The sequence below is a fragment of the Mobula birostris genome, chromosome 15, assembly GCF_030028105.1.
Source record: "Mobula birostris isolate sMobBir1 chromosome 15, sMobBir1.hap1, whole genome shotgun sequence".
Lineage (NCBI taxonomy): Eukaryota > Metazoa > Chordata > Chondrichthyes > Myliobatiformes > Myliobatidae > Mobula > Mobula birostris.
In genome coordinates, this window is record NC_092384.1 from 57,460,334 (window position 1) to 57,532,422 (window position 72,089).

Consider the following 72,089-nt stretch of genomic DNA (forward strand, 5'->3'; position numbering starts at 1 on the left):
TGCAAGGGTACCTCTCATCTTTCAGGACACCTTCCTGGTATCAGGAAGGCCACATCCCATCACAAACTCACTGAATTTGTTCACCCCTTTCGTGTGCGTGCCTTCACAATGCCTACGTGGGAACTGTTAGCAGAGCAGGAGGTAATTAATTGGAAACTTCGTATCTCCTTGTCTGTCTTTGGGCGGGGTTTTGTCTTCGGTGTTTTTCCAATCCCAAAGGTTAGAAGCCGGCGATTGCACTTGTCGGGAGCTCAGAGTGACAGGCTGTGGAGACTGTGGAGTAGGAGGATATTGTTGCTGAGGGTAGCGCTCGGAACGGGGAGCGCGGCACCTCTGCAGGTTAAGTGTCTGCGAAGATCAGCATTGGAGGGGGAGAGGAAAGGGGGCGGAGGAAAGGGGGAAAGGAAGCAGGGAACAAAGGAACAAGAGGCAACGAGAGAAGCGGGGAGAGAGGTGAAGGAAAGGAGGGTGAGCGAGAACGAGAGAGAGAGAAAAAGTGAGAGGAAGGAGGAGGGAGAGAGGAGGAGTGAGAGGAGGGAAGGAAAAGTGAGGGTACAAGAAAGAGAGCGAGGGGAGGAAAGATTTGAGGGAGAAAAGGAGTTGTCAAGCACTAGAATCAACTGGCCAACATGCTCTTCCCATTACTCTACGCTCTAGCTACAGCAGCTTTCGGCGGCGCGGTGCTGCGGTTGCTGCTGAGGCAGGAGCTAAAGGTGGGGCTGGAAATTGCTCTGGGTCTCCTGCTCCTACTCCTTTTCGAGACCCTGTGCTACAAGGTGATGCTTGGCTATCTCGGCTTTTGTCTCTTCTCCCTGGCTTGTCTGCTCGCCTACTGGAAACTGACCGTGTCCGGGTTGCTACCTGTCCAGGAAAAGGCTGTTCTCATCACAGGTGAGTGAAGCGGGTTGTTCCCTTTCAGCCCGTCGACACTTTGTGTCTCCGCTTTCAGTCAGCGAGACTGAAAGATACACCCAGCCCATTCATTGCTACCGTGCGTTTAAAAGAGCTCTCCGCAATGGTCAAAGCTAGAATGAAACAGCGAGCGGCACAGTAGCTTTGATTTGTTTTTTTTACCCTTCCTTGTGGGTTGGACATGTCTGCCTCTAGACATGTCCAACCCACAAGGAAGGGTAAAAAAAAACAAATCAAAGCTTTAACAGGTATAAAAGTTAGAAATGTTTGTTTTCAATTAATGCCTTAAAATGATTGCGTTAATAAAGATGATTGATTGATGAAGGTAGATCAGTGATGTGGTGTACATGGAATTAGGTAAATTTTTAGATAATGTCTCTTATCCAGAAGGTTAAGGCAACTACCAAATTTATTGTCATATGTACTGAGATACAGTGAAAAACTTATTTTGTGTGCCTTCCAAGCAGATCATGCCATACATACTGTATTGAGCAACTGCCTGAGGCACATATGTATAAGCTAAGACTTTTGTGGAATGTTGGGAATGGTAAAAAAAAGTGTGTGACAGATGCCAGTGAAGGAGTGCTGAACACAGGTGCAGTCACACCCAGCCCTGAGACATAGGCAACGTAATTTGCTTCCAAACAATTGGTTTATTGATCATTACCGAATGATGCTCTGGTGCTTCCTGCTCCCTCCCCTCTCCCTTCCTCTTTTCTCAACCATGGTTCCCCTCTCCATGCCTCCCTTCCCACTCTCAGTCAACGATAGAGGCCCATATCAGAATCAGGTATATCATCACTTACACATGTCATGAAATTTGTTTTTTTCATGGCAGCAGTACAGTGCAATGCACAAAGTTACTACAGTACTGTGCAATAAGTCTTAGACACCTCAGCTATATATAAGTTACTAAGACACAGTGTTAGAGTGAGTTTTTTTGGGTAGATGATTTGTTTACATTTAAATGACTTTGGCCACCAGACTTCTATTCAACAAAGTACTGTGGATTGAGTTCACAACAATGCACTTCCTAAAAAGGTGTGAATACCAGATGCTTCTGGCGCTATAGTTTCAAAGACAATAGTATCTATACTTTATAAATATTAATTGTCTATGCCAAATAAATATACTGTGGATTTAACTTGCATTCCTAAAGGCTGTGGATACCAACCCAGACATATTGGCATCAGGAGGAAAGGATGAAGTCAGAAGGTGTGATGTTTTGTACGTAGCTTCAAAAGGAAGCATTGTCTATAACTTTTTAAGTAGCGATTGCCTTTGTGCTTAGCATATAAATATCGAGCTCACATTGGGCTCCCAGACCTTTCTACAGAAACTGTCTCTGTCCATATGATACCTGCTATGCCTTGTGTCGAATAAAGAAGCTGCTTTGTATCTACCAGTGACTCTGTATCGCCAGTGATTTCATCTACGCTACAACGCACAGTACTGTAGATATACTGAGGTAGTGAAACAAAAGCCGCATGTAGGATGTAGTGTTGCAGCTACAGAGAAAGTACAGTGCAGGAAAATAAATCAGGAGTAAAGGATGCATGGAAGTAGAAAACTGGGTACTGGTGGAGAGATGTTTTTCTGACTGTGACCATTAGATAAATGCTGAGACCTCTTGTGCTTGTGAAATGTGCAAACAATTTGGACAAAAGTGTAAGTGGGGTGATTAGTAAATCTCCAGGTGGCCCAAAATTTGGTGGTGTTGTGGACAGTGAGGACAATTTTCATAAAGGATTCAGCATGGTAATTTGAAATGTGGGCAGAGAAATGGCAGATGGAGTTTAACCTGGACTAGTCTGAGGTGTTTCACCTTGGAAGGTCAAGCGTAAGAGGAAGGTATACATTAAATGGCAAGACCCTTCAGAGCATTAAGATACAGAGGAATCTTGGGGTGCAAGTTAATCATTCCCTGAAAATGGCAACACATGGTAAAGAAAGTGTGTGACATTAATTTATCTTCATCAGTCAGGATGTTAAGTACAAAAGTTGTGTCGCAGCTGTGTAAGACTTTGTTTCGAGTATCGTGTGCAGTCTGGTTGCCACATTGCAGGAAGAATGTGGAACAGAAGAGACTCATCAGGATTTGAGACAATTAGTTATAAGGAGACAAAGTTCAATTTTTTTTCTGGAGTGTCAGAGGCTGAGTGGTAAAATATATAAAATTACGAGCGGCATAGATATGGATGCATAATTAAAAGACTTTGTTCCAGGGTGCAACTGTCAAATACAAGGGCTTATCTATAAGGGAGAGGGGAAAAGTTTAACGGAGATTTACGAGGCAAGTTTATTTACACAGGCAGGGGTAGGTGCTGGAATACATTGACATTGACAGGAAGCAGACACAGTAACAACATTAAAGAGACACACAAACAGGCAGAGAATGGAGGGATATTGGCCATACGCAGGCAGAAGGGATTCGTTAAAATTGGCATGTTCATCACAAGCATTTGTATGCTGGAGGATTTATTCCTGTGCTGTATTATTTTATGTTAATAAAACAGACTCTAAGGCAGGGGTGTCAAACTACCAGCCCGCGGGCCGGATGCAGCCCGCAAAGGGGTCCAATCCGGCCCCGCCGGATGACTTGGGGAAAAAAAAGTATGTATTCACAACCATTTATTATGTATCTGTACGGCAGCTGCTCTCTCCCTCCCAACGCTGTCTGTGCCGCCTGCTGCGCCGGCAGCTTGTCGTGTGTACTTAGAAAACAATAAGCGGCTGTTAACCACCCGTGTGCATAAGCACCTGCCACCCTGCACTGAAGACCACCAGGGCCCCACTTACGTCGGCAGACACAGTATAAGCATACAGAGTACTCAGATAAGTAACATCTGTAGCAAGGCTGAGACTGTTTACTGCTAGGGTTCAAAATGCTTTGCAAGAAAAGTTGACATCGAAGGTCGGATATTCAACGATAATTGGAAAGATCGTTTTTTCTTCTGTAAGGTCAACGGCAAACCTGTGTGTCTGATATGCTCGCAACAAGTGGCTGTGGCAAAAGAGCACAATATCAAACAACACTATGAGACTTCACACGGAGAGAAATATGACAAGTAAGCTGGACGACTCAGAACACAAAAAGTAAATGAACTTGAAGCAGCTCTGAAAAAACAGCAGTGTTCACCAAAAGTTGAGAGACTCATGGAGCTGTCAAGGTCAGCTATATTATTGCCAACAAAATAGCTGCTGCGTCGAAGCCATACTCAGAGGGGAAATTCATCAAAGCACGCATGCTGCCCGTGGCTGAGCTGGTGTGCCCTGAGAAGAGACAGGCTTTTGGTAATATCAGCTTGTCAAGAAATACTGTGGCAGAGAGAATCAGGGACCTTGCAGGAGATTTGAACAGTCAACTAAAAGACAAAGTGAAGTCATTTATTGCCTTCCCTATTGCAATTGATGAGAGCACCGACGTGACTGATGTAGCTCAATTGGGAATATTTATTTGTGGTGTAGATGCATCTTTGACCGTCACTGAGGAGCTTGTGGGGATGGTCGGGGAAAAGGCGGGTGTTGTTGTGAAACTCCGAGAGAAAGTTCAGACAGAGAATCCAGAGCAGGAATTCTGGAATTTTCATTGTATTACACACTAAGAGGCCTTATGCAACAGGAGCCTGAAAATGGACAATGTCATGGATGTAGTAATCAAAACGGTTAATTTTTATTAGAGCCAAGGGAATCAACCATTGGCAATTTGACACTCTTTTGTCCGAAAGTAATATTGGACACAGCCTACCCTACCACACTGAAGTCCGCTGGTTGAGCAGAGGGGTTGTGCTCAAACATTGTTTTCAATTACGTGCCGAAATTGGACTATTCATGAACGAGAAAGGGAAGCCAGTGGCAGAGTTGGATGACCCAGACTGGCTTCATGATCTTACATTTTTGATGGTTATAACAGAGCACTTAAATGTGCTTAATGCTAACATGCAAGGCCGCAACAAACTTGTTACGGAATAATACGACAGCATTCGTGCCTTTCAAATTAAATTAGGCCTGTGGGAAATGCAACTATCCCGAAGCTACCCAGCTCATTTCCCCTTTTTGCAGTCTGTGCGTGTTGCTCATGGGAATAATGACAACATGGACAGGTACAAGGACAAAATATCACGGCTGAAAAGTAAGTTTCAGAATCGTTTCCAAGTCTTCACTCAGTTTGAGAAGGAATTCTCACTATTTTGCTCGCCGTTTGTCATCAACGCAGCATCACATGTGCCGGAGGAACTCCAAATGGAACTAATTGAAATTCAGTGTAACTCGGCTTTGAAATATAAATTTGAGACTGTGGGTCTGGACTCATTCTATCAATACCTGGGACTGATGTATCCCATATTGACAGACTTTGCCTCAAAGATCCTTTGCATGTTTGGTACAACATATCTTTGTGAGCAGGCGTTTTCTATAATGAACATTAACAAATCCAAACTGCGCTCACAGCTGACACACAGACATCTAAATGACATTATGAAAATCACAACTGCCCAGAAGCTGGTCCCTGATGTTGACAGGCTGGTTAAAGCCAAGAGATGTCAGGTGTCTGGAAGCAGCAAGTGAAAAATAGGTGACACTGTTCAATGCACTGTGACATGTGAGCAAAATGCATTATGAAATATTGAGTGTCATAATATTGTGATTCATTCATTTTCAGACTATTCTATTATTGTAAATGTGATCACTTCAATAAAAATTAGAGGCTAACTGTAAACAACAGGAATTCTGCAGATGCTGGAAATTCAAGCAACACACATCAAAGTTGCTAGTGAACGCAGCAGGCCAGGCAGCATCTGTAGGAAGAGGTGCAGTCGACGTTTCAGGCCGAGACCCTTCGTCAGGACTAACTGAAGGAGGAGTGAGTAAGGGATTTGAAAGTTGGAGGGGGAGGGGGAGATCCAAAATGATAGGAGAAGACAGGAGGGGGAGGGATGGAGCCAAGAGCTGGACAGGTGATAGGCAAAAGGGGATACGAGAGGATCATGGGACAGGAGGTCCGGGAAGAAAGACAAGGAGGGGAGGGGGACCCAGAGGTTGGGCAAGAGGTATATTCAGAGGGACAGAGGGAGAAAAAGGAGAGTGAGAGAAAGAATGTGTGCATAAAAATAAGTAACAGATGGGGTACGAGGGGGAGGTGGGGCCTTAGCGGAAGTTAGAGAAGTCGATGTTCATGCCATCAGGTTGGAGGCTACCCAGACGGAATATAAGGTGTTGTTCCTCCAACCTGAGTGTGGCTTCATCTTTACAGTAGAGGAGGCCGTGGATAGACATGTCAGAATGGGAATGGGATGTGGAATTAAAATGTGTGGCCACTGGGAGATCCTGCTTTCTCTGGCGGACAGAGCATAGATGTTCAGCAAAGCGGTCTCCCAGTCTGCGCCGGGTCTCGCCAATATATAAAAGGCCACATCGGGAGCACCGGACGCAGTATATCACCCCAGTCGACTCACAGGTGAAGTGTTGCCTCACCTGGAAGGACTGTTTGGGGCCCTGAATGGTGGTAAGGGAGGAAGTGTAAGGGCATGTGTAGCACTTGTTCCACTTACACGGATAAGTGCCAGGAGGGAGATCAGTGGGGAGGGATGGGGGTGACGAATGGACAAGGGAGTTGTGTAGGGAGTGATCCCAGCGGAATTCAGTTAGTCCTGACGAAGGGTCTCGGCCTGAAACGTCGACTGCACCTCTTCCTACAGATGCTGCTTGGCCTGCTGCGTTCACCAGCAACTTTGATGTGTGTTGCTAGAGGCTAACTGTGTTCATTTTCTGAGTTTGATTGCTGGAAGCAGGTTAATAAGAATTAGGTGCAATTGTGTAGCCCAGCGGTCCCCAACCACCGGGCCGCAAAGCATGCGCTACCGGGCCGTGAGGAAGCGATATGATTTGGCGATAGGAGTCAGCTGCACCTTTCCTCATTCCTTGTCATGCCCACTGCTGAGCCATTATGCACGCGAGGTCATTACCCGTGCGTCATCCATGTCAGCGCAGGAAGGAGATCAACTCCTCAAGCTTGCAAATGATGGCGGGCTGGAAAGTCTGTTTGACATAACATCTCTGCCGGCATTCTGGATCAAAGTCAAGGCTAAATATCCTGAGACAGCCACGAAAGCACTGAAAACGTTTCTTCCATTTCCAAAATATCTCTGCAATGAAAGCGACAAAAACTAAATTGCGGAATAGACTGGACATAAGGAACCCATTCGAGTATCACTGTCTCCCATCACCCCTCGATTGGACCGTCTTGTTGCAGGGAAACAAGCCCAGGGCTCCCACTGATTCAGCGATATTGGTGTGTTGCAATGCTTTTATATGTTCATACGGGGAAAATATGCGCTGCATGTTTAATATCCAAACGTTACTTAAAATGTTATGATGCTATTGACTTATATAACCATATAACAATTACAGCACGAAAACGGGCCATCTCGGCCCTTCTAGTCCATGCCGAATGCTACTCTCACCCAGTCCCACCGACCTGCACTCAGCCCATAACCCTCCATTCCTTTCCTGTCTATATACCTATCCAATTTTTCTTTAAATGATAATATCGAACCTGCCTCTACCACTTCTACTGGAAGTTCGTTCAAAACTTACTTCAAGCTCCCCTGACAATTGACTTATCACTATATTCATGTAAGGAAAATATGCACTGTGTGTTTAATATTAAATTCGTTAGATAAACCCTTTTAGAAAGGAAATTGAGCGTATTAGCCACTTATCACCGATATTCCGGTCGTGATTAAGATCCCCCGAACAGAATCGCCAAAAACGATTTGTAGAAAAAAACCGTACACGCATGCGCGCTGGTGCCCGCGCAAGGCTTCATGGTCATTGTAGTCTTTCTCGGGGTAAACCCAGCATATTTGACTGCTACTCTCGTCCATTGGCAACCCTCCCCTCCCCCCCCCCCCCCCCCCCCACCGGTTGGCCGGTCCACAAGAATATTGTCAATGTGAAACCGGTCCGCAGTGCGGAAAAGGTTGGGGATCCCTGGTGTAGCCTACATTTACAATTTGTTTCATTAGGTTTACATTTGTGTCTGCCAATGTTCAATTTCAAATTGTTTATTAATGGAAAGGGTGTGGGTCCCTAAACAGTCTTAGCCAAAATAGCATCGTTTTTTCTCTCTCTCATCACAACTTACTTGTAGCCTATGGCCGTAAGTTAATTCCAATCATAAAAATAATGCTTGCTAGGCAATCTTCTGCATAAGAAACGAAATACGTAAAGTGAAACACTTTGTAGTTATAGCAGAGACTGAGACACATGAGAGCAGGTTGAAATAACGAAGGCAACGAGAGCTGTGGGAGTATGCGCGCGTGCACAATTGATCCGGCCCGCATGAAGTCGCATTTTGCCCAGTCCGGCCCATAACCTAAAAAGAGTTTGACACCCCTGCCCTTATTGATTTGATCAAGATTTCAGTATCTGCCCATGTAAGGCATTCTCTGGCACAATGCCCGGAAATGCTGATGCAAAAATGCTTTAAAAGTCACATCACATACTGTACTCAGTTCCTAAATATTCACTTACATCCTTTTATGTACTGCATAGAAGAAATGAACCATTCCAGCTATCGACGAATATAACATTTTCTAATCAATTAATTCTTTACAGACAGATATACACACATTTTGTCAATTCTGTTAACAGCAGAGGCTGAAACAATGAAACATCAACATTGTACCAAATGATAATCTTAGTTCAGTGCCAAATTATCCTAAGAATACCTTAATACTTTTGACAAGGTTAAAGGCACTACGTGGATTTCGGCTGCTAATCCACTGGTGAGGAACACCCATTTAATCCAGTGTTAAGAAAATTGTGAACCAGAAAAGAAGCGTGCAAAAACCTGTACTGTCTGGGTAGGTTCGGTGGGCCAACTTTGGCTTTGTGACACCCCAGTTTTAAAGTGACTGTGAACCAGTTTAGTCTTAAAAACATCCTGTTCTGCTTTCTGTTTACCTCTGACAGAGTGTAGTAAAGTTTGTGATGAACTGCCCAATTCCATAGCTTTCAACTTCATTGGGTTCCTAAAATCTTGAAGCTATTATGACACCATCTGAAATATATGAATCTTAGCATTATCTGGTTGGGCAAGGTATAGGTTGGACATTCCATTATTGATTAATTGAGTATGCCCATAAGGTAAATGCATCTCTGGGTTGTGTACGGTGACATACATGTACTTTAAAAATAAATGTACTTTGAACTTTGAGGAGTGAGGAAGGAGGGAAACATGGTTGGATTACCAGAGAAGTGTGGTGAAATGTGAAAAGAGCTGTTGGCTGTTGCCATCGTTAGAGTTTGTGTAGAATCTATTCCTCGGTAGTTGGTGGCCAAAGCAAGTGTACTAATAAGATTGCTTAATTTATTTATCTGTTCATGTTATCTGATTTTCAGTGGACTGTTGCCAACTGTCATGGTAAGTTACTGATTGAGTTGCGTGCATAGAAGTTGTGAAAGAGCAACTTTATTGAACTGAGCTGAACAACAAAACACAATAAGCAAACAAACAGATTCAATGTTAATTTTTTCAACTATTTGATTTGGACAGCATCATACTTTAAAGCAAACTGATGCCCTCGGAATACCTTAGAGAATTGCTGATAAACTGAAATCCAAAGGGCAAACAAGAGAAAATCTATAGATACTGGGAACCTAAGCAACACACACAAAATGCTAGGGTAACTGAGCTGGCCAGGAAGACCTTCAGCCCGAAATGTTGACTGTACTTTTTTCCATCGATGCTGCCTGGCCTGCTGATGTCCTCCAGCATTTTGTGTGTGTTGCTTGAAATCGAAAGGAAATTGATCTGATTTCCACTTTTAGGGAACCAGAACTATTGGGGCAGTGGAAGTGGTATAGTGATGATGGATGTCTGAAAGGTTGTTTTTTTTCTGGTGGTCACAGCACTTTGACTGGAATAAGTAGGGGATCACATTGTCATGCCAGGCTGTTTGCATCATGATTACAATTTGAATGGCCACTCTAGGATCATCGGACACAAGGAACTGAGGCTGCTGGTAGGCACTGGACTCCTGGACAGGAAAGGGCCAGAAAACCTTTTTGTAGCTGTGATTCTCTTGGCTTTGCAGATAGACTGCAGGATATTTATTGAATTGAATTGACCTTATTACTTACAGCCTTCATATACACGAGGAGCAAAAATCTTTACATTCCATCTCCTTCTAAATGGGCAACATGCAATTTCTAGTAATTTGAAATAAATAGTATGTACAGCAGCACAGTCAATATAACATAGAAATACAATTGTATCAGCGTGAGTTAATCAGTCTGATGGCCTGGTGGAAGAAGCTGTCCTGGAGCCTGTTGGTCCTGGCTTTTATACTGCAATACTGTTTCCCGGATGGTAGCAGCTGGAACAGTTTGTGGTTGGGGTGACTCAAGTCCCCAGTGATCCTTCGGACCCTTTTTACACACCTGTCTTTGTAATTGTCCTGAATAGTGGGAAGTTCACATCTACAGATGCTCTGGGCTGTCTGCAAAAATCTCTGCAGTGTCTTGTGCTTGAGGGAAGTACAGTTCCCATACCAGGCAGTGATACAGCCAGTCAAGATGCTCTCAATTGTGCCCCTGTAGAAAGTTCTTAGGATTTGGGGGCCCATACCAAACTTCTTCAATCATCCGAGGTGAAAGAGGCGCTGTTGTGCTTTTTTCACTGCATAGCCAATATGTACAGACCACGTGAGATCCTTGGTGATGTGGATGCCGAAGAACTTAAAGTTGTTCACCCTCTCAACCCCAGATCCATTGATGTCAAGAGGGGTTAGCTTGTCTCCATTCCTCCTGTAGTCCACAACCAGCTCCTTTGATTTGCGACATTGAGGGAGAGGTTGTTTTCTTGATACTACTGTGTCAAGGCAACGACTTCTTCTCTGTAGGCTGCCTCATTATTATTTGAGATTACGTTAATCAATGTAGTATCGTCAGCAAATTTAATTAGCCGATTGGAGCTGTGGATGGCAACACAGTATATAGAGAGTAAAGGAGGGGGCTTAGGACACAGCCTTGACAGACTCCTGTTTTGAGGGTCAGAGGGGCAGAGGTGAGGGAACCCACTCTTAACACCTGCCGGCGATCTGACAGGAAGTCCAGGATCCAGCTGTACGAGGCAGGGTGAAGGCCAAGGTCTTTGAGCTTCTTGTCAAGTCTGGAGGGAATTAATAGCGTTGAATTCTGAACTGTAGTCCAAGAACAGCATTTTCACATAAGTATCCTTCTTCTACAGATGTGTAAGAATGGTGTATAGAACTGTGGCTATAGCATCATTTAGGATCCATATTGCTTCAGTTTTATATCTCTTCTTTGCCCAATTCTCTCACCTGCCTTCCATGTGATTGATGTACTAGGACATTGAACTGCATTGATGCTTCTGCCAGTTATATCCTTCCAATGTCTTGGTTCTGTATATGAAGATCCTACTCATGTTGAGGGTGTTCTCCCCATCTTGTCCTTCTCCATTCACACTGTGCAGTTAGAATCATGAAAAAGTTGTAATTATTCAAAGCAGTAGCATTTTACATTGCATGGTGGTGTAAGATTTAAGAAAGTGAAAAGGAAGACAGCACAATTCCTTCGGATATCCAGAAGCCGGACTCTCAGTAATACCTGATGCAAATGACATCCATTGATTTTTCTTCCACCTGCCTCCCACCTCTGGCTGCTGTTACCACACACGTGGCAGGATATCAGCTTGCTGCAGTGTGGAAAGATAAGACATTTCCTCCTCCCACTTCCTTCAAGGACAAAAGCCAGGGTGCCTTTCCACTGCCATTTAGAATTTAGAAAAATATACTGCAGTTCATTCTCCCTTTAAGAAGTGGTAGGCCTTTTAACTATTAAATGAGCTTGTTAAAATAACTCTGTCCTTGCCTTGGACAGGATGAGAAACAGAATCAAATTTATCATTGATGACTTAGGTGTCATGAAATTTGTTCCGTTACAGCAGCAGTACAGTTCAAAAATGTAAAATTATTATGAATTACAAAAAATAAATCAATTATGCAAGAAAGAGGAGTAACAGTTTCATGGTTTGTTCAGAAATCTGATGGTGAATGGGTGGACAGGGAGAAGCTGTTACTGGATCATTCTGAAAGGTAAGGCTTGTGTCTTCTGTGAAATAGGGACTGGTACAAAGTTCCCTTGGCTTACATGACTGCATTTGCTCTTAGAACATGCTGCTGGATTTTTCCTTGTTTTTGACTCTTAGCTCGATCACGTGTCTAAACCTGAAGCGCAAAGTTCCTCTGTTCTGCGGCAATTGAATTGTCGGCAATTTCTCACAATTGGACAAACCTTTATTTTTGTAAATCTTAGTGAAAATGTATTAATCAAATATGCAAGCTAAGAGCCTAAGATATCATTGTTTTGTGCTATTTTCTCAGACCCACCTCCCTAGAGGTAGATTTCCAAATGTTCCAAAAGTGAAGAAGGGTGTTTTGCCTTTTTGTTGAATAAATCTGTAAATCTGCAATGAAGTGCATTTTACAGTTGGAGCTGTTTTCAATCTTTTGCCTTCTTTTTAGGATATCCCTTGGTTCTGGAGATGACATCCATTTCAGTTTTCTGGGTTCAAAGGTGACTAATGAGGCCAGTGTGAAGTCCGCAGGCTTTGGCACTACTTACTTCGTGCTCCTGACAAAGGGATTGAGGTTACTAAAATGCCATTCCAACACTGCTTATTCTTAGGCTGTGACTTTTCCTGAGTCAAGGGTGGCTGTGGAGTGGTGATTATTACGATTTACCAGTTTGATTTGTTCTAATATTCCCCTTATTGTGTGACTGGTTAAAATTGAGCCATGTGGAAGCTGTAACTGGGAAATATAAAAGTCTTTATTTACAAAGCAAGCATCCAGGAGGGAGCGGCACGAAGATAACATTAAATGATAAACTGGAGTTTCAATAGCTATGTAACACGCTCAAAATGCCAGAGGCAGTATCGATGGAAAAGAGTAACCAGTCTACATTTCAGGCCGAGATACTTTGTCAATTGTTGTAATCTCCTACTTAATTTAACATTTGAAATATAGTGAGATAAATTTACAGAATTACGTATTTACAATGGTCGCACATCCCAACTATGAGAACATCTTTGAATATTCAACATTGGTTCCAAAAGCCAAACACCTAAACTATACTCCTTTTGTGACTCTGTTGAAGGATACCTCTCTGACTATGCAATTACAGGTCAAGTGACAAGCAGATTATCTTCTAAACTGTGCTGTAAATGGCAGGAAAACACCTTTAACAATATGATAATACTAGGAACATTCATCTATTGTCTTTCCTCATGTAGTTTCAATGGGACAGAATCAGAATGATTGTTTTTTCTAGCCAAAAGATATCAGCTGAAAGTTAAATATCGTGTTCAGGTTTTATTTCCTGAAGAAGAGTTCTCATTTTAGTTAATCCATAGTTAGGCTGCCCAACGCTGTTCACTCTCCAAGTAATGATCCCTAACAGAACCTGGCAATCTCTTGTCAAAATCTCCATGTAAACTAAAATTGTCCTTATGCCTTCCAAAAAAGTTGCACCTGGAACGTAGATTAAGTGTACTTTCAATGAAGAGGAAAAGTGCCTGAGTTAGCAATTTAAGTGTATAACTTTTAAGTACGAGTGACTGTTACATAGAACAGGTCCTCCTCAGCTTACAAATGACTGATTTATGTGCATCTGAACAACCAATATGGAGACCAGCAGATGGATGTGCTGACTGCTACAGACTGCAGGCATCTTCTACTCCCTGGGAACTAGGTTCGTGGCCTCATCTGCAACTTGCAAACTGTCCAGGCTATCAACTGCTCTCAGGAGCAGAACCCAGCTACAAGCTTGGGAAGACTAGTATTGTAATTTCTTTAAAAATATTAATATTTTTAAGTAATATTCCATCTGGGTAGTCTCTAACCTGATGAAATGAATATTGATTTCTCCTTCTGGTTAAAATAATTCCTCCCCTCCCCCTTCTGCTATTTCCCATTCTGGCCTCTTACCTCTTCTCACCTGCCCCTGACCTGCCCCTGGTGCCCCTCCTCCTCTGATGGTCCACTCTCCACTCCTATCGGATTCCTTCCCCTCTAGCTTTTTATCTTTCCCACCCACCTGAATTCACCTATCAGCTTCTGGCTATCCTTCTTACACAGCTCTCACCTTTTTAATCTGGTGTCCTTACCCCTTCCTTTTCTCGGCCTGAAACATCGACAATTTGTTCATTTCCATGGATGCTGAGTTCTTTCAGCATTTTGTGCATGTTACTTTTAACTACTGATAGTTTTGGGGACAGAAAGAGGAGTTAAAGATCAGGATAGGGTTTAGGGACAGGGATGTGGACTACAGGCCTCCACTCTGCATTCAAAGGCCAACAACATGGGCATTGCTGCTCCACTCCACGCTCAAAGTCCAGCGACATGGATGGATGATGAATGTCATCCTGAGTCTAGTCCTCCACTCAAGTGCACAAAGGGCATTGATGTGGATGGGTGACAAAGGACGATTGTGGTTGTCGGGCTGTCCCAGAATCAGATGTCTATGTGAGGTTAAGGCACCAGGAAGCACAAGGGCTGGTCAGTTGGTGTGCCCAGCGACAGAACCTGGATTTCGGGATTCCGTCCTCAGCTAGTCCAGGAGACCAAAGTCTGAAGGTCAACTGGAAGTGTGGAAGTCAAAGGTCAATGGCCAGAGTGGGTGGGACAGAGGAAAGGGACTTGCTTTTGCTGTTGTTCCTCTGCTTGTTGTGTTCTGCTTTGTTGTATTCTGTGTTGTTCTGCTAAGCATTGAAGGAATGCAATATGGTCATTGAAATCTGTGGATGCACTTGTGGGCTGCCCCCAACACATCCCTAATGTGTTGGTTGTTAATGCATATGGCACATTTCACTGCATATTTCAATGTACCTACATGTGATAAATAAATTTCAATCTGAACTTTTCAAATATCTCTGTTTTTAATAAGTTTTGGGTATTTTAAAAAATGTGTGAATGTCAAAGAGTGGTCAATTCCAGTGAGAGATTTGACAGTCAGCAAGCCTATGGTGGAAGGCAACCAGCCCTCCATGAGGCAACATGGCTAATTTTTCCAGGGAAGATGCAACACTCCACTACATTGTCTTGGGCCACACAATTCTGGCCTTCCAGCAGACAGACTGCTTTGGGGACCACAATGGAAGAACAGGTGTTCTTCAGACAGTCAAAGACTTGTCCGATTGTTTCACTTGCAAGACGTAGTTCATGACTTCGAATGATATCAATCAGGACTGATTTGTTTATCCATTTGTAATAAAACTCTTGTATAACCCTTCAGCATCTGCTTCCACATGTTTACGTACTTGGCAGGGACCTAATTCCCTTAAGTTTTATCATTCCACTTCAATCATAGTCAATTTAATCTGATTTATTTCAGCATCAGAATCAATTTCAATACAACTGGCATATGTTGTGAAATGTTGTTGTTATGTAGCAGCAGTACATTGGAATACAAAATAATACATATGTTTCTATGTTTAAACTGTAAATTGTAGTAAGAAATGTATGTTACTTAAAAAGTTTAAAAAGTAGTGCAAAAAGAGAAAAAATCTATCACAATTCTATCTCCTTTACCATAGCATTGCAGAGAGACAGGAACAGACAAGTTAAGGAAACGTTTAATTGAAGCAAGGGAAAATATGAGGCTATCAGGCAGGAACTTGGAAGCATAAATTAGAAACAGATGTTCTCAGGGAAATGTACAGAAAAAATGTGGCAAATGTTCAGGGGATATTTGCGTGGGGTTCTGCACAGGTACATTCTAATGAGACAGAGAAAGGATGGTAGGGTACAGGAACCATGGTGTAAAAAGGCTGTTGTAAATCTAGCCAAGGAGAAAAGAAGAGCTTACGAAAGGTTCAAAAAACTAGGTAATGATAGAGATCTAGAAGATTATAAGGCTAGCAGGAAGGAGCTTAAGAAGGAAATTAGGAGAGCCAGAAGGGACCATGAGAAGGCCTTTGGTGGGCAGGATAAAGGAAAACCCCAAGGCATTCTACAAGTATGTGAAGAGCAAGAGGATAAAACGTGAGAGAATAGGACCAGTCAAGTGTGACAATGGAAAAGAGTGTATGGAACCGAAGGAGACAGCAGAGGTACTTAAGGAATACTTTACTTCAGTATTCACTATGAAAAAGGATCTTGGCGATTGTAGGGATGCTTGTAGCAGACTGAAAAGCTTGAGCATGTAGATATTAAGGGAGATGATGTGCTGGAGCTTTTGGAAAGTATCAAGCTGGATAAGTCACTGGGACCGGATGGGATGTACCCCAGGCTACTGTGGGAGGCGAGGAAGGAGATTGCTGAGCCTCTGGAGATGATCTTTGCATCATCAATGAGGACGGGAGAGGTTCTGGAGGATTGGAGGTTTGCGGATGTTGTTCCCTTATTCGAGAAAGGGAGTAGAGATGGCCCAGGAAATTATAGGCCAGTGAGTCTTACTTCAGTGGTTGGTATGTTGATGGAGAAGATCCTGAGAGGCAGGATTTGTGAACATTTGGAGAGGCATAATATGGTTAGGAATAGTCAGCATGGCTTTGTCAAAGGCAAAGAGTGGTTGTAAACACGAGGAAGTCTGCAGATGCTGGAAATTCAAGCAACACACACAAAAAATGCTGGTGAACGCAGCAGGCCAGGCAGCATCTATAGGAAGAGGTACAGTCGACGTTTCGGGCTGAGACCCTTCGTCAGGACTAACTGAAAGAAGAGATAGTAAGAGATTTGAAAGTGGGAGGGGGAGGGGGAGATCCAAAATGATAGGAGTAGACAGGAGGGGGAAGGATGGAGCTAAGAGCTGGAAAGTTGATTGGCAAAAGGGATATGAGGCTGGAGAAGGGAGAGGATCATGGGATGGGAGGCTGAGGGAGAAAGAAACCCCATTTCTCTATCCCTAGGTCTCCCATCCCATGATCCTCTCCCTTCTCCAGCCTCGTATCCCTTTTGCCAATCAACTTTCCAGCTCCTAGCTCCTCGTATCCCTCACTCCCCCTCCTGTCTTCTCCTATCGTTTCGGATCTCCCCCTCCCCCTCCCACTTTCAAATCTCTTACTATCTCTTCCTTCAGTTAGTCATGACGAAGGGTCTCGGCCCAAAAAGTCGACTGTATCTCTTCCTATAGATGCTGCCTGGCCTGCTGCGTTCACCAGTATTTTTTGAAAGAGTCGTTGTAGATGGTTATATTCTGCATGGTGGCCGGTGACCAGTGGTGCGTCTCAGAAATCTGCTCTGGGACCCCCTACTGTTCGTGATTTTTATAAATGACCTGGATGAGGAAGTGGAGGGATGGGTTAGTAAATTTGCTGATGACACAAAGTTGGGGGTGTTGTGGATAGTGTGGAGGGCTGTCAGAGGTTACAATGGGACATTAATAGGATGCAAAGCTGGGCTGAGAAGTGGTAGATGAAGTTCAACCCAGATAAGTGTGAGATGGTTCATTTTGGTAGGTCAAATATGATGGCAGAATATAGCATTAATCGTAAGACTTGGCAGTGTGGAGGATCAGGGGGATCTTGGGGTCCAAGTCCATAGGACACTCAAAGCTGCTACGCAGTTTGACTCTGTGGTTAAGAAGGCATACGATGTATTGGCCTTCAACAATCGTGGGACTGAGTTTAACAGCCGAGAGGTAAATGTTGCAGCTTTATAGGACCCTGGTCAGACCCCACTTGGAGTACTGTGCTCAGTTCTGGTCACCTCACTACAGGAAGGACGTAGAAACCATAGGGTGCAGAGGACATTTACAAGGATGTTGCCTGGATTGGGGAGCATGCCTTATGAAAATAGGTTGAGTGAACTCGGCCTTTTCTCCTTGGAGCAACGGAGGATGAGAGGTGACCTGATAGAGGTGTATAAGATGATGAGAGGCATTGATCATGCGGATAGTCAGGGGCTTTTCCCCAGGGCTGAAATGGCTAGCACGGGAGGGCATAGTTTTAAGGTGCTTGGAAGTAGGTACAGAGGAGATGTCAGGGGTAAGTTTTTTATGCAGAGAGTGGTGAGTGTGTGGAATGGGCTGCCGGCAGTGGTGGTGGAGGTGGAAACGGAAACAATAGGGTCTTTTAAGAGACTCCTGGATAGGTATATGGAGCTTAGAAAAATAGAGGGCTATGGGTAACCCTAGGTAACTTCTAAGGTCAGGACATGTTCGGCATTCTATGTTTGTATGTTAAAAACTGGTAATGTAGTGTTCTTGGATTTAATGACCATTCAGAAATCTGATGGCAGAGGGGAAGAAGCTGTTTCTGAACCATTGATTGTGTGCCTTCAGGCTCCCGTACCACCTCCCTGATAGTAGAAATGAACAGAGGGCATAGTGGTCCTTAATGATGGATAGTGCCTTTTTGAGGCATCACTCCTTGAAGATGTTCTGGATGCTGGGGAGGCTACTGTCCATGATGAAGCTGACTGAGTTTACAATTTTCTGCAGTTTATTTCGATCCTGTGCAGCCTCCCCATACCAGACAGTGATGCAGCCAATTAGAATTCTCTCCACAGCACAGCTGTAGAAATTTATGAGTGTTTTTGGAGACATACCAAATCTCCTTGAACTCCTAATGAAATATAGCCACTGTCATGCCTTCTTTTTGACCGCATCGATATGTTGGGCCCAGGATAGATCCTCAGAGATGCTGAAGCAAAGAACTTGAAATTGCTATGAGGTCTGGTGTGCATTCCCTCGTCTTAGCCTTTCTAAAGTTCACCTCAATTCTTTGATCTTACTGACATTGAGTACAGGTTGTCTCTGCAACACCACTCAACCAGCTGATCAATCTCGCTCCTGTATGCCTTCACATCACATCACTAACAATAGTTGCGTCACCAGCAAATTTGCAGCTAGCACTGGAGTTGTTACGGACCAGCAACAATAGATGTAGAATGGAGTCAGGGGATTATTGCAAAACAACTAAATTTATTAACATTTATGCAGAAATATAGAAAATTAAACAAACGACTAACTTAAACAGAAGTTAACGGCATTATGCATCTATAGTTCCCAAACAGTCAAACTTAGAAACAATTCTTAACAAAGTCTTACTCAATCACAGTTTTAGAGTGGCAGTTTCGAAAGTCCAGGTGATTCATGAAATAAGTGAAAGGAGAGACTTGTATATTTACGATGTAACGAAGAGATGATCTTGGAGATTCACAATTTGGCGGAGAGGCGATCTTGAAGAAACAGTTACTGGAGTTTGCAGCTGCAGAGTACCTTTCTCGAAGAGTCCAGGAAGAGCGAGATTTCACAGAGTAACTGACAGGGAGTGTCCCTTTCGCCGAAATGGTCACCACACAACAACCGAGACCATGCAGGGGTTAACCAAAAGTGTGTGCCACAATCCACGTATGGATTATACGAAATGTCAGTCACATTCGAAATGCACAGAGTGTTGCTGGCTTTGGGTTTGTTCAAAGACTGCAATCTCCACTCTCACTCTCCTTTTCTGTCGATTCCTTAATGACTCCTTACCGAGCGACTCCCTCATGAGCCACTGCCCACTAAACGACTGCGACTCTTCTTATACCGTCACGTGACCCTCACGGAAACAAAGTCATGGATTCCCAGTAAACCACGTGGCGCCCCCAGGATTCAAAACTACAAGCTTCCAGCAAAACAAGACTATAGATAGATCACACTTAGTAAATGAAACTAATATCACGTGACATCCACAGGAATCAAAGCTGTGGACCCATAAACAGAGTTTTGCCTAGTCATACAGACATGGGTGTACAGAGCGTAGGGCAGTGGACTAAGCACACATACGTGAGAATTCCTGTTGTTTCAAGGCAACTTCTGGTTAAAAATTAAATTGTTTGCACGATTGAAATACATAGGTACATGAAGAAATAAATGGATATATTTGGATGCACTTACATCTCAAGCTTCACATAGGTATTTATGAAATGGGTCATTTATAATGGCTAAGATATTTATTTAATGCTTCACAATTGTTAAATGAGTGTTGATTTACAGGTTGACATTATCTTTTATGCTAACAAACTGGCTTCTTTGGGAGAATACAATTTAAAAAAAACACCCTCGTATAATTCTATTACCAAGCTGAAAACATCAAAAACTAAAGTTTAATTGCAACTTCTTTGAGTATTTGATTACTGAATTCTGCACAGCTTGTAAGCTGGACATTTGTACCTTAAGACAAGGAAGTACAGCTTACCACCTCACTGGATTTGACAGTTACCGCAGAAAGGTTTTTCTTATTTAATTTTGGAATAGAATTTGTATTAATACCCACATCTGATTTCCGAGTGTCTTGATCTTTCATTACAATTAATTGGAGCACATTGGGACCTATACATTTTAGTGCAATTAAGCAGCTGTACAATTAGACCAAGTTTCATGGAAGTGGTTAAAAAGGAACTTGTGTAAAAAAGACAAACTACCTTTTAAATGAGTAACAAATCATGCATTTAACTGAAACTAGACAATGGGGTGACCTGTTGGGGCACTCTTTGAGAGAAGGGTAATGCAGTCTGATGTGACCAGAATGAACATTAAATTTTCCTGAATGCTATTGGTATCACTTTGCTTTCGAAATTGAAGAAGAAAACCTCAGTTTATTAAAGAAGAACAACGAGTGGCAAGGCAAATATAGCTCCTCCTCGTTTAACGAAGGACACTTTTGATGGCATCATTTCTGGTTGATCTGCCACCCTTGTGCCTCTCATTGTCATTCTGGAGACATGCAGTCCTTTCATCCAACGTCTCTTCATCTCTTCTGCTGTTTATTCGTTGTCTCTGATCCTGGAGAGATGCATTTCTCAGCTCCTTTGTCTCTTCCTCTCTCCTCCTCCTGTGCCTGCTTTTGTCATTCTGGAGACATGCAGCCCTTTCATCCCCCATCTCTTCATCTCTTCTGCTGTTTATTCGTTGTCTCTGATCCTGGAGAGATGCATTTCTCTGCTCCTTTGTCTCTGCCTCTCTCCTCCTCCTGTGTCTGTTTTTGTCATTCTGGAGATGTGCAGCCCTTTCATCCCCTGTCTCTTCATTTCCTTTGCTGTTTGTTCTTTGTCTCTGATCCTGGAGAGATACATTTCTCAGCTCCTTTGTCTCTTCGTCTCTCCTCCTCCTATGCCAGTTGTTGTTATTTTGGAGATGTGCATGCCTCTCTTCCTCTGTCTCATCTTCTCTCATCTTTTTTCTTCTGACTCTTTGATCCTGAAGTCGTGCGGCCCTGGTTTCATCCGATTCTTGTTCTCTTCCTCTCCTTGCCGCTTCCCCACGACGTTTGGCATCATCTCTTGACCATATTGTCCCCCTTCTCTTTCCACGTGGCATAATTAGGCTGACCATATTTTTTTTTACCTAATGCTGGATAGAAGATAAGAAGCAGTAACACCAAAGCCTCCAGGATGCTGATTATTCTTGATGATGTGGTTGGTGCTCTCCTAAATGGACGTGATATGATCACTGCTGTCCTTGGACTACAGCAGAGGGTTTGATGGGTGTCTTGAAGTACATCATTACAATAAGATTTAGTTATCTTTTATTGATGGGTCACAGTTTGATCTGTCCCAATCCTGCACATGCTGATGGTGATTAACAGAATGTGACTGCTCGAAATAGAGCTGCCCTGCCCTTTTGCTCCGCTTGGTGTTGCTGCTGTGAGCATCTTGAGTTGCTTCTGAGGCTGGCCGTGCGCATGCGTTGTGGTGTTGCGTCGTGGTTTCCATCGTGGCTGACATTGGCTCTCGGGTGAAAGCGAGGTTGTTGATTTTGGCGAGTGAGCAATTTTATACGAATATATAACCCTGAACTTTGCCTGCATTCTGTAAGTTAGTGCATTTTAAGTCGATTTAGCCAAAAATAGTGCCACTGTAATGCACCGTTTGTGCTAATTGGAGGTCACAAACAGACAAACAGAGAATGAGAGTTTTAGTAGTATATAGATACTGAACAAAATTAGAACACGATCAATACTACTGCAGTACTATGAAACTGTGTATTAGTTCCTAATAGATATCAACAGATATATTCATCCAGTGTATGCATTCTTTTAATGGACTGTAACTAGCAAAAGTTGTGCCGACACCTTCTGAAGAGAATGGACTGCCTTCATACAATGCTGCCAGCAATTGCATCCTCAAAATCTTCCTTTTCATTGCAACATTCAAGATGACTTGAGGAGCTTTGAGCAGCGCCCAAATGGAATCAGAAGGCTGAAAAGACATAGTTTGCCCAGGTTCGCCAATTAAGTAGAAAAGGCAGCAACTCGTGGCAGTTTGGAGCTTTGAGCAGCAGCCAGCTAGGATCAGAAGCCTGAGAAGTTCACTCAGTTCACTCAGGTTTGATGATTTAGTAGATTACAGAAGATAGATTGATACACTGAAGTAGTGTAAGACGTCGGTAAGGAGTATTAATTTGGAGTATTGTATGCAGTTTTGGTCACCTACTTACAGGAAAGATGTAAACAAAGCAGAAAGAGTACAGAGAAAATTTACAAGGATGTGTGGAAAACCTGAGTTATATGGAAAGATTGAATAGATTAGGAATTTTTTCCTTGGAATGTAGAAGATTGAGAGGAGATTTGTTAGAGGTATGTATACAAAATTATGAGTCATAGTCATACTTTATTAATTCCAGGGAAAATTGGGGTATAAATTGGGTACGTGAGAGGAGGCATTTCTTATTGAGATTGGGTGGGACTACAACTAGAACATAGAACAAAGAAACTTAAAGTAAATTACAACCCTTCGGCCCACAATGTTGTGCCAACCATGTAACCTGCTCTACAGACTGTCTAGAATTTACCTAGCACATAGCGCTCTATTTTTCTAAGCTCCATGTACCTATCTAAGAGGCTCTTAAAAGATGCTATTGAATCCACTTCCACTACCGCCACCGGCAGTGATTCCAAGCACCCACCACTCTCTGTGTGGAAAGACTTACCCTGACATTTTCTCGATACCTACTTCCAAGCACCTAAAACTATGTCCCCTCGTGTTAGCAATTTCAGCCCTGGGAAAAAGTCTCTGGCTATCCACACAATCAATGCTCCTCATGATCTTATACACCTCTATCAGGTCACCTCTCATCCTCCAACGCTGCAAGGAGAAAAGGCCATGTTCTCTCAACCTATTCTCGTAAGGCATGCTCCCCAATCCAGACAACATTCTTGTAAATCTCCTCTACACTCTCTCTATAGTATCCACATCCTTCCTGTAGTGAGATGACCAGAACTGAACACAGTACTCCAAGCAGGGTCTGACCAAGGTCTTATATGGCTGTAACATTATCTCACAGCTATTGAATTCAATTCCATGGCTGATGAATGCCAACACACCATATGACTTCTTAACAACTCTGTCAACCTGTGCAGCAGCTTTGAGTGTCCTATCGACATGGACCCCAAGATCTCTCAGATCTTCCACACTGCCAAGAGGGTCTTACCATTTATATTTTCTTCTGTCTTCAAATTGGACCTACCAAAATGAACCATTTCACACTTATCTGGGTTGAAGTCCGTCTGCCACTTCTCAGCCCAGATCTGCATCCTATTGATGTCTCACTGTAACCTCTGACAACCCTCCAGACTATCTACAACACCCCTAACCTTTGTGTTATCTGGAAACCTACTTACCCACCCTCTACTTCCTTATCGAGGTCATTTATGAAAATCACAAAGAGGTGGGGTCCCAGAACAGATCCTTGCAGAACACCACTGGTCACTGACCTCCATGCAGAATACAAACCATCTACAACCACCCTTTGCCTTCTGTGAGCAAGCCAGTTCTGGATCCACAAAGCAAGGTCTCCTTGGATCCCATGCCTCATTACTTTTTGAATGAGTCTTGCATGGGGAACTTTATCAAATGCCTTACTGAAATCCATAAACACTACAAACACTGCTCCACCTTCATCAATGTGTTTTGTTACATCCTCAAAGAATTCAATCAGACTCATAAGGCACAACCTGCCCTTGACAAAGCCATGCTGATTATCTCTAATCAGATTATGTCTCTCCAAATGCTCATAAATCTTGCCTCTCAGGGTCTTCTCCAACAACTTACCCACAAATGAAGTCAGTCTCATTGGTCTATAATTTCCTGGGTTATCTCTACTCCCTTTCTTGAATAAGGGAACAACATTTTCAACGCTCCAATCCTCCGGTACTTCTCCCGCCCCTAATGATGATGCAAAGATCATCGCAAGAGGCTCAGCAATCTCCTCCCTTGCTCCTCACAGTAGCCTGGGGTATATCTAATCAAGTCCCGATGACTTATCTAACTTAATGCTTTTATTCAAAAACTCCAGCACATCCTCTTTCTTAATGTCTATATGCTCAAGTGTATGGCTGTAAGTCATCCCCACAATTGCCAAGGTCTTTTTCCCAGGTTGTGTTTTGAAGCTTTCATAAGCTTTTAATTTCTTCTTAACAAGATTTTTCACATTCTTTGTACACCATGGCTCTTTAACTCTGCCATCCTTTCCCTGCCTCAATGGAACATACCTATGCAGAACTCCATGCAAATGTTCCCTCAACATATGTCACATTTCTGCCGTGTATTTCCCTGAGAACATCTGCTCCAAATTTATGCTCCCAAGTTCCTGCCTAAGAGCATCATATTTCCCCTTACCCCAATTAAATGTTTTCCCAAATTGTCTAGTCCTATCCCTCTTCAGCGTAATGGCGAAAGAGATAGAGTTATGGTCACTACCTCCAAAATGCTCTCCCACCGAGAGATCTGACACCTGACCAGGTTCAGTTCCCAATACCAGATCAAGTACAGCCTCTCCTCTTGTTGGCTTATCTACAAATTGCATCAGGAAACCTTCCTGAACACACCTAACAAACTCCATCCCATCTAAACCCTTGCGTTAAGGAGATGCCAATCAATATCTGGAAATTTAAAATCTCCCATCACAACAACCCTATTATTATTGCACCGTTCCAGAATCTGCCTTCCTATATGCTCCTTGATATTCCTGTTACTATTGGGGGTCTATAAAAAACTCCCAGTAGAGTTATTGCCCCTTTCCTGTATCTGACTTCCACTCACACTGACTCAGTAGACTATCCCTCCATGACTTCTCCTTTTCTGCAGCCGTGATACTATCCCTAATTAGCAATGCCATGCCCCACCTCTTTTGCCTCCCTCTCTGTTCTTTTTGAAACATCAAAAGCCTGGCATACTCAGCAGCCGTTTCAGCTCCTGAGACATCCAAGTCTCCGTAATGGCCGTAACATCATTGTTCCATGTATTGATCCATGCCTCAAAGTTCATCCGCCTTGTTTATGATACTCCTTGCATTAAAATAGACACAATCTCAAACCATCAGGCTGAGTGCATCTTTGCTCTAACATCTGCCTATCCTTCCTCACAAACTCCCTACAAGCTGTCTCTACTTGTGCTCCAACCTCCCTATCCTCTGACTCTTCACTTCGGTTTCCACCCCCGCAGCAAATCTAGTTTAAACCCTCCGCAGTAGCAATAGAAAACCTCCCCACCAGGAAATTGGTCCCCCTTGGATTCAAGTGCAACCCATCCTTTTTGTACAGGTCACACCTGCCCCAAAAGAGGTCCCAATGATCTAGAAATCTGAATCCCTGCCCCCTGCTCCAATCCCTCAGCCACACATTTATCCTCCACCTCACTCTATTCCTATTCTCACTGTCGCTTGGCCCAGGCAGCAGTCCTGAGATTACTACCTTTGAGGTCCTGCTTCTCAGCTTCCTTCCTAACTCCCCCTGTGCTCTGCTTTCAGGACTTCCACCCTCTTTCTGCCTATGTCGGTGGTACCAATATTTACCACGACTTCTGGCTACTCACCCTCCCATTTCAGGATACTGTGTACATGCTCAGAAACATCACAAACCCTGGCACCTGGGAGGCAGACTACCATCCTTGTTTTTTTTTGAGCCCACAGAATTGCCTGTCTGTCCCCCTAACTACAGAGTTCCCTATTACTGCTGCCTTTTTCTTCCATTCCCTATCCTTCTGAGGCACAGGGCCAGACTCAGTGCCACTGCTGCTTCCCCCAGGTAGGTTGCCCTCCCCAACAGCGTTCAAAATGAAGTACTTATTGTTAAGGTGGTCAGCCACAGGGACGCCCTCCCTTCCCTCTCCTGACAGTCACCCACTTATCTAACTCCTCTGGCCCTGGGATGTCTACCTGCCTGTAGCTCCTGTCTTACCACCTCCTCAATCTCCCTAACAAGCCGAAGGTCATCGAGCGCCTGCTCCAGTTCCCTAACTCGGTCTCTAAGGAGCTCCACCTCAATGCACCTGGTGTAGATGTGGCCATCAGGGAGGCTGGAAGCCTCCCGGACATCGCACATCTGACACACAGAACGGAAAACTGGCCTCGCAGTCATACCCACTATTCTAATGTGCCGAGCCCCATGAAACGCCCCTTTGTTAAGCTTTTTTCCCCGACCTGTGCGAAGCTCTCTCTCTCTTTGAATTGTTTGGTCTTTCTCTAATGCCTCTAGAGGTTAAGGGTGAAAGGTGAAAAGTTTAAAGGAAACATAAGGGAAAACTTCTTCACTCAGAGGATCGTGGGAGTGTGGCATGAGCTGCTGGCAGAAGTGGTGCATGTGAGCTCAATTTCAATGTTTAAGAGAAGTTTCGATAGGTACATGGATGGTGGGGAATTGGAGGGCTATAGTCCCGGTGCAGGTCAATGGGAGTAGGCAGTTTAAATAATTTTGATATGGATTAGATACCAAAGATTATGGAATTGAAAAACTGACTGATTTAATCAATGACATTTATGATACTGGAATAATACCAGAAGAGATGAAAAAATCAGTGTTTATCACTCTTCCTAAGAAACTTGGAGCAATAGAATGTGAATTACATAGGACCATAAGTTTAATGAATCATATCACCAAGATACTTCTAAGAATTTTGATGACAAGAGCTAAAAGTAAGATACAAGCTGAAATAGGTAAAGAACAATGTGGTTTTGTGAAAGACAAACGTACAGTCGGCCCTCCTTATCCGTGAGGGATTGGCTCCGGGATCCCTCGCGGATACCAGAAAAGGTGGATGCTCAACTCCCTTATTCAACTGGTCTTAATGCAGTGGACCTTCGGACCCAGCGGAACCCTGGACCTTACTTAACCTGTTTCAGTGCGGTGGACATTAGGACCCGGCGGAGGAGCTCTGAATCCTCAGTGTTTCTGTTCTCGAAAATAATCACAATTACGATTGACAATAAAGTGGAAATAATAAAGCGATTTGAAAGAGCTGACACGCCATCGGTCATTGGAAAAGTGTTAGGCTACAGTCGGTCAACGATCGGAACAATTTTAAAGGATAAAGTGAGAAAGGCCCTGCCCTGATGAAAGCTACAATTATTACTAAGCAACACAGTGGTTTAATTATTGGGTTATTGGGTCTTGGGGTTTTGGGTTTTTGATCCTTCACATCAACCCGGCACGGATGGAGAGTGCGCTCGGGAGCGATCTGTCACTGGATCGAACTTGGGAAATTCCGATCCTGACCCAGCGTTGAAACATACGTTTCTTAAGTGTTTTATATGCATAGAAAGGTCAAATATATACTATATACTAAGACAAACATCTGACTAACTGACGTTAAATAATATCGATGTACCTGTTCCAACTTACTTAGTAAGAGAACTTATGTTTTTTTTTCCGATCCCAATCCACAATAACCTACACACGTCTTCCCGTATACTTTAAATCATCTCTAAGATTACTTATAATACCTAATACAATGTAAATGCTATGTAAAATTGTTGTTATACTGCATTGTTTAGGGTGACAAGAAAAAAAAGTCTGTACATGCTCGAACAACGTGTTGGAAGAGCACTTCCGGGTTTTCTTGATTCGCGGTTGGTTGAATTCGCGCATGCGGAACTCGCGGATAAGGAGGGCCGACTGTACAAGAAATGCAATATTGATGTTAGAGATACTATCAGAACGAGCTATTCAAGTATAAAAAGATTCGTTTGTTTGTTTTATCGACTACACAAAAGCATTTGATAAAGTGAAGCACAAAAAGTTATTTGAAATATTACAGAAAACTCTAGATCTAGATTTGAAAGACCTCCACCTAATCAGAAACCTGTACTGGGAATAAACTGCCCCTGTAAGAATAGATGGAGAAGTGAGTCAGTTTATGAAAAACAAGGGAGGCGATAGACAAGGGTGTGTTTTCTCCCCTGATTTATTTAATGTGTACAGTGAAACAATATTACAAAAAATAAGAGATCTTGGGAATCAAAGTTGGCGGTGAAAACATCAATAATTTCAGATATGCAGATGACACTGTGTTAATTGCAAGTATGGAGGAAGAACTACAAAACTTAATTGATATAATTGTTGAAGAAAGTGCAAAAATGGGTCTATCTATCAATTGCAAAAAGACAATGTATGGTGATATCCAAAAAGAAGGAGAATCCTATCTGCAGGCTGAGAATAAATGAGAAAGACACAAACCAAGTACAGAACTTTTGCTACTTAGGAAGCTGGGTGACATCAGATGGCAGGTGAGACATGGACACCAAAAGAAGAATAGGGATGGCAAAAGACACCTTTACGAGAATGAAGAGTATACTGACCAACACTAAACTAGGCATGACAACCTGCCTCAGAGTACTGAAATGTTACATTTATCCAATGATGTTATATGGCTCAGAATGTTGGACAGTATCTAGTAACATGAGGAAATAAACTGTAGCAGCAGAGATGTGGTTTTTGAGGAGGATGCAAAGAATATCATGGATGTAACAAATATCTAACAAGGATGTCATGAATAGAGCAAACACAAAAAGAGAAATAATGTATGAGATCATGAAAAGGCAACGTAACTTCATGTGTATAGGAAAGAGGAGTTAGAATGCACGGTAATTGTGGGAAAGGTTGAAGGGAAGAAAGCAAGAGGAAGACAAAGACAAATGATGATGGAGACAGCAGCCAGAGAACTGTAAATGAATACCAAAGAATTGCTCCACTTGACCCGAAACAGGAATGTGTGGGCTATGGCAGTCAAAACTCAAATTGGGCACAGCATCTGATGATGATGAAAGATTAGATGGGCTGAAGGGACTGTTTCTGTGCTGTACTTCTGTGCACACACACATCTTTTGCTCCTAGTGCACAAAGGAATTTAAACAGTGCACAAAAGTTTGCCACCCTTTACCTCATCGGCATGTTAAGTATACTTAAGTATATTACACAATCACATTTCCTTTTCCAGTTTCTGATGTGGATGGTGTTGACAACATGGAGTTTGCGATGATTTGTCTGTAGATTTTTAGAACTGGCTTGTTTATGTAGCTTTTATTGAAGAAATTATTTAGTGCACACATGTTGTCACTGGGCAAAAAATTGCACAGCAGAAGATTTTTGTGTACACTGATCATCGCAAATTAGAGGGAACATTGGTGACAACTTTTGTGTGCTGTTTAAATTCCTTTGTGCGCTAGTAGCAAAAATGTGTGCATGCGCACACCACAGAGGGAATATTGCTCCCGGCCGTTTCTGACCTTCCCAAGTCTGAATGCTTGAAACCGCAGTCAGCAAAATTGTTCTGGATTGTCTTGCTGCTTATTTCTCACCAGCTATCAGTGACAAAAATGATTGCTTTTGAACACAAGTGCATGCAAATGATACTACTTAACTGTTCTCTTTAAGCACGGTGTAGTGTCTAATGGCCACACAAATGCACACATCTGATGCAAGTTAGAAGCTGTTCGGCAACAGGCTCCTGTCCCAATTAAATGGCATAGTATCCCAAATAAACAAAGGGAATCCCTGCTATTTTCTTGATTAGTTTTTACTCATTAAGAGTTGTCCCAAATAAGCGCCAGCCCTGATTAACCAATGGTTAACCAGAATTCACTGTGTTGATAAAATTTTGAAATCTAGGGGTGATGTCGGGATTTCATTGCAATATGAATTTGCTGATCTACAATTATTTGCATGTTCATCATACAAAAGACTATACCCAATGCAAAGAAAACCTGATGGTTAGAATCTTTGGGTATCAAAGGTCTGAAGTTATATGTACCTTCCAAATCTGCTCCAATTACCATATATTACATTTCAAATTATGAGTATACTGTATCTCTGAAAGAAACCTAAATAATTTGCATTTACTGTCTGTATTCTGTTGTTCCAATTACAAGTTTCCCCCACCATCCGAAGGTAGAGCGTTCCTATGAAATGATTCGTAAGCCGAAATGTCGTAAAGCGAAGAAGCAATTACCATTTATTTATCTGGGATTGCCAATTGCATCGCCTCTGATCTGGGCCGACAATTACGTGCTAGGCAGCACCTAATTAAATAGCATGTTTATTTCGGCTTTTTTCTTAAAGAGGTGCTGTGTGCCTCCCGGCTCTTCGCGAATCGGTACAGTATCTGACCGGGACCCGGGTGTTGGGGTGGTGGGACACGGGGGTGTCATCTCATCGTCGATCAGGGCAAGCAGCTCATCTGCTCCTATGACTGCCCACCTCGATGTCGAAAGTCGAGGTTCGTCGTCTGCTGTGGCTGATCTGGAAGGCTTGCTTGACTGCTGAGCCTCGCGCATTTTTCTATCATACAGTTGTTTGTAAGCACTCAAACCATCCTGCAAATATCCCCTAAACCTACGTACCCTTTCAAAATTAAAGTCGTACTTTATCATTGCAGCGAAAATCTCACACAGTTGCTTCACTTCCTGCATTCGGTTGCATTCGATTTCGACTGTTACCCTTTCCTCTTCCAATTGCTTCAGCTCTTCATCTATCAGTTCTTGGTCATGGGATGCCAAAACCTCTTCAACATCATCCTCGTCAACTTCCACAAGCCAAACTCACTTTGTCCTTGCTTCGTTCACCACGATCGAAACACTTAATTATGTCTAGTTTTACGCTAAGTGTAACACCCTCACTCTTTCAGGCTTTTCCGGCACCTTAGAACTCATCTTGCAAACGGCTGCTCAATGCAACGTGTTAAAGCAATGCCGTTCCAAATCCGGGGGAGAGTGGCTGCTCGCGGCGCGCGCTGCTTTTCTTCATAACAGTGAAAACACCTTCTGAAAGCAAAAACAGGGTACTAATGTAGGTCTTTCGTAACAGTGAGGTTTCGTAAAGCGAACGTTCGAAAAGCGAGGGACACCTGTATTTGCATTTTCCAATCCACATACCAGTTACACCCAGAAAGCTACCCTTAGCTCAAAACAACACACACAAAATGCTGGAGGAACTCAGCAGGCCAGGCAGCATCTATGGAAGAGTATAGTCCTCGTTAGACCCTTCATTTTCAGACTACAGAATCTTCCGTCTCCAATACCGGCAGGCATCATATCTCAAAACACTTTTTGTTTTGAATGCAATATCAATAGCATTGTTTAAAAGATCAACTAAATAATTCTTCAACAACCTTGCCACAACAAATCACCAATCTTCTGTTGAATTGAAAAGCCACAATGATTGATGACATTAACCAAACATAAATGACTACAGTTCAAAAGCAGACAATAATCTCTACAGTCCTTGGAACATCCTGAAAGGCTTTTCTTATATTACTAAATATTTTCTTATACAGTACCTTACAGACCTATTGAAATTGTTGTATTATTTTGCATACATACAATGTACACACAGTGGCCACTTTATTAGGTACCCCTTGAGATTATGGGGTCTTCTGCTGCTGCAGCCCTTCTTCTTCAAGGTTCAATGTGTTGTGCATTCAGAGATGCTCCTCTGCACATCGCTGTTTTAATGGGTGGTTATTTGAGTTACTGTGGCCTTCCTGTGAGCTTGAACCAGTCTACCCATTGTCCTCTGACCTCTCGCACTAACAAGGCATTTCCATCCACAGAACTGGCTCTCATTGAATTTTTTATTTTTGCTTTTCATATCATTCTCTGTAAACGCTAGAGACTAGCAGGCGTGAAAAGCCCAGGAGAATAGTAGTTTCTGAGATACTCAAACCACCCGTCTGGCACCAATAATCATTCCACGGTCAAAGTCACTCAGATCACCATTCTTATATTTTGTCTGAACAACAACCAAATCTCTTGAACATGTCTGAATGCTTTTATGCACTGAGCTGGAGCCACATAATTGGCTGATTAGATATTTGTATTATCATCCAGGTGTGCAGGTGAATTAAGTAGCCACTAACTGTATGAATGAGTTTTCTTTTTAAGTACTTTATTTTCAAAATGTTCAAAAACACAACAAAATCAACAAGAACATATAAGCTCAGACATATGTTAAAATAAAATAAGCAAAAAAAAAGGAACATAACATTATAAGGATGCCTGCTGTACAAAGTGCTCAAAAGTGCTAAACATTAAGTCTCAAATGAGGGCCGTGAGAGATTAGCTGGGGGGAAATTGCTCATCTGCCCCCAGCCTCGTCCAGGTAGGCAAGAAATGGATCCCAGACAGCCGAAAATTTTATAATTGAATTCGTTCTCAAGAACCTGAGTCTCTCCATCTGTATGACTGAGATCATGTCAGCCAGCCATCTCCGAAGAGAAGGGGGAGAGGGTGATTTCTAGTCCCTCAAGATAAGTCTATTGGCGACAGTCATCCCCAGCCTCAGAGACTGTTGTATGGCTATAGGGAAGCATAGAGTGGATTGTGAACAGCCAGAGATAGCGAGACCAGCTTCCAAGGGGAAGGATTTTTTATAGGCCTTTGAGTACCAGTCAAATATTTTGGACCAAAATCCAGTCACCAAAAGGTGTGTGACAATGTGCCCTCTGTCCCTTGACATCTATCACACATTGGCGAGACTGTAGGGTAAATCCTGTGCAACCTGAGTTTAGACAAGTGAAGACGGTGGACAACTTTAAACTGGATCAGTTGGTGTCTGCTGTTAACAGAGCAAGCCTGTATCATAGACAAACTCTTGTCTCAGGCAGCTTCAGATAGTTCAATGCCCAATTCCTCTCTCCAAGCCTCCCTGATCTTCGCAGTAGAGGCTATAGTACAACCGTCAAACAAATGTACAAACTTAGAAACGAGATGCCTGGAGTCAGGTGGGTTCTCTAAAATATCAAAAAATATATGCTTCCTTGGAAGGATTTCTTTTTAGAGAACATACTTTAAATATAAATGCATTTGTTTAATCTAGATCGCTGAGGCTGAAATAAATCTTAACTGAATATTTGTGCTTGTGTGCTTGGTGTATCTGACTTTTTTTTTGCTGCGCTTTTGTTAGAAAATGCTTCTTGTTTCTTGTTTGGTATTAAAGCAGTTTTACTGGTATCTCCCAAATGATCTCAGTAAAAGCTGAATGAAGAGTGGGAACTCCAGTTGCAAGGTTCCCAGAACAGTATTGTTGGGTTTCTGTTGATTACGCTTTGCTGATAACACTGTAAGTTCTAGTGTCCCTTTCCCTATTGATGTGATGAAAGTCAGAGAACACAGTGCAGTCGAGTACAGATTAAAGATTAGCTTTATTTGTCACATGTACTGCGAAACATGAAAAGATACAGTGAGTTCTCATGAAGGGTCTTGGCCTGAAATGTTGACTGCTTATTTCCCTCCATTGATGCTGTCTGAGCTGCTGAGTTCCTTCAGTAGTTTGTGTATGTTCCTCTGGATTTCCAACATATGCAGAATTGTTAAGAAGACATACGGTATATTGACCTTCATCAATCGTGGAATTGAAATTAGGAGCCGAGAGGTAATGTTGCAGCTATATTGGACCCTGGTCAGACCCCACTTGGAATACTGTGCTCAGTTCTGGTTGCCTCACTACAGGAAGGATGTGGAAACCATAGAAGGGGTGCAGAGGAGATTTACAAGGATGTTGCCTGGATTGGGGATCATGCCTTATGAAAACAGGTTGAGAGAACTCGGCCTTTTCTCCTTGGAGCGACGGAGGACGAGAGATGACCTGATAGAGCTGTATAAGATGATGAGAGGCATTGATCGTTTGGATAGTCAGAGACTTTTTTCCCAGGGCTGAAATGGCGGCCACAAGAGGGCACAGGTTTAAGGTGCTTGGGGGTAGGTACAGAGGAGATGTCAGGGGTAAGTTTTTTCACACAGAGAGTGGTGAGTGCATGGAATGGGCTGCTGGCAACTGTGGTGGAGGCGGATACAATAGGGTCTTTTAAGAGAATTTTGGCTAGGTACATGAGGCTTAGAAAAATGATCTCAGTAAAGGGCTATAGAGAAGCCTAGTAATTTCTAAGGTAGGTCCTGTACTGTGCTGTAGGTTTTCTATGTTTTTAGAAGCTCGCTTGTTTAAGATACAGTAAAATGCATTGCTTACATCAATGACCAACATAATCCAAGGACGGGCTGGTGGCAATCTGTAAATGTTGCCATGCTTCCAGTGCCACCATAACTTGCCCATATATCTTTGGAGTGTGGGAGGAAACCTATATGATGACTGAGTGTACGTACAGACTCCACGTAGAGAGTGTTGGGAATTGAAGCCAGATTGCTGGCATGGTAAAACGTCATGCTGACTGCTATGTTACCCCTTCTACCATGTGTTACGCTTAAGGAACATACCATTCTACAAACATACCATTCTCCAGGGGAATGTCATTCCAGAGTGAATGGGTCTGCAGTGACTTAGGGTCAGTGAAACCCGAACAGGCTAGTGAAGCACAGTACCTGAACAAGTCATCTTCTCTCTGCATGAGAAACACGAAGATCCTCCAGTGAGGCAGTGAAGCAAAAGGCAGCTATGGTATGTGTGATATGGGACGATGACAGTTCAAAACATCTCAAGAGTTTATGATCCCATTCCAGCTAGCTATCAGTTTAATTGGACCACAGCCCTGAAGCACCTTGAATCAGGATTCAGCTATGTTACCTGACAACATAAATCTGTGAGAGACACAAAAGAAATTGCAGATGCTGGAAACATGGAGCAACACACACAAAACACTGGAGAAACGCAGCAGGTCAAAGATTTAAAGTACATTTCATTGTCAAAGTATTTATAAATAATACAACCTTGGGACTTGTCTGCTTACAGGCAGCCATGAAGCAAGAAACCCAAAAGAACCCAATTAAAAAAGAGTTCCAATACCCAATGCACAGAGAAAAAGAAAAAACGCAAATCATGCAAACAATAGAAGTGAGCAACAGCACTCTGAACCAAATTGAGTCCTTGGATCCGAATTTCTGGAGCAGCCGGGAGTAGGCCCAAAGCCTTGGTCTCAGATAGCATCTATGGAGGGAAATGAACAACTGACATTGTGGGCGAAGACTTTTTAATCACAACATTTTGGCAATTTAAATTCACATTGTTCTTAGTAATTAAAACCTGTTTGAGAGGAAGAGAGGACTTTAAGGAAACAAAACAAAAACAGAAAAAAATATTGGAAACATTCAACAGTTGGACTCTATCTCTGGAAAGAGGAATAGAACTGATTTTTTAAAAATCAAAGACCTTTCATTGGAACTCTTTTGCATTTTGCCAGTCTTCTCATATCTATAACTTGCTGAGTACACATGACTTTCTTCTAATATGTAACTTTCCTGAAGATCCCTCATCAGAGCCTGAACTGCAGGAAGCTTCCATTTTGAAAAACACTTAAGATTTACAAGATTTGCAGTTTATTAAGAATTTAGAATTGACTTTAAAGGAAAGAGCTAAAATAATGTTTGTTGGAATAGATGGAACACTCATGGCAAATAAACCTCACTGCTAAATTCAGAGGATGTAAATGTAAAAAGTTGAACAAAGTCCACTGGTTATGCTTAGAGCTGCAAAAGGTGGTCTTTATCCTTTATTCCATTAAAATTCTTTCTGTACATTTGACATGAGGAGTTTCTTCTTGAAAATACACCCGGTATTTTGTTTTTGTTCTGAACACAACCTCAGATGCCATAAGTACTTTTGGTTGATCATGTTATAGAGATCTTTTCTGATAATTTTCCATACAAATTAATATTTTATATCATGTGTTATTTCAGAAAGGATATAGTCTGCAATACATAGGATCTGCTTCCTGCAGAGGTTACATTATCTTTTGTTTCTATCATAAACCAGGATGTGATTCTGGATTCGGTCACGCACTGGCAAAATACCTCGATGAACTAGGTTTCACTGTATTTGCTGGTGTTCTCTTCCTCAATGGGCCTGGTGCTCAGGACTTGAAGAGGTGTGGGTCAGACAGGCTCACGGTGCTGCAGATGGACGTCACAAATTCACAGCAGATATCTCAATCCTTTGAGTCTGTAAAAGCTCAGGTAAAGGACAAAGGTTGGTGATAAATACATTATATCAGTTTTTTTTTGGTTTGTTTGCACTGATGTGTCACTGTGTGGATGGAATTAAACATTCTCTTACGCTTCCATATTTGTAACGCAGAGTTTGCCTCAGCTTTGGAATTCCTTTGTTTTGAGAAAAGTCTGAAAGTTGGCTTGGAAAGGGATACGTGGAAACACAAGGTGTGGTATGCTAAACCGAGTGTGACAGGATTGTAAATGAGGATTTCTTTCAAGAAGTGAAATCTTGAGGGTCCTAAATAAATTATGTAATAATACTCATTGATAGAAACATGAGAATATATAAATATTAAACAGGTTGTCAAATACTTAAGTCTAATCTTAGAGAGAGCATGCAGCACATAAATTCCTATCGACACTAATCCCATTTTCCTGCATTTGACAAATGACCCTCTACTCCTTCTTTATCCAGGTACCTGTCCAAATATTTTTCAAGCGCTAGGATTGTACCTGCCTTCACCAGTTCTCTGGCAACTTGTTCCATATACCTGTCTCTGTGTGAAAATATTCCCTCTCAGATTACCTGTAAATATGGAGACACAAGTGAGCTGGAAATCTGAAGCAACACACAACATGTTGAAGGAACTCAGTGGGTCAGGTATCATCTTTAGAGGGGAATAGTTGACATATTTGGGTTGAGACCCATCATCAAAGACACATCTATAAATATGTCCCCTCTCACCTTAAACCCATGTCTTATATTTTGAAACACTTCTACCCGTAGAAAGTGATTGTGATGTCTACCTTATCTATGCCCCTTATAATTTTATAAGCCTGTAAAAGGTCTTCCCTCAGCCTCCTTATATAGGCATCCGTTAGTCTCGTGAGACCATAGATTTGCGCCTTGGAAGGTTTCCAGGGCGCAGGCCTGGGTAAGGTTGTATGGAAGACCTGCAGTTGCCCATGTTGCAATTCTCCCCTTTCCACGCCACCGATGTTGTCCAAGGGAAGGGCACTAGGGCCGATACAGCTTGGCACCGGTGTCGTCGCAGAGCAATGTGTGGTTAAGTGCCTTGCTCAAGGACACAACACGCTGCCTCAGCTGAGGCTCAAACTAGCGACTTTCAGATCACTAGACCGATACCTTAACCACTTGGCCACACGTCAGCCTCCTTAACTCCAGTGTAAAATGTCCCATCTTAACCAACCTCTCCTTACAAGTAAAGTCTTCATTCCAGGCAACATTCTGGTGAATCTATGATAGAACCAAGGGCAGGGGGCCTTTCTCTTCCGCCAAACTCAGCTTTCTAAACATCGCAGCTAACACTTCTAAAGTTTAAAGTGTAGCTTTTACGTAGGTTAAACTTCCAACCAATATTCTTTGATTAGCTTCTTGTCATAAATGGGAGCCAGTCTTCAGTTCTTAATATAAACCGCAAGCAATAATCAGTCTGAAGTTAAAAGGATAGCTTTCCAAACAAACAGCACTGTCTATAGAGCACATCTTGCTGACTCACAGCATGAGACTAAATGTAACAGCTGCAGTGTAAGACAATGGGCTATGTTAATTGGCTTAAAGCAAACCAGTGATTGGCATTCACTGGCTAAATTGTAAGCTTGCAGACCAGATTGATACCATCACTGAACACAATAAATAGCTGATCTATTAATAGTTGGAAGGTTTGAGTGCTTAAAGAATTAATATCACAACATTAATTATGGTTATCTGGGTACCTTTGTCCCCAAAAGCTTTTAGACCACCTATGTGAAAAAGGTATCTGAAAAAATTGTCAAATGTGTGTGAAATCACCCAAGTGGGGGGAAAAAAAATATAAATGTAAGAGAGAGTCAGGCTTATTAGGAATGGCCAGGAGCATCAAGAAGAATGACAGACGGACAGGAAACTAGAATCCATTCACCTGCCTTTGATTTCTGCGATGGATGATTCATTCATCAGCAACTCACTGGTATGTCTCCTAAGCTTATAGGAATTGTATCTGTGTTTTGGAACTCTTGGTGCTTTAGAAATTGTTAGCAATTTGAATTTTTTTTATAAGATAGGAATCCTCTGTGAGTTTTAAATGTGTTTTAACATTTTTATCCAAATTTAAACATGTATCTAAGAATAAATGAACTGTGTTTAAATTACTTTGTTAGCTGCAAGTATCTCCTCCTTGGTAGGGAGGGGTCTCACTGCTCAAATCATGGGTATTGGCAGCTAAATTCACCGTGGAGGATAAACAGGGAAGTGAACTAGTCTTTGAAGATAAAGTGGTAACAGCATAGCCTCCTTTTAGTGAGAGTACCCATAACTATATCATATGGGGCTTAATAACTTTGTACGAGTTTAGAAGTTTGCGTTCAGCAAACCCAATATCATCACAAATCTCTTCTGCACTCGTTCTAGAATGATCTCATTTTTCTGCAATGTGGTGACCTAAATACTATGCCAACTATGATCTAACCAGTACAACACACACAAAATGCCGGAGGAACTCAGCAGGTTAAGCAGCACTTACGAAACTGAATAAATGAATTCAAGTGAACTGAATAAATTAGGAGCTACATGGAGTTAGTCATCCTGCGGCTGCAGAACTTAGATAAGCGGGTGACGGTTAGGGAAGCGCGGGGAAGTGCTCAGAAAGTAAATAGCACCCCTGTGGCCATCCCCCTCAGTAATCATTATCTTGTTTTGGATGTGGTTGAGGGGGATGACCTGACAGAGGACAACCACAGAGACTGGGTCCCTGGCACTGAGCCTGGTTCCGTGGTGCAGAGGGGAAAGAGGAAGATGAGGAATGCAGCAGTGATAGGGGATTCCATAGTGAGGGGAACAGACAGGAAGTTCTGTCAGCCTGATAGAGGTACCTACATGATGTGTTGCCTCCCAGGTTCTAGGGTACAGGATGTCTCGGATCAGGTGCTGAGTATTCTGAAGGGAGAGGGTGAACAGCCAGAAGTCTTGGTACATGTTGATACCAATGGCATAGGTAGAAAAACAGAGGGAAGATTCTGAGGTGTATGAGATGCTTCATACACCTGACTAATGCAGTTTTGAAGGTGAAACTGGCAGAAAATGCAACGAAGTAGGGCACATACAAAGAGTTGTTAGACAGGCAAAAATAAATAGTCTGCACAGGGAAGATGAAATGATTAAAAAGTCTCTATTCTGCATGCTGTTGATGAAAAATCTGATAATGATGAGAGTGACACAGAACTGAGTAACCTTGAGACTTACAATGTGAAACTAACAATAGACAATCCCCTTCTCGCAATTCCTCCGTCTCCGCTGCATCTGCTCTCAGGATGAGGCTTTTCATTCCAGGACAAAGGAGATTTCCTCCTTTTTTAAAGAAGCGGGCTTCCCTTCCTCCACCATAAACCCTGCTCTCAAATGCATCTCTCCCATTTCACGCAACCTGCTCTCACCCCGTCCTCCCACCACCCCACTAGGAATAGGGTTCCCTTTGTCCTCACCTACCACCCCACCAGCCTCCGGGTCCAACATATAATTCTCCGTAACTTCCGCCACCTCCAACGGGATCCCACCACTAAGCACATCTTTCCCTCCCTCCCCTCTGCTTTCTGCAGGGATCGTTCCGTACGCAATTCCCTTGTCCATTTGTTCCCTCCATCCCTTCCCACCGATCTCCCTCCCGGCCCTTATCCTTGTAAGCGGAATAAGTGCTACACATACCCTTACACTTCCTCCCTCACCACCATTCAGGGCTCCTGACAGTCCTTTCAGGTGAGGCGACACTTCACCTGTGAGTCAGCTGGGGTGATATACTGCGTCCGGTGCTCCCGATGCGACCTTCTATATATTGGCGAGACCTGACGCAGGCTGGGAGACTATTTCACTGAACACCTATGCTTTGTCCGCCAGAGAAGGCAGGATCTCCCAGTGGCCACACATTTTAATTCCACGTCCCATTCCCATTCTGATATGTCTATCCACGGCCTCCTCTACTGTCAAGATGAAGCTACACTCAGGTTGGAGGAACAACACCTTATATTCCGTCTGGGTAGCCTCCAACCTGATGGCATGAACATTGACTTCTCAAACTTCCACTAATGCCCCACCTCCCCTTCGTACCCCATCCATTATTTATTTATTATTATTAATTTTTTTTATCCCTCTCACTATACTCCTTGCCCATCCTCTGGGTTTCCCCCCTCCCCCTTTCTTTCTCTCTAGGCCTCCCGTCCCCTGATCCCCTCATATCCCTTTTGCCAATCAACTTTCCAGGTCTTAGTTCCATCCCTCCCCCTCCTATCTTCTCCTATCATTTCGGATCTCCCCCTCCCCCTCTCGAATCTCTTTTTCTTTTTCAATCTTTTTATTATTTTCGAAGTATAGACACAAAACATAGCAATAATACAAATAGTAGGAGAAATATTGTTACACTTAGGAAAAGTAATTGTAAAATCAAATAGTGCAAGTTAACAAAGCTCCCAATCATGTAGAACTGACAACGGGTAATACAAATCAAAAAAAAAACTGAAAAAAAAAATCATGAAAAAGAAAAAAAAACAAAACCAAAAAAAACCAAACCCCATCCCCAAAGAAAAACAGAATTAATCAACTAAACTAAAAGACTTCGGCAAAACTAACAACTTAAAAATGGAAAAGAAGAAAACCTCAGCGTCGACGACTCCATTCCCCTCCAACAACAGTACAGAGAGATAAAACAAGTTTGGAAATGATCAAATTACATCAAGTGAAAATGCTGAATGAATGGCCTCCAAGTTTTTTCAAACTTAATGGAAGGGTCATAAACTGCACTTCTAATTTTCTCCAAATTTAAACACAACATAGTTTGTGAAAACCAATGAAATACCTTAGGAGGGTTAATCTCTTTCCAATTCAACAAAATGGACATTAAAGTAAGAAATGCAATCATCCTTCGTGATGAAGAGGTTAAATTATTTAAGTCTATCATTGGTAGTCCAAAGACAGCAGTAATTGGATGAGGTTGTAAGTCTATGTTTAGGACCGTTGAAATAATATCAAAAATATCTTTCCAATATTTCTCCAACAAGGGACATGACCAAAACATGTGGGTTAAAGAAGCTATCTCGAAATGACATCAGTCACATATTGGATTAATATAAGAGTAATAACGAGATAGTTTATCTTTGGACATATGAGCCCTGGGCACTACCTTAAACTGTATCAACCTATACTTAGCACATACAGAGGATGAATTCACCAACTGAAGAATTTTTTCCCATTTTTCAGTCGGTATATTAATCTCAAGTTCTCTTTCCCAGTCAGCTTTAATTTTATTAGAAGCATCAGGACATAAATTCATAATTATATTATATATAATTGCTACTACACTTTTCTGAGAGAGATTTATATCTAAGAATTTTTCCAAAATGTCCATTGGATATGGGTGTGGAAAATTAGGGGAAACAGTAATTAAAAAGTTTCTAATCTGTAAATATCTAAAAAAGTGAGATCTGGGTAAATTATATTTATTAGAGAGTTGATCAAAAGACATAAAACAATTATTCAAAAATAAATTGCGAAAAGATATTATACCTTTGGTTTTCCAATCACAGTAAGCTTGATCCATCGTGGAAGGTCGAAAAAGAAAAATTTGATATAACGGGACTTGCTAGAATAAATTGATTAAACCCAAAAAATCTTCGGAATTGAAACCATATACGTAAAGTATGCTTAACTATTGGGTTATTCATTTGTTTATATAATTTAAAAGTAGTAAAAGGAAGTGAAGTTCCTAAAACCAAACCCAAGGAAAACCCTTGTAATGAATTAGATTCAAGATTTACCCAATGAGGGTTTAAAGATACGTCCAAATCTCGTAACCAAAATTTTAAATATCGAATATTAATTGCCCAATAATAAAGTCTAAAATTCGGGAGGGCAAGCCCCCCCCCTCCTTTTTAGATTTCTGTGGATACCTTTTACCTAACGTAGGATTTTTATTCTGCCAAATATATGAGGAAATTTTTGAATCTATGTTATCAAAAAAAGATTTTGGGATGAAAATTGGAACCGATTGGAATATATACAAAAATTTGGGCAAAGTGATCATCTTAATAGCATTAATCCGACCAATCAAAGACAAAGAGATTGGCCACCATTTGGTAAATAAAAGTTTAATCTGATCAATTAAAGGTAAAAAATTAGCTTTAAATAAATCTTTATATTTTTTCGTAATTGTTATCCCTAAATATATAAGTGAATCAGTAACCAATTTAAATGGTAAACGTCCATAAGTAGATACATGCTTATTTAAAGGGAATAATTCACTCTTATTAAGATTCAATTTGTAACCAGAGAAGTTACTAAATTGAGCTAACAGATCTAAGATAGCAGGAATTGACTTCTCCGGGTTAGAGATGTATGACAACAAATCATCTGCATATAATGATAATTTATGTATTTCGTTTCCACAGGTAATACCAACGATATTTGGCGAGTCACAAATAGCAATTGCTAAAGGTTCAAGAGCAATATTGAATAGTAAAGGACTAAGAGGGCAACCTTGCCCAAATCTCTTACTATCTCTTCTTTCCATTAGTCCTGATGAAGGGTCTCGGCCTGAAACTTCGACTGTACCTCTTCCTATAGATGCTGCTTGGCCTGCTGCGTTCACCAGCAATTTTTGTGTGTTAATAGGCAAGCAATATATCTTGTAACAGAAGTGAATGGTAAATTAATTAAAATGGAATTGGATGCTGGCTTGGCTGTTTCAGTCATTCCACAAAATGAGTTTGAGTACTATACTGAACTGCAACCTAAAGATATCCAACTAAGAACTTTACACTGAAGAAAAGTTAACTCCTGTGATAATGGCATTTGGAACTGTGGAATGCTACAAACAACAAGCCACATTTGGCTGTATGTGGGTAAAAACAGGAGGGCCAGCATTGTGGGTGCGTGATTGGCTGGGACAACCACAATTTGATAGGAGATCCATCCACCATTTGCATGCCTCATCCCCTGCAATGGAGTCAACTGGAACCAAATTAAAAACCACACTGGATGTTGCCACAGCAGTATTCAAGGATGGCATTGGAAAACTCAAACACATTAAGGGTAAAATAGTGTTAAATGAAAATACCACGCTCAAGTTTTGCAAAGCCTGTCTGGTTCCTTATATCATCCGTGATAAAGTAGCTAGTGAGTTAGATCACGTGGAGGCTGAAGGAATTCTTCCAAAGTTGAGTGGAGTCTTATGGGCAATGTCAGTGGTCCCACTAGCCAAGAAGAATGGGTTTGTCAAGATTTGTGGTGATTTTCAGATCATCATCAATCCAGTACTGAAAGTAGATCAATACCCTCTACCCAGCATAGAGGATATCTTTATAGACCTTTCCAGAGGAAGACACTTCAGCAAAGTGGACTTAGCTGAGGTCTACCTACAGATGGAGATGGAAGAAGAGTCCAAAGTTTTCCTCAGCATAAACACTCAGAAAGGTCATAATTGCTATAATATTCTTATTTTTGGAGTCTGACAAAAAGCTATGGAAATTATCTCTAGTTTCGTAGTTTAGCAGTTGGTGCTTCATTGTTTAAATGCTTTGATCTAGCTAATACATGAGCTTTATGAGTTCACAAAATGAAGGTTGCAGAAGTTTCACAAAATAGCAGTCTCCATTCCTTCCAGTGCATGGCAAGAACAAAGACATTTAGCTTGCCTGCTTTCACTGACCTTGAGTCATTCTAGTTAGATGTTCTTTTTACGTATTTTATTTCCATCAAGGCCAATAAATTGTTGAAGCTCTGTAATCTCAACATTTAGATAAAATGTTTTTACATAAATGGTCTTGACAAGATGGACAACTTCATATCATCTTCCCACTTGATACTCACAAAACTCATCTATATCCCTCTGTAATCTCCAAGTATCCTCTTCACGTTTTGTTTCCCTACCCTTCTTTGTGTTTCAGTAATTTCAGCAACCTCTACCTTCCCAACAAGGCTTGATTTCCTTTTAGATCATTTCTGTTTGCTACTGCATACCCTCTGATCTACAGCTACCTGGTATTTGGCACAGTGACCAAAAATTATTGTGCAGATTAATGCATTATATTGATATTAATTGCTAATCATAAACCACTATTTTTCAATGAAAAAATCTGTCCAATTTACTCATTGAAATGTTATAAAGCATTGCATTTGAAATTGAAGAACACTCTGCCAATTTATAACCCAATCCTGAGAAATTTGCATATATTTATATATTTAAATTGCTTCCAGTTTCAGTGACTTGTTCCTTAAAGCCAGTAACTACACGAAACTGAGGAATGTACAACTTCCGAAACATTACATGATGTTCACATTTGCAAAGCCATTAAACTTAACTTAATAAGAGTCATTAGTTCATTCTCTTTTAATCATTCAACTCATTATGTTAATTCAGTTTTAGTAGAATAGTTCGTTATGAGAAGTCCAGAACTTTAGGCATCATTCTCCTGTTGTACATTAAACAGATTTACATTTTTAGTCAGAATCTGAATGTAATTTAAAGCTTGTTGACCCTACTTAATCTTTATTTGCGCTTGAATTACTTAAGCACATTTGCATACCACTGAAACAGATTGTTCTGTCCTCAGCAAGGGCCTTACCTTTGTCTCCCTTCATCTGTACCTGAGTGAGTTCCACCCCCGCCACAATGTCAAACTCTTCTTCTGTTGCCTCCATCTCTGAACCCAATTTTTGGCAAGGATTCTACAACCCACAAGAATAACTCCTTCTCCTGTTTTCATCCCTCTTCCTCTTCTTGGACATCCCACTCTGATTCTCTGCCTAGACCTACCTTGACCTAGACCTACATTTTGCATATTGATTTTGAAACTAATGGCATTGTGATCGCTAGATACAAAATGTTCCCCTACATAAACCTCGTCACCTGTTCTGTCTCATTCCCTAATAAGAGATCTAGTATCACACTCCCTCTAGTTGGGACTTCCAAGTACAGGTTAAGAAAACTTTCCTGAACACATTTGACAATTTGTTCCCCAGCTAGTCCTAGTCAATATGTGGAAGGTTAAAATCACCTATTGTAACAACCTTATGTTTCTTGCAGCAGTCTGCAATCTCTACATGTTTGCTCCACCAAATCCCTCTGGCTGTGGGGCAGTCTGTAATATCGCCCCATTAGTGTAGCCATAACTTTCTTATTACTTGTGCCAAGACGAGGCCACCCTCAGGGTGGAAGAGCAACACTTATATTCTGTATGGGTATGTGCAATCTGATGGCATTAATATCAATTTTGCCTTCCAGTAAAAAAAATTATTCCCCCCCGCCCTTTTTCCTGCTCTGACCTTTTACATCTTCTCACCTGTCTATTACTTCCCCTGGGTCCTGTCTTTCTTCCCTTTCTCCTGTGGTCTACTGTCCTCTCCTATAACAATCCTTCTTCTCCAGCATTTAACCTTTCCCACCCACCTGGCTTTCCCTATCACCTTCCAGTTAGCCCCCTTCCCCTCTCCCCACCTTTTTAATTCTGGTGTCTTCCCCCTTCCTTCTCAGTCCTGAAGAAGGGTCTCAGCCCAAAACATTCACAGTTTATTCATTTTCACAGGTGCAGCCTGGCGTGCTGAGTTCCTCCAGCATTTTGTGTATGTTGTTTTGCATGACACTGCCCTGTAATAACTTCACGTTTGATCCATTGTTCTAGCTTATCACTTCTTATACTAAATTTCAAGATTCATAGTTTAGACTCAAATGCTATCCATATAAAGTTACCAGGCTCACTCCTATTGGGGAAGGGTTAGTCTTCTCTGAGTTCTGAGTGGGTAGTCTACTCAGAACTATCACCAGTAGTAGTGGTAGTTCTGAGATGGTTGTTCCATGGTTATTGCTCCCTACGTCTCTGGAGTACTTCTGTCATAACGGGGGGGGGGGGGGCCCTGGGAGCAGCAGACCCAAATGCAAGACACAGACACTGAGGTACTAGGAACAGGACCGGATGTTTCAAGAAAACAAGGAAGGTGGGGAAGAAACAACGCTGGACAAAACACAGGCCTGGGACGAGGCTAGGACTAGACCAGGAAAGCGGGACCTGGACGAGGAACTAGGAACTTGGAACCTGGACAAGGACTCCGAGCCAGAGACTGGACAGGGACGCGGAACCTGGGTCTTGACTCGGGCTTGGACCCTGGATCTGGGCGAGGACTGGACGTGGCTACAGGACGAGGAGTGGCAACAGGACTGGATGGGAGACTCCGGAGCAGGACGAGGTAATCCCAGCACCGAGCTGGGCGAGGCACATGGACAGGACAAGAACACGAAGCCTTGACTTGGTCGAGGGAGAACAGGAACGCAGAGCCTTGGTCATGAGAGAACAGGAACACGGAACACAGAGTCGGGACCCCTCCTTGGGAATAGGACTTAGGGCCAGGGCTCTACACAGAGTCAGGACCCCTCCTAGGGAGCAGGACGTAGGGCTGGGACTCATACACAGAACACTGAGAGACAGATCTCCACTCAAGGTAGTGGCAAACAGCCGGACCAACCCAGCGGAGGCAAGGGCACAAAGAGATGGTTCCCAACACAAGGTAGCGGCAAATGGCCAGACCTGCCTAGCGAAGGCATGGGCACAGAGACAGTTCCTTTTCTAGACACAACAAGGCTCCGGTCTTGCTCCGGCAATAGAACTTGACGGCAAGGATGCAGGTGAGGCTTCAGGTGAAGGTAGCAGGCAAGGGCTACAGAAGGAATGGGAAGGGAAGGAAACAGATCAGTCCAGCAACTGAAGCTGAATCCAGGAGCTGTTTATGTAGCCAGCCCAAAATGGAAATCATGTGCCTCAATTAAGATACACAAAAGGACAAGGGAAAACTGGAAAACCTGGAATAACGAACAATGGACTGGACTGTGAACCGGAATGCAGACTTTATGGACTGGACCATGACAGTACTACCCCATCTATGGGAGTCTCCTGGCGAACGACCAGGCTATCCAGGACTAAGGGCAACACAGGTGGGTGGGAGGGTATTTAACAGAAGGGAAACCCAGGTGGCAAGAATAAAACGACAGTGTCTGTGTCACTGGGTCCATATTTGGCTGGACTGTTCTGTCATAAGGGGGGCGCTGGGAGCAGACCCAAATGCAAGACACAGACAATGAAGTATTAGGAACAGGACTAGGTGTGTCAAGAAAGCAAGGGAAGTAGGGAAGAAACAACACTGGACGAGGTTAGGATACAGGGCCTGGGCTAGGACTAGACTAGGAAAGCGGGACCTGGATGAGGAACTAGGAACTTGGAACCTGGACAAGGACTCCGAGCCAGAGACTGGACAGGGACGCGGAACCTGGGTCTTGACTCGGGCTCGGACCCCGGATCTAGGCGAGGACAAGTCATGGCTACAGGACGAGGAGTGGCAACAGGACTGGATGTGAGATTCCTGGACAGGATGAGGGAACCCCAGCACAGGACGAGGAAACCCCAGCACCAGGCTGGGTGAGGTTCTCCTGGGCTGGGCGAGGCACATGGACAGGGCATGAACACAAAGTCTTGACTTGGTTGAGGGAGAACAGGAATGCAGAGCCTTGGTCGTGAGAGAACAGGAATGCAGAACACAGAGCCGGGACCCTTCCATGGCAACAGGACTTGGCGCCAGGGCTCTACACAGAGTCAGGACCCCTCCTAGGGAGCAGAACATAGGGCTGGGACTCATACACAGAACACTGAGAGACAGATCTTCACTTAAGGTAGCAGCAAACGGCCGGACCTACCCAGCCAAGGCATGGACACAGAGACAGTTTCAAGCAATGAAAGACAGTTCCTTATCTAGACACATCAAGGCTCCGGTCTTGCTCCAGCAGTAGAACTTCACAGCGTGGATGCAGGTGAAGGTAGCAGGCAAAGGCTCCAGAAGGAAGGGGAAGGGAAGGGAACAGTCCAGCAACTGAAGCTGAAACCAGGAGCTGTTTATGTAGCCAGCCCAAAATAGGAATCATCTGCCTCAATTAAGGCACACAAAAGGACGAGTGAAAACTAGAAAACTTGAAATAAGGAACGATGGACCGGACCTTGAACGGGAATGCGGACTTCACGGACTGGACCACGACAACTTCTTTTATAAGAATTTTCTTCTTTATCCTTACCCCTGGCTAGTTTCATACTTCACATTTTCAGAATTCTATTTTCTTTTTCTTCCTTCATTTTATTTATTTCAGTTTTCATTAGTTTCCTGAATACATGAAAATCAGAAAAACCGTGGATATCATTTTATCTTATAAACTTTACTAGCTGTGTGTCGTATTTTCCCTAACTCCTTTAGTTTATATTTTTATTGTGATTTTCTTTAACTAGTGAGTTTCTTCTTCACTTCCTTTCACACACAACTTCCAAGTAAAGCTGTTGCAATGTGATTTTGTTCTCTGAAGCATGTTTCTTTGTCTTTAGGACTCTGGGGTATTGTAAACAATGCTGGAGTACTAGAAATACCAGCTGATGCAGAACTTATCCCCATGAACACTTATAAACACTGCATGGAGGTGAATTTCTTCGGGGCTGTGGAAGTCACAAAAGTATTCCTTCCACTACTCCGGCAAACCAAAGGCAGGCTCATTAGCGTCTCAAGCCTTGCAGGTGTGGTACTTTCATGTATCCAGACACAACATGCACTCAATTTTCCTTGTTTGTAATCCGTTCCACAATATGCTAATACTGATAGAGGAACTAGTTAGCAGAAAACAATGTTGTTAAGTTGTCAATACACATTCTTAAGAAAATGTGCAAGATATATTTAAAACCCAATGTTTTTAATCTCATGTTTATCAAAAAAAACTCATTTGCTAGTTTACAGTGTAATAATAAGAATTTGATTTAAGAATAGATCAATACTGTGGTAGGATTACAACTATATAATTAATAAGTACTTCTAACTGTGTTAAAAGTACTTCAGTAAATCCTGTTGGATATTATGTTGCCTTGAGATTCTGCAACACCACAAATGAAAATGTTCATGGTACATCGATTGACTTGCTGTTGTGTGTTCAACTATTTCAACCAGTAGGTTAACATTATTGCTGGGCTTTCTAGTGCAGCTTACAAAGTTCATTGAAGACCTTTTGCTGACTCCAGAGTCAAGGAAGCCTTCCACCCCATGTTGCTGGAATCCATTCTGAACAATGTTGCACCATCATTAGCTCCACTCTACTCCATATAATCCTACATCATCTGAGAGCCAGCGAGGAGATCCCCATTTCTTTCTACGTCGCTGAAATAATAGCCCTTCACAAAATTAGAATTTTATTTCTTACATCCATCTCAAAACATGAGGGAGTAAAAATCTTTATGTTGTGTTCTATGATGAAAATCCTTGACGAGGATGGCTTGGACCCAAATACTGGAATATCCGAGGCTGGGATCGAGACACTGAGCACAAAACAAATGCTAGACGAAATCACTGGTAAGCTTATGATTGAGCACTGAACCTATGTTCAGATGTTCCTTAAATACTCAATTCTTGGTGCCCAAGATATGCTTATCACTAACAGGAATGTCTTACACTCTTAAGGAGGCCATGCCAGCCATCCGTACTCCGGAAAGTTATAGCACTTAAATCTCGGAAGCTGGCGTGGCTGGGAGCATCTCATAATGGGACCTGCTCCCCTATGGCTGACTCCTGATGGCCCTGGCTGCTCAGAGAGGAGGTGATGGTAATCGTGGATGAGAGTCGGATCCAGGATGTCTTTTTCCGGCACCCAGCACCTTTCCTCCAGTCCGACTACTAGGTATTGCCGAACACCTCGAACAGTACACAAGTCCAAAAGTCTTTTCACTGTGAAGACCTGCTCCTCTTCGATAAACCTGGGTGGTGGCAGGGCTGATGGTGGTGGGGCTAATTTATAACAGGCAGGTTTTAATTTAGAGCTGTGGAAGTTGGAGTTGATCTTTAGGGACTTGGAGTATAAGCCACCAGGTTTACTTTCCTCAGGGTCTTAAAGGGACCAATGAACTTGGGTGCCAACTTTCTAGATTCCACTCAGAGAGGCAAATCATGAATGGATTGTCAGACCTGTTGCCCAGGCTGTAATGTGGGACCCAGATTTCTCCTTCGGTATGCCTTTGTCTCTGCTTCCTGGGTAGAGGCCAGCAAAATCTCTCCTGCCCTCATCCATTTCTCCTTGCTGTGGTAGACAAGATCTTCTGCTGCAGGGACCCCAACCTCTGCTTCCTGTTCCTGAAAGAGAGATGGGAGGATAACCAAACTGGCTTTCGAATGGTGACATTCCATGCACCGAGTGCTGTGAGGTGTTGTGGATGATCACCATCCACATCAAATGGTGACCCCGCTCAGCTGAAGATCTCACTCTAAGTCCTTGTAAACAGAGGGATTTTGACTGGCTTGGTTGTTGCTCTCTCCTCCAGACCTTTCTTCAAGGTCGACTCCTGAGACTTTGTTGGTGACAGGGGTGATTCGACGGGCTTCAAAGTCCTCTCTATGAGCTCACAAAGTTTATCTGAGGAAACAGTGCCCAAATCAAAGTCTGACTCCCTGTCTGTATCCTCAGCCAATGGCAACGAGGCACTACAGAGGGCTCTTGCATTCCCGGGAATAGGCTTCAAGGATCAGTGTAGAGACCTTGCAGCTGGTTCTCCTCAGTTTAGCAGCAATTCTCCCAGACCGTTCAGGCTTGGTCTTCCCCTTTCCTAGAAATTCCCTTTCTCTAGATCCTGTGGGATTCTGACTAGATTGTGTCGGGAGCTGGCCGGAACACCTTGTACGCTCTTGAGGACTGGACTAGGTCTCCAGAAGGTCTCAGGTTCCCTTGCGCCAAAGCCTGCCCCCTTATAGGTTGCTAGTCACTAGAGATCCTGGGTATTAGTACACCATGCCATAAACAAAGCCCCTTACGATGACTGAACCAAGCAATGATTCTCCCCTCACTCCAGTTCACAGATGGTTATGCTGGGACAGCCAAGGGTACCTGAGGATCAGGGGTCTGAGTGGAGAGTCAATAATGTAAACTGATATCTTCCACATGATCCCCTATCCTTATCTGCAATTCCACAGTCTTGCTGGATCTGCACGGAATGTAGCAGTCAGCCGTCTACGACAGTTGCGGGCAAGGACTGGCTCAACTCTCGCAGCGGTACGTTGAACCAACAGGCAGTTTCTAAATCCAGAAAATTATCTGCTGCCCCCAAGTCCACCGGGCTCGGACCGGATTCTCTTCAACCTCCTGAAGTTGTCCCACTCTTGCTCAGCCAGATAATTATTGAGACGGGTGGACTGGTCAATGAGAACCGAAGCCACACTCAGGTTGGAGGAACAACACCTTATATTCCGTCTGGGTAGCCTCCAACCTGATGGCATGAACATCGACTTCTCTAACTTCCGCTAGGCCCCACCTCTCCCTCGTACCCCATCTGTTACTTATTTTTATGCACACATTCTTTCTCTCACTCTCCTTTTTCTCCCTCTGTCCCTCTGAATATACCTCTTGCCCATCCTCTGGGACCCCCCCCCCCTTGTCTTTCTTCCCGGACCTCCTGTCCCATGATCCTCTCGTATCCCCTTTTGCCAATCACCTGTCCAGCTCTTGGCTCCATCCCTCTCCCTCCTGTCTTCTCCTATCATTTTGGATCTCCCCCTCCCCCTCCAACTTTCAAATCCCTTACTCACTCTTCCTTCAGTTAGTCCTGACGAAGGGTCTCAGCCTGAAACGTCGACTTCACCTCTTCCTACAGATGCTGCCTGGCCTGCTGCGTTCACCAGCAACTTTGATGTGTGTTGCTTGAATTTCCAGCATCTGCAGAATTCCTGTTGTTTGCCTCTAAGATCTCTGTTGGCTCTCCCAAGGTGAGGGCATCCTTCAGTTCGTCTTGAAGTCTGTGGTGGTATAGTGTGGCCAAAGCCTCCCTGTTCCAACCAGTCTCCTGGGCTAAGGTCTGAAATTTGGCTGGCTCTGGCAGGGTGATGAAACACCTTCCTCATGGTGGTCATAAACTCTTCCAAATCTGCGCAGTACTCTGACCTACATTCGCAATCCACTGTGACCCAGGCCTGAGATCTTCCAGTCAGGAGAGAGACAATGAAGGCCATTTTTCCGCACTGCGAAGGGAACTGGGATGACTGAAGTTCAAATATTAGCAAACATTGAATGAGGAAGCCATAGCAAGAGCCCGGTTTACCGTCGAATCTCTCCGGGGTTGAAAGATGTACTGGCTCTGGAGTGGGACCAACTAGTTCTCCCAGGCGACTCTGGCTTCCTCCTTGCCAAAGCTGACCAATGGCTACTTGGAGGTGCTGGGTTGCCAGGCTCTGCCTGGGAATATCTTTTCTGTGGCTGGTCACAGTGGACGATAAACTCTGATACCCCACTGGGCCCACGTTGGTTCGATTGTACTGTGATGAGAGTCCTTGACAAGGATGGCTTGGACCCAAATGCTGGAGTATCTGAGGCTGGGATCGAGACATGGTCTCAAACAGGGTCACGAAACTGAGCAGAAAACAAATGCTAGACAAAAATCACTAGTAGGCTTATGATTGAGCACTGAACTTATGTTCCAGTGTTCCTTAACTACTCATTTCTTGGCATCCAAAACATGCTTGTCAATTAATGGGAACATCTTACACCTTGAAAGGGGCCATGCCAGCTATCCGCACTCTGGAGAGTTAGAACGTTTAAATCTTGGAAGTTGTCATGGTTGGGAGCTTCTCGTAACAAGTTGTCTTTCTTTAAACTTTGAATAGTTTTAGACATTGAACACCATGTACATTTTCTGCTGAAGAAATTAACACGTCAAATGCAACATGAGCCTGAAAAATACAAGAGATGCCAGAAGTATGAATCAACACTTACACTTAATAAATATAACCATTCCAAACACACATAACATACAGAAATCAAGAAGTGAAAAACAGCAGAAATAAGCTGAAGTAAAAGAAGGAATTGAAGGACTTTGGAACATGAACAGGGTGTAGGTAATATCTACAACAAGTATCATTGCAAAATCACTGCACAATAGCATTAAATAATTAGCCCTACTCAGCAGTATTTATAAATCTTGAGAAAGTTACAATACTACACACCACGAGAATAGTCTGAAAGTTCCTAGCAATGAATATGCTTGGCTATGCCCATACCTCAGGTTTTACCAGCTTGAGCTGAGAAAAAAATAAGAATAAGTGAGCAATAAATATCAAGGACATGAGATGAAGAGTCCTTGTAAGTGAGTCCATAGGCTGTGAGATATTAATTAAGTGAATTTGAGAATAGTTTTTAGATTTATATAAAAAATGACATTCTATCCAACCAAACTATTGCAAACCAGAGAAGTGGTTATCCAGATAGTGTGCTCAATTTATGATATTAATATTTTGGGACCTTAATAGTTGTAGTGTTTTTTTTAAAGTATACCTTTGGCCCTTGATTCTAATATTTGGCAGTATTAAATATACGACTCTAAATATCTAAAGTCTAATCTGGCATTGCATGAAACAACGGTAAGAATGAACAGTTATGTTCTGAGAAAGCCCAGGCAAACTTTCATAATGTCAAGACTTTTTCAAAGTTTTTCTGATCTGTCTCAATGCAGGCAGTGTACCAATTATGAGGACTGTGGCATATAATGCCTCAAAAGCTGCTTTAAGCATGTTTTCCAATACTTTGAGATACGAACTTGCCAGCTGGGGAGTTAAAGTGGCCATCATCCAACCATCTGGCTTCAAAACAGGTTAGTAGTAACATAGGGAGGGTTTAAGGCAGTGAAGATCCTGATTAATTTTGTGTTACCTAGATATTCTTTGCAGATGGACAGGTCTAAATTCGTGAGTCACAGAGCACTACATCACGAATACAGGCTCTTCGGTCCTGAATCTATTCCGCCTATCTAGTTATTCCCAATTTCCTGCATTCTGCCAATATCCCTCTAAGCCACACCATTCCACATACCTATCTAAGTGCTTCTTAAATGGTAGTACTGTGCCTGTCTCAACCATTTCCTCAAGCAGCTCGTTCCATATATTCACCACTCTCTCTGTGAAAAGGTTGCCCATCATGTCTCTTTTAAAACTTTCCTCTCTCACTCCAAATCTATGCCCCCCTAGTTTTGTACTCCCCTACCCTGGGGAAAAAACTGTAACCATCCATCTTATCTATGACTCTCATAATTTTAAACATTGCTATAAAATTACACCTCATTCTCCTACTTAGAAAGATTTGTCTGGCCAACTTCTCTCTCAGTCCCAGTAACATCCTCATAAATCTTTTCAGTGTTCTTTTCAGTTTAGTCATAACTCTTCTATAATAGGGTGACTAAAATTATACAGAGTATTCCATGCATGGCCTTACCAATGACTTATTTGCATACAACTACAACATAATGTCCTAAATCCTATAGTCAGTGCCCTAAATGATGAAGACCAGCATGCTTAATGCCTGTTTCACTACTGTGCTAAATGTGATGCTGCTTTCAATGAACTTGTACTTTTATAGGCCCCTCTGTTCCAGTACACTCCCTAGTGCCCTACCATTCACTGTATAAATCCTGTGCTAGTTTGACTTTAAAATACATCACTTCCCACTTAATCTGGAATGAAATCCATTTGCTATCCCTCAATTCACTTTCCTAACTGATCAAAATCCTCCTGTGATAACATTCTTCACTATCAACAACAGCTCTTAATTTCATGTTACCTGCAAGCCTTGTGCATTCACAACCAAACCATTCTTAAAAATTGCAAATAGCAAAGATCCTAACACCAACTCCTGCAGCACACCACAAATCATCGGTCTCCAATCACCACCCTCTGCTTTCTACCTCTCTGCCAATTTTGAATCCGCCTAACCAGCTCCCCTTGGATTCCAGGACCAGCCTATCTTGCAGGACCTTGCTGAAATTCAAATGGGCTACATCCACTACCCTACCTTAGACCATAAGACACAGGAGAAGTATTAGACTGTTTACTGTTTATTAATAAAACAGAGAAGGTGCATACATTTTTTTGGGCTTGAAAGTATCAATAGTGCTAAATTGCATTTGCCTAGACTGTAACAGTGTTTGCATAATGTACAATGCTTAATATTATATTTTCCTAAGCTGATTGAAAGCTTGTGTGACCAGACCTTCAAATGATTCTAAGGAATCTTTATGGCAATTTGCCTGGCTGTTTTCAGTCTTAATATCATCAGGAAAGAAATATGGTTGGAAAAGTGCAACTTTTCCAAGTAGTCACAAATCAACCCACTTTACACTGGGAATTATGGCGAGCTTTATAACGTTTAACCTGAGGGCTCAGACCTGTGCTATGCTTCTAGCTTGATAGCATGACAGGATCCATGAAGAAGGGCATCATCACCCTCAACTACAAGTAGAAAGAGCAGAGTGAGGAGATCAGAAATTGACAATCCATCTCACTATTGAACGTGTATTACAAGATTTGGTCCAAGGCCATTGCCAATCAAGTCAGGTCTATTCTAGGGCAGCTGATCCACCTGGACCAGATTTGAGCTGCATCTAACAAGTAAATCTCTGACACAGAAATGAAAAATCTCATGATCAAATGTGCAGGGCCCTCTCTCTTCTGTCTTGTTTGTGTGTTTTCACATTGTTACATTCATACAACAGGAAACAAGGCCCTTTAGCCCAAATGGTCCATGCCAAACAAGATAGCCTCTAAGCTAGCCCCACTTTCCCATTTCCTTCCTATCCTTTTCTATCCTATGAACCTGTCCAAATACTTTTTATCTGCCAGCATTCTTCCCTGGCTCTAACCCAATAACCCTCAGACATGATTATACACGCTGATTCTGTGCTTTTCAGTATTCCATGTTTTTAATACCTTTTACATTGACAACCAATCCTTCAGCTACCAAGTATCCAAATTCCAGACCATTTCCTTTAACATCTTCAAACATCTCCATCATTCCACTCTTTTGATTCCTTTATGGGTTTCTCTAAAATCCTGTCATCTTGACCAGGTTGTTTTTTTATTGACCTTTCTGCTGACTCCATTGAAGATCATGGGAATAGGAAGGCTGTCAAGCCCAGGCAGCAGGGGCACTCAAATTAACTGTACACCGACCTCAGAACCACTAACGGGCGGCAGATTAATCGGCATCCACAATGGGGCTGAAACTGGCTTTTAAGGCCAGAGACAATAGCAGGAAAAATGAAGCCACAGTTTTTTTACCGAATGGTCCGACAAATCCTTTGTTCCCTTCGCGTCAGGTCTGATAACCTGAAGGTATTGGGAATCTGGTTCAGAGGAGCCAGGACACACATCCATTGAATGTCGAGTCTAGTGGGGTAGAAGGTAAAGAAAGTAGGAATCCTATCCTAGACTGAAGAGGAGGAGTGAGAGCAGATGAATCCAATGGTAACAATACTGATACCTACACCAGAACAGCTCAGCGTTCAGCACCATCATCCTCTGAGTACTAATCAACGAGCTTCAAAACCTGGGCCTCTGTACCTCCCTCTGCAACCGAATCCTTGACTTCCTCTTCGGGGGTCCAATTAGAGCAGATCAGAAATAACATCCCACGTTGCTGACAATCGGCACAGAAGCTGCTCAAGTATGTGTGCTTAGCCCACTTTCTACTCTCTTGACACTCATAACCATGTGGCTAGACACAGTTTAAGTACAATATATAAATTTGCCAATGGCACAGCTGCTGTTGGCAGAATTTCAGATGGTGACGAGAAGGTTTGTGGGAGTGAGAGAGATTGGCTGGTTGAGTGGTGTTGCAATAATAACCTTGCACTCGGTTTCAGTAAGATCAAGAACTGATTATGAACTTCAGGGGGGAAATCAGAACACACAGTGGTTCTCATCAAGGTGTTAGCAGTGAAGGGATGAGCAGCTTCAAGTTCCTGAGTATCAACATTTCTGAAGATTTATCCTGGGCCCATAATTCCTACTATTTTCACCCTCCACCACCCTGCTTCACCAGCAAAGTTCCTGCTACTAAATCCCACTCTAGTAATTCAACACCTCAATTTATATTTCCTTAAATTTGGTCACTCAAAATCAGTAACAACAAATACTTCCCTTCTGCAACTATCTTCGCATCCGACCTGTGTGTTAAAAGAGCACGGAGATGAGTTCTGTATTGTCTTCAGTGTTCAAGTGGCATGGAGAATAAAAATTGTTATGGCAAAAATGTATATGAATTTTGGCATTTAAATCGTTCCATATCTTTTACGGATTTTTGTTTCTTAAAATCCAGGAATTACTATTTTGGGTAAGTTAGCGATTTATCTAGCTCTGCTGACTGGCTGATGTTATTTTTACATAGAACCACAGATGTTGCACCACCTACAATCTTCACCATTTTGTTTCTCCCACAGGCATCCTTGGCACCATTGACCAATGGAACCAACAGTACACGAAAATCTTCCAGCAGCTCTCTCCTGAAGTTAGAAAAGATTATGGTGATAGCTATCTAAATTTACTCAAAGAACAGTACACTGCTTTTCAGAGTGGTACATCTGAAGGTCTGCAACCTGTTCTGAAGGACATACTCACTGCACTGTTGGCAAACAACCCCAGGAGGTTATATACACCTGGGTCAGGCGCATTCTTGATCCAATTCCTCCACCACAATTTTCCCACCTTTATCTCTGATTTTATTATTTTTCAGCTACTTAACCTGATTCAGAATGTGCCAGATGGAGCTAAACAAAAAGGAGTCTATCAATAGCTGCCATCAGCCTACTCTACAGTAAGCACAGGTGTGTACATTCTACTAATAAAACAATTTTTCCTTGCATCTATCTATTTTATGTACATAAAATCCTGAGCAAACCAGACACATTTGCTCTGTTCAACAGACAGTTTCCCAGAGACTTTCTTAAATGGCTGTAAACTGCCTACAACATTTCTCTAATGCCCCTGTTACCGCTGCCTCAGGAGAAAAAGGTTCTCTGTAAATTAACCAGAGTCCCAGATTCTTGTATGCTTGTTTTATATCCAAATAACAGACTTACCAATTTCTACTCTACAAATTAAAAATAACTTGCAGCTTGGTTAACAGACTATGAAACTTTGCAATTCACTGAATACAGACCCGGAATTAATAATATTTTGTTCACTTCAAACGAATATGGTTATTTGATTATGCAGAAAAATGTTTTTACAAGTTAATTGTATATTTTACACATTGTATAATCTTTCCTAGACATTGTAATGAAAGTAGATTTTTATTCAAGGCTAAGGGAAATATTTTGGCATATTTAATCTCTTGTCATCAGGATTATTTTTCAATGTAACTAAAATAATTCCTATTTGTACTGTAATTCATTATCTAGGTGATGTTGCTTTGATGACAAATCTGTCATCTTTTTCACAGTTGCTTAAGAAAATAATTTGCTATCAAGCATCAAGCTCATGCAGTTAATATTTAATTTCACAATGTAAAAGAACAGATACAAAACTCAGTAGCCAAAGAAAAAAAAATTGATACTGGAACTGCACGAGATGTTATGAAGTTGGCTGTCTAGTATCTAGAATCAGTGCTAAAACAATGTTTTAAAATAGAGAGTGAAACAACATCTCACACTCCAGGACTATCAGTCCCCTAGGTAGAAGGTTAGGAAACAGAAGTTAATGAATGAAGACGTTCAGCAAAAAAATGAAAAAGGAGAAACTATTTTATGCCTCTGGCACTTGGGATCTGCAACACACTACCAAAGATAATGGTGGAGGCACATTCTGTTGTGTTCATACAGGATCTGGATGATCAGACAAAATTTGCAGGAATATGTAGAGAGGATTGGGAATGTATCTAGTTGGATTGCTCTTACATGAAGCATGTATGGACTTAGTGGATCAAATATCCCCAACCATCCTGCAATGAATCTGTGATTCTGTATACTCTGAAAACTTTGCATTATTTAAGAAACACAGGGTTTTTTTTTTGCATACATTCTATAAATGTTTGCATTCTAGCCAATCTTGATCTCAGGTCTCAAAAGATATCACATGGTGCTTCTGATGTAAATCAGTACTAACCACAATGGAGTTTGTTAATAATCTCTGCTTGTGGAATGCACTTGACCTCTAGAGAATTTCAAGTCACTTTAATTGGATCTGAGAACTGGCTCATCTATTACCTCTCTTCTTGTTCACTCAGGAAGATTTCCCTTATTGGAATTTCAGTACTGCTACACCTTTAGTTTTAGTGGGATTTAGCATGTTACTTTAATTTTTATTTCTGTGTTATTAATGAGCAAGCAAACTTACCAAATACTATGTATAACTAGGGTGCTTAAGACTTTTGTCATGTCCTTTGTTGGAAAAATATTGGAAAGATATTTTTGATATTATTTCAACGGTTTTGAATACAGACTTACAACCTCATCCAATTACTGCTATTTTTGGATTACCAATGATAGACTCAAAGCATTTAACCTCTTCAGCACGCTGGATGATTGCATTTCTTACTTTAATGGCTAGAAGATCCATTTTGCTGAATTGGAAAGACATTAACCCTCCTACTGTATTTCACTGGTTTTCACAAACTATGTTGTGTTTGAATTTGGAAAAAATTAGAAGTGTGGTTTATGACCCCTCCATTAAATTTGAAAAAACTTGGAGGCCATTCATTCAGCATTTTCATTTGATGTAATTTGACCATTTCCAAACTTATTTCACTTCTCTGTACTGTTGGTTGAGAGGAATGGAGTCGTTGACACTAAGATTTTCTTCTCTTCCATTTTTATGTTGTTAGAATTGCCCATGTCTTTTTAGTTTAGTTGACTAATTCTGTTTAGTTTAGTTTTTTTTGGGGGGTGGGGTTTGTTTTTTTTTCTATTTTTTTTTCTTTTTCATGCTTTTTCTCCAGTTTTTTTTTTGTCCTGTATTATTCATTGTTATCCTACACGATTGGGAGTTTTGTCAATTTATACTATTTGGTTTTATAATTACTCATTTTAAGTATAACAATGTATCTCCAACTATTTGTATTATTGCTATGTTATGTTTATATTTTATGAAACTAATAAAAAGATTGAAAAAGAAAGAAAGACTTTTGCACAGTACTGTATTTGTCAATGTGGAGCAGAGAGTGAGTTTGTAAATCTGGTGGGAGCAAAGGATATTGAGAATGGTGAGGGTGGAGTGCCATGGGTTGGGTTGGGATAGGTGGCAGAGAAGGAGTGCCAGGGTTGGGTGGTGGTGTGGGTGCAGACACACCCAGCTTTGAGACACCAGGCAAGATCATTTGATTCCAAACAATTGGTTTATTGAGCATTATAGAAATTCACTCTGGTGCTTTCTGCTCCCTCCCCTCTTCCTTCCCCTTTTCCCAACTATAATTCCCCTCTCCCTGCCCCCTTTTCACTCTTAGACACTCTGTCCACAATAGAGACCCATATCAGAATCAGATTTACCAGATTTTTCTGCTGCTACAGTATAGTGCAATGCATAAAATTACAAAAGTACTGTGTGAAAGTCTTAGGCCCATATATATAACTAGGGTGCCTAGGACATTTGCACAGTACCAACTGCTTGCAATCAAATAACTTTGCCTGGTGTCTCAGGGCGGGTGTGCTTTCACCCACACCACCCCTGTCCCTGGCATTCCTTCTCTGCCACCCGTCCCACATCTCTCTGTAACACTCCATTCTCACCATTCCCAACATCCTTTGCTCCCGCCAGATTTACAAACTTGCTCTCTGCTCCATGCTGACAAATGCAGTACTATGCAAAAGTCTTAGGCACACTAGTGATATATATGTGCCGTAGACTTTTGCACAATACTGTATTTAAAAGTGTATTAAGATTTTTCAAAACTGGATAGATCATATGCATGAACTGAAGGACAACCTCCAATCATGTTTCTGTTTTCAGTACATCTTGATGTACTTTTGTTGTTGTCCTTTGGGTTTTTAACAGCACATTTATTGTGGCTTCTGGAATACATTTTCTGATATGTCTGACCTTTGTTAACTCTTATGCAATAAGTGCATGTCTTTGAGAAAATTGACTTCTTAAAATTTTATTTGTCAGTTTGTCTCTGTTTTAAGTTTTAATTTGCATGCGGACCAACTAACTCATTTTGTGGGATACTAAATAATTTCCTTTTACAACGGAGAATTAGGATTGGATTGAGAATTATTTTTTTGTGTATATTCAATTAAAATAAAGCTTCATATAAAATACTTTTACCTGAGGTGGTATTGCAAAATTCTGCATATATTACTTAGTTGAAAATGGCAAATTGTGGTACGCCAGCTGACATTGGTAAGCATGAGACAATTCCACATTCAGCTTTAAAATTGACAGAGGTTGTTATATTGTAATTACTGGTCTTAAATCTTAAATGTGATTTACAGCTAGCTGACGGTTATATAACAAGCAATGCCTCATGTCATGCTTCACATCAACAGAGTCCAGTGGCATAACTGGAGCTTCTCCAAGATGTCCCTTTTATTCACTTAGGAAACTCTAAAGAGTATAAGGAGATACTACATTGCAATTTTTAAACTATTGCTTTAACAGGTCATTTTAGGTGCAGATTGATCGGGCCAGTCTGTTGTAAACTCACTGAAGGTTGTGAATATTGGCTTTTAGAATACTCTGGTCTCACATTGCCAAAGTGATTTGTGTTGCCCACTGTCTTACCCAAGTTGTACCAATGCAAGTGATAGTACAGTGACTGCAGCGTAATATCGAAGCAGAAAATGTCGGAACTACTCAGCAGGTCCGGTTGTATCTTTGGGAAGAGAAAAAGAGGGTTTAGGTTGAAGACTCTTTGTCGGAACTAGGATGAAGACAAAAGAAGTTGTAACATTGTACCATAGGTGGGGAGGGGGATGTCTCTGATCGGGTAAAGTAGCATGATCTGGGGCAGGTGGGACCTGTACAAGAGAGACGGGTTACACTTGAACTACAGGGGGACCAATATCCTTTCAGGGAGGTTTGTTAATGCTATTGGGGAGGCTTTAAACTAGATTTGCAGGGGGATGGGAACCAAAGTGCCAGAGCTGACAGTGTGGCTGGAGTGAAAATAAATGATGTTAAAAGTTCAAGCAAATCCGCTAATAGAAGGGTTGTGAGTGGTGGTAAAAATCTTCTGAGGTGTATATATTTCAATGCTAGGAGTATTGCGGGGAAGGCGGATCAGTTGAGGGCGTGGATTGACATGTGGAATTATGACGTTGTAGCAATTAGTGAAACTTGGCTACAGGAGGGGCAGGACCGGCAGCTTAATATTCCAGGGTTCCGATGTTTCAGATGTGATCGAGGCAGAGGAATGAAAGGTGGGGGAGTGGCATTGCTCGTTAGGGAAAATATTACAGCAGTGCTCAGGCAGGACAGATTAGAGGGCTTGTCTACTGAGTCCTTGTGGGTGGAGCTAAGAATCAGGAAAGGTATGGCCACATTAGTGGGATTGTATTACAGACCACCCAATAGTCAAAGAGAATTGGAAGTGCAAATCTGCAGAGAGATAGCAGGCAACTGCAGGAAACATAAAGTTGTGGTGGTAGGGGATTTTAATTTTCCATATATTGATTGGGTCTCCCATACTGTTAGGGGTCTAGATGGTTTAGAGTTTGTAAAATGTGTTTAGAAAAGTTTTCTAAATCAATATATAGAGGGACCAACTAGAGGGGATGCAATATTGGATCTCCTGTTAGGAAACGAGTTAGGACAAGTCACAGAAGTCTGTGTAGGGGAGCACTTTGGTTCCAGTGATCATAGCACCATTAGTTTCAACTTGATCATGGACAAGGATAAATCTGGTCCTAGGGTTGAGGTTCTTAACTGGAAGAAGGCCAAATTTGAAGAAATGAGAAAGGATCTAAAAAGCGTGGATTGCGACAGGTTGTTCTCTGGCATGGATGTGATCGGTAGGTGGGAAGCCTTCAAAGCAGAAATTTTGAGAGCGCAGGATTTGTATGTTCCTGTCAGGATTAAAAGCAAGGTGAATAGGAATAAGGAACCTTGGTTCTCAAGGGATATTGCAACTCTGATAAAGAAGAAGAGGGAGTTGTATGACGTGTATAGGAAGCAGGGAGTAAATAAGGTGCTTGAGGAGTATAAGAAGTGCAAGAAAATACTTAAGAAAGAAATCAGGAGGGCTAAAAGAAGACATGAGGTTGCCTTGGCAGTCAAAGTGAAGGATAATCCAAAGAGCTTTTAGAGGTATATTAAGAGCAAAAGGATTGTAAGGGATAAAATTGGTCCTCTTGAAGATCAGAGTGGTTGGCTATGTGCGGAACCAAAGGAAATGGGGGAGATCTTAAATAGGTTTTTTGCGTCTGTATTTACTAAGGAAACTGGCATGAAGTCTATGGAATTAAGGGAAACAAGTAGTGAGATCATGGAAACTGTATAGATCGAAAAGGAGGAGGTCCTTGCTGTCTTGAGGAAAATTAAAGCGGATAAATCCCCGGGACCTGACAGGGTGTTCCCTCGGACCTTGAAGGAGACTAGTGTTGAAATTGCAGGGGCCCTGGCAGAAATATTTAAAATGTCACTGTCTAAAGGTGAGGTGTCGGAGGATTGGAGAGTGGCTCATGTTGTTCCGTTGTTTAAAAAAGGATCGAAAAGTAATCCGGGAAATTATAGGCCAGTAAGTTTAACGTCGGTAGTAGGTAAGTTATTGGAGGGAGTACTAAGAGACAGAATCTACAAGCATTTGGATAGACAGGGACTTATTAGGGAGCGTCAACATGGTTTTGTGCGTGGTAGGTCATGTTTGACCAATCTATTGGAGTTTTTCGAGGAGGTTACCAGGAAAGTGGATGAAGGGAAGGCAGTGGATATTGTCTATATGGACTTCAGTAAGGCCTTTGACAAGGTCCCGCATGGGAGGTTAGTTAGGAAAATTCAGTCGCTAGGTATACATGGAGAGGTGGTAAATTGGATTAGACATTGGCTCGATGGAAGAAGCCAGAGAGTGGTAGTAGAGAATTGCTTCTCTGAGTGGAGGCCTGTGACTAGTGGTGTGCCACAGGGATCAGTGCTGGGTCCATTGTTATTTGTCATCTATACCAATGATCTGGATGATAATGTGGTAAATTGGATCAGCAAGTTTGCTGATGATGCAAAGATTGGAGGTGTAGTAGACAGTGAGGAAGGTTTTCAGAGCCTGCAGAGGGACTTGGACCAGCTGGAAAAATGGGCTGAAAAATGGCAGATGGAGTTTAATACTGACAAGTGTGAGGTATTGCACGTTGCAAGGACAAACCAAGGTAGAACATACAGGGTTAATGGTAAGGCACTGAGGAGTGCAGTAGAACAGAGGGATCTGGGAATACAGATACAAAATTCCCTAAAAGTGGTGTCACAGGTAGATAGGGTTGTAAAGAGAGCTTTTGGTACATTGGCCTTTATTAATCAAAGTATTGAGTATAAGAGCTGGAATGTTATGATGACGTTGTATAAGGCATTGGTGAGGCCGAATCTGGAGTATTGTGTTCAGTTTTGGTCACCAAATTACAGGAAGGATATTAATAAGGTTGAAAGAGTGCAGAGAAGGTTTACAAGGATGTTGCCGGGACTTGAGAAACTCAGTTACAGAGAAAGGTTGAATAGGTTAGGACTTCATTCCCTGGAGCATAGAAGAATGAGGGGAGATTTGATAGAGGTATATAACATTATGATGGGTATAGATAGAGTGAATGCAAGCAGGCTTTTTCCACTGACGCAGGGGGAGAAAAAAACCAGAGGACATGGGTTAAGGGTGAGGGGGGAAAAGTTTAAAGGGAACATTAGTGGGGGCTTCTTCACACAGAGAGTGGTGGGAGTATGGAATGAGCTGCCAGACAAGGTGGTAAATGCAGGTTCTTTTTTAACATTTAAGAATAAATTGGACAGATACATGGATGGGAGGTGTATGGAGGGATATGGTCCGTGTGCAGGTCAGTGGGACTTGGCAGAAAATGGTTCGGCACAGCCAAGAAGGGCCAAAAGGCCTGTTTCTGTGCTGTAGTTTCTATGGTTTCTATGGAGTGAATGGGTGCAGTTATAGGGTGAGAACAAAGTCAAACAAAGGCTTATGAATGCAGGAAATGGGAAATGCAGAACAAGGAATACATACCTACTCAGTGAGGCTTGGCATATCCTCCACTCCAGGAGAGCAAAAAGGGATAGGAATTCTTTCTTTTCTTTATTCCTCTGTGAGTGGAGGGCATAACCCTCTTGACCTGCTGGACATGCTTTCCTCTTCTGCTTGTTCTTGCCTACTGAATGTTCTCACTCTCTAATTGGTCCCACTTACTCATTGACCATTGACCTGGTTTTATCCTATCAGAGACATCACCTTTCCCCACTCTCCTTATTTCTTTTCTCTCTTTCCCAGTCCTGCATGAGGGGTTTTAACCTGAAACATTACCTCTAATTCTCTTCCAAATGATGTGGCCTGACATGCTGAATATTTCTAGCATCTTCTGTTACTATTTTTGATTTCTAGCATCTGCAGGTTATTTTTGATTTTCAATGTGACTTCATTGTTGAGTGGTAACCTGGTTATGCTATTGTTTGCAGTACACTGCTGATGTAGCAGCAAAACTAATTCAAAGTCAGAAGAAAACATTAGCCACTTGCCTACAACCATATGGACTGTTGTACGTGTGTGATGCACCCACGGTTCCAACGATCGCTCCAAAAGTTGAGCCCTTTATTCGCAATTAGCAAACATACAATTAAGTATTATTGAGCGTTATCTCAGCAGTCAGTATAGACCCCGCCAGTCCCAAGCTACAAACTGCCATAAAATACGCAAGAATACATAACTTATTCCCTTCACTTTTACCATATCCCCACATATATGACTTGTGGCCATAATAAACACAGTAAACCCAGCATCACAGAATGCAAAGCAGATGGGGGACAGATACATAGCTCCTACAGTTGGTCATGATTCATTTATTCCCTCAGTGTACTTACAAGACTGACTATGATCAGACAGGAGCTTCTGTTCCTAGACACGTGCCTTAAATTAAAAAGAAGCAGCCATCTTAGTTGTAGACTTCATCTGCGTGCTTTACTGTTGCATTGCTTCAGTTTTCAAGTAACTTCTATATCACAATTCAAACAGTTAGACCAACCAAAAAGGTAATAAGAAAATGACAAGCCATATATGACTGACACTATCAGTCTGCCAAGTAGTTTTTAAAGTATTCGCCTATCTTTGTGGGTTTCTGTGGGTTTGCTAATTTCATCTTCCGAGTTTATTGCCTGTTAGATTTCATGATATAATGGAGAAAGTCATGTAAGCACCAAACTTCATGTGGGCAGCTTATTATTTCTGCTTATTTCATTCATTCCTCTGGTGCCTTCTTACAACGGGCAGCAATATTTTGCTGAGCACCATCTTACTGATCAAAGCTTTAACTTTGCATCATGGCTGCATTGTTCAATGTAACATGAACACTAGTTTTATTTCACTCCAGGGTATGAAGGTTTAGTATAGAGTTATATCAATTCTCACTAGTGAGATGTTTTTGGCAGTTTTCTTATGATTTGTAACTTGCAAAATCTTAGTCTTCAGTGGCCTTGTTGCTGAAATGCTGTCTCACCAGTAAGTAATCCTGTAAACATTAAGGTGTTAGATATGCCTTTAAATGAATTTGTAGACAATATTACACAACCATTACATGTGAATGCTATCCCTTCAGCTAAATTGTCTATCTATGGGCTACACAAAATAAAATATTAATTTAACTGAACAATGGATTGGCATGTCAATCATTGCTCCAAATTGGAATGAGTCCCTTTTAACACAATAGTTGTGTGATTTCTGTTCATTTCTATTTTGAATGTCCTTTGAAAACTGATTTGGAATATCAGACATGTTAAACATCTTTAATATTAGGAACTCAAATCAAACTGGTACCTGCATTATGAAGTATCTTTCACCTAAGCGACACTCTATTTAAAAGCGTTGCAAAGGCATGAACTAGATGATGTTTTATTTGCTTACATATTTTAAATAAAAAATCTTTGCTTTTTTTAAATTTTACATTTATTTTAAACGCGTTCTGGAATATAGGTAGTATGATCTATTTCTTCCCTGGTGCATAAGTGGTGAGACAAGATGAATCAAATAACCTCCTTCTGTGCTGTCACCAATTTAAGATTCAATGTACAATCTTCAGAAGTGTACTATTGTATAGTACAATCATCTATAAAAATGAAGGATGATTATTGTATACAACAGAATACTCACATCATTCATCAAAATCTTGCTTTAAAATACAAACTTATGTATGTCACATTACTTTACTACAAATACAAGCCTGATCCAGTTTTAGAGTCAGCGTTCAACAAATTACGTTACAACCGACCTACTATAACAGATGAGACAATCCATGATAATTGTCCTGATATAACATTACAAGATAATTAAGAAGAACTATTTCCCTAATAGATATAGCCATTCCAAACAAACATAACATAGAGACATCAATAAGTGAGAAACACTGGAAATATGCTAAATTAAAAGAGAAAATTGAAAGATTATGGAACATGAACAAGGTATACATTGTCTTGATAGTAATATCCATAACTGGTATCATCGTAATGCCACTACACAATAGCATTAAACCATTAGGCCTACCCAGCAGCATTTATGAATAACTCCTGAAAATCACAATACTAAACACCACTAAAGTAGTCTGAAAGTTCCAAGCAATTGAGAAATGAGTGTAATTGCCTATGCCTGTACCTCAGGTTTTACCAGCTTGAGGATAGAAAAAATAAAATCATAATAATAAGAAAGGTAAGGAAAAAGCTAAGGAATCACAACCTGGTATGGAAGTTGTCCTGTCCAAGGCCGGAAGAAGCTGCAGAAGATCGTGAACACGGCACAGCACATCACACAAACCAATCTTCCGTCCTTGGACTCACTTTACACCGCACGCTGTCGGAGCAGTGCTGCCAGGATAATCAAGGACACGACCCACCCAGCCAACACACTTTTCGTCCCTCTTCTCTCGGGGAGAAGGCTCAGGAGCTTGAAGACTCATGTGCCCAGATTTGGGAACAGCTTCTTTCCAACTGTGATAAGACTGCTGAACGGATCCTGACCCAGATCTGGGCCGTACCCTCCAAATATCCGGACCTGCCTCTCATTGTTTTTTTGCACTACCTTACTTTCCCTTTTCTATTTCCTATTTATGATTTATAATTTAAATTTTTAATATTTACTATTGATTTGTAATCCAGGGAGCACAAAGTACAGAATCAAATATCGCTGTGATGATTGTACGCTCTAGTATCAATTGTTTGGCGACAATAAAGTAAAGTAAGTAAAAAATACTAAGGAAGTATAAGGTTCATGCAAGATATAACCCACACAACAAAAACATTGTAGAATTTATAAATACACAAAAACAAAAGCTTGGTGCATACAACACCAGAGTAAATAGATAAATGAAATGCACCAGATGCAGAAAACAGAACTATCAGTTCAGGAACAACGAAAATGCAGGACATTGAAACTAAATTGAATGCACCAAGATGTCACCAACTCTCACACAAAATTACCAGCAGATACAGAAATAATGAACTTTTGGTCAAACAGGATAAAGCACAATTAAGAAGCAAGCTGGATTAGGGAAGGAAAATAAGACACTCCACACAACTGAAGACATGCAAACACTGGAAGTTACGATGGATATGCTAAAAGAGGTCATAAAAAAATGCCCACAATTGGAAAAGTACCAGCAGTGATAATATTCATAATTATTGGTATAAAAATTTACTTGCCTTCATCTGTACCAATACCTATTAATGCATGTCAACAATTTTCTTAAAAATCCTGAAGTACAGAAATTTTTAACAGAAGGTAAAACATATCTCTTATCTAAAGGACAAATCACAAATGACCCATCGAAATGTCGTCCTATGACTTGTTTATAAAATATATATAAAATTGTAATATCATGCATCTCGCAACTAATCACCACTCACTTAGATAGCCACTACAGGTATATACTTACAGAAGAGCAAAGCGATGACGGAAGGATGGGAAAAGATGTAAAGAATAATAGATCAAAGATTTTGTGATTCTAAGTCAAGCCCGGCAGAAAAGCTAGAATTCTTTCATGTTGTTATATTGACTACCACAAAGCATTTGATTCTATCCTACACTTACGGTTAATAGAAGCTCTTAATCTCCCATTCGGTATGGGAGCAGCTGAGTAGATCAGAAGTCCCTACTAAGGAATGTGAAAAAAGGCTGAGAGGATCACAGGGGGTCTCCCTACCAGCCATCGGGCACATTTATCAGGAGCACTGCGTATGCAGGGCCCTTAGTATTACCAAGGATTCTACTCATCCATCAAGAATCCACTTGACTTTCTACCATCAGTCAAGAGACCCCAATATATAAAAACAAGAATGGTCAGAATGGGAAACAGTTTCTTCTCCCAGGCCAATAGGCTTCCGAACTCCCTGCTGCATCACATTTGAAGTGTCACCAGTTAATCTGTTCTGTACCTTAAAGTATTTAATTTATGCACTTTATTTATTTATGCAAAGTTCATCTGTAGGTTTTATCCATACATTTCAAAGTTATTACATGTTATATGTGTGTTATGTATACTATAGTGCTTTACAGTCTGGTTCGGAGAAATATTGTCTAGTTTGATGGTATACGTGTATATAGCTAAAGGACAACAAACTTGACTGAACATAGAAAGCTACACCCTGTACTTGTGAAATTCCTAGGACATCTGATGAAATGTTGGTGTACTATAATCACCCTATCTATTAACAACCAAAAAAGAACAGCCATGGTTATCAAAATAAACCGAGACATTTTCCAAGGTGACTCTCTAAGCCCAGTATGGTTTTGTCCAGCTTTAAATCAACTCTCTAATTTACTAAATTGGATGAAAAGAGGGTATCAAATCAGAAAGAACCAAATGAATTATTCCTTGACGCACTTTCTATACACGGATGATTTGAAATTATATGCTACTTCATCAGTAAAGCTAAGCAATTAATTCGGGTAGTAGAGCTATTTTCTAAAGACATGAACTTTGGACGAAATAAGTGCAGAACATTAAACATAAAGAAAGGTGCAATAGAGCAGCAGGATACAATACAATGGATGAATATGAAACATCTAAGTATCTGGGATGTAAAAAAACAAAGAAAATAGATCATAATGGAATAAGAGGAAAGCTTTCGACAGAATTTACTCCAAGGCTTAAGAAAATCTGCCAAACAGAGCTTGATAGTAAAAATATAACAAAGACAATAAACACTTTCGCTATACCCATATTACATATTCTTCTGGCATAATATCTTAGTCTGAAGCCAATCTTTTTTTGCAAGAGGAGGGATTAGGGGGTTGACGTGCCTGATTTGTTTTGTTTGTGTTTTTGTGTGGAGGAGGGATTAGAGGTTGATGTGTCTGATTCGTTTTGTTCATGTTTTTGTGCAGGAGGAGGGGTTGGGGATTGATATGCCTGATTTGTTTTGTTTGTGTTTTTGTGCGGGAGGAGGGGTTGGGGGTTGATATGCCTGATTCGTTTTGTTTGTGTTTTTGTGCGGGAGGAGGGGTTGGGGGTTGATATGCCTGATTCGTTTTGTTTGTGTTTTTGTGCGGGAGGAGGGGTTGGGGGTTGATATGCCTGATTCGTTTCGTTTGTGTTTTTGTGCAGGGGAGGAGAGATTAGACAATAGACAATAGGTGCAGGAGTAGGCCATTCAGCCCTTCGAGCTAGCACCGCCATTCACTGTGATCATAGCTGATCATCCACAATCAGTACCCTGTTCCTGCCTTCTCCCCATATCCTTTGACTCTGCTATCTTTAAGAACTCTATCTAACTCTTTCTTGAAAGAATCCAGAGAATTGGCCTCCACTGCCTTCTGAGGCACAGCATTCCACAGATCCACAACCCTCAGTGTGAAAAGGTTTTTCCTCAACTCCGTTCTAAATGGTCTAGCCCTTATTCTTAAACTGTGGCCTCTGGTTCTGGACTCCCTCAACATCGGGAACACGTTTCCTGCCTCTAGCTTGTCCAATCCCTTAGTAATCTTATATGTTTCAATCAGATCCACCCTCATCCTTCTAAATTCCAGTGTCTACAAGCCCAGTCGCTCCAATCTTTCAATATATGACGTTCCCACCATCCCTGGAATTAACCCAGTGAACCTACACTGCACTCCCTCCATAGCAAGAATTTCCTTCCTCAAATTTGGAGACCAAAACTGCACACAGTACTCCAGGTTGGGTCTCACCAGGGCCTTGTACAACTGCAGAAGGACCTCTTTGCTCCTATACTCAACTCCCCTCGTTATGAAGGCCAACATGCCATTAGCTTTCTTCACTGCCTGCTGTACATATATGTTTACTTTCAGTGACTGATGTACAAGGACACCCAGATCTCGTTGGACTTTCCCTTTTCCTAACTTGACACCACTCAGATAGTAATCTGCCTTCCTGTTCTTGCCACCAAAGTGGATAACCTCACATTTATCCACATTAAACTGTATCTGCCATGCATCTGCCCACTCACCCAACCTGTCCAAGTCACCCTGCATTCTCATAACATCCTCCTCACATTTCACACTGTCACCCAGCTTTGTGTCATCTGCAAATTTGCTAATGTTACTTTTAATCCCTTCATCTAAATCATTAATGTATATTGTAAATAGCTGTGGTCCCAGCATCGAGCCTTGCAGTACCCCACTAGTCACCGCCTGCCATTCTAAAAAGGACCCATTAATCCCTACTCTTTGTTTCCTGTCTGCCAACCAATTTTCTATCCATGTCAGTACCCTACCCCCAATACCATGTGCTCTAATTTTGCCCACTAACCTCCTATGTGGGACCTTATCAAAGGCTTTCTGAAAGTCCAGGTACACTACATCCACTGGCTTTCCCATGTCCATTTTCATGGTTACATCCTCAAAAAATTCCAGAAGATTAGTCAAGCATGATTTCCCCTTCGTAAACCCATGCTGACTTGGACCTATCCTGCTACTGCTATCCAAATATGCCGCTATTTCATCTTTTATATTTGACTCCAGCATCTTCCCCACCACTGATGTCAGACTAACTGGTCCATAATTGCCTGTTTTCTCCCCCTCCTTTCTTAAAAA

General features: G+C 41.9%; 1 protein-coding gene across 1 annotated transcript; it reads left to right on the top strand.

Moving 5' to 3' along the window:
* Positions 1 to 629: 629 nt before the first annotated feature.
* hsd17b2 (hydroxysteroid (17-beta) dehydrogenase 2) lies at positions 630 to 57,722 on the top strand. Its single transcript, XM_072279074.1, has 5 exons — positions 630 to 891; positions 35,897 to 36,109; positions 48,469 to 48,654; positions 53,614 to 53,751; positions 57,370 to 57,722. Exons 1-5 carry the CDS (start codon positions 630 to 632, stop codon positions 57,720 to 57,722), a joined length of 1,152 nt encoding a protein of 383 aa, XP_072135175.1.
* Positions 57,723 to 72,089: the final 14,367 nt, after the last annotated feature.

Bases quoted from the DNA above. Each gene is read 5' to 3' on its own strand.
- hsd17b2 (XM_072279074.1), top strand. From the start codon at position 630: ATGCTCTTCCCATTACTCTACGCTCTAGCTACAGCAGCTTTCGGCGGC. The intron at 892-35,896 runs GTGAGTGAAGCG...ATCATAAACCAG, and splicing joins AAAGGCTGTTCTCATCACAG to GATGTGATTCTGGATTCGGT. The intron at 53,752-57,369 runs GTTAGTAGTAAC...TTTCTCCCACAG, and splicing joins ACCATCTGGCTTCAAAACAG to GCATCCTTGGCACCATTGAC.